Source organism: Arachis stenosperma, chromosome 9 (genome assembly GCF_014773155.1).
Source record: "Arachis stenosperma cultivar V10309 chromosome 9, arast.V10309.gnm1.PFL2, whole genome shotgun sequence".
Taxonomy (NCBI): domain Eukaryota; kingdom Viridiplantae; phylum Streptophyta; class Magnoliopsida; order Fabales; family Fabaceae; genus Arachis; species Arachis stenosperma.
This window is the reverse complement of record NC_080385.1, coordinates 21,619,081-21,691,169: the sequence shown is the minus strand read 5'-3', so window position 1 is coordinate 21,691,169 and position 72,089 is coordinate 21,619,081. Positions and strand designations below refer to the sequence as shown.

Genomic DNA, 72,089 nt, shown 5'->3' with positions numbered 1-72,089 from the left:
GCTGTACTCCTTGGGTATGAACCTCACAGCTTTATAGTTTGCAATATCTGCAAACCATGGAGCTTTCTGAATGGCAAAGAGTTGCTCATCTGGGAAAGTCTCAGAGATCTCAGTAGAAGGGAGGGACGCCCCAGCTACTGGTTCTATTCGGGACAGATGATCTGCTACTTGGTTCTCTGTCCCTTTTCTGTCTATTATTTCTATATCAAACTCTTGCAGAAGCAACACCCATCTTATAAGCCTGGGTTTTGAATCCTGCTTTGTGAGTAAGTATTTAAGAGCTGCATGGTCAGTGTACACAATCACCTTTGATCCCACTAGGTAGGATCTAAACTTGTCAATGGCATAGACCACTGCAAGTAATTCTTTTTCTGTGGTTGTGTAATTCTTCTGTGCATCATTTAGAACACGGCTAGCATAATAAATGACATGCAGAAGTTTGTTATGCCTCTGTCCTAACACTGCACCAATGGCATGATCACTGGCATCACACATCAATTCAAATGGTAATGCCCAATCTGGTGCACCAATGGCATGATCACTGGCATCACACATCAATTCAAATGGTAATGCCCAATCTGGTGCAGAGATGACTGGTGCTGTGACCAGCTTAGCTTTCAGGGTCTCAAATGCCTGCAGACATTGTGTGTCAAACACAAATGGTGTGTCAGCAGCTAACAGGTTACTCAAAGGTTTTGTAATTTTCGAAAAAATCCTTTATAAACTTCTATAAATCCTGCATGCCCCAGAAAGCTTCTGATTGCCTTAACATTGGCAAGTGGTGGTAATTTTTCAATTACCTCTACCTTTGCCTTATCCACCTCTATTCCCCTGCTTGAAATTTTGTGCCCAAGGACAATTCCTTCAGTCACCATAAAGTGACATTTCTCCCAGTTTAAAACCAGGTTAGTCTCTTGGCACCTTTTCAAGACAAGTGATAGGTGGTTAAGACAGGAGCTGAATGAGTCTCCATATACTGAGAAGTCATCCATGAAGACTTCCAAAAATTTCTCTACCATATCTGAAAAGATAGAGAGCATGCACCTTTGAAAGGTTGCAGGTGCATTACACAGACCAAAAGGCATCCTCCTATAGGCAAACACGCCAGAAGGGCAAGTGAATGCTGTTTTCTCTTGGTCCTGAGGATCTACTGCAATTTGGTTGTAGCCTGAATAGCCATCCAAAAAGCAGTAATAATCGTGACCAGCTAATCTTTCTAGCATTTGGTCTATGAATGGTAAAGGAAAATGATCCTTTCTGGTGGCTGTATTGAGTCTTCTGTAATCAATACACATGCGCCACCCTGTGACTGTCCTTGTAGGAACCAGTTCATTTTTTTCATTATGAACCACTGTCATGCCTCCCTTTTTGGGAACAACTTGGACAGGGCTCACCCAGGGGCTATCAGAAATAGGATAAATAATCCCAGCCTCTAGTAATTTAGTGACCTCTTTCTGCACCACCTCCTTCATGGCAGGATTTAGCCTCCTCTGTGGTTGGACCACTGGTTTGGCATTATCCTCCAATAGGATCTTGTGCATGCATCTAGCTGGGCTAATGCCCTTAAGATCACTTATGGACCACCCAAGAGCTGTCTTGTGTGTCCTTAGCACTTGAATCAGTGCTTCCTCTTCCTGTGAATTTAAAGCAAAGCTTATAATCACTGGAAAAGTGTCACCCTCTCCCAGAAATGCATATTTCAGGGATGGTGGTAGTGGTTTGAGTTCAGGCTTAGGAAGCTTATCCTCTTCCTGAGGAATTTTCGAAAATTCCCTTGCCTCCTCTGGTTCTTCTTGATCAGGTTGAGCATCTTTGAAGATGTCTTCAAGCTCTGATTCTAGGCTTTCAGCCATATTGATCTCTTCTACCAGAGAGTCAATAATGTCAGTGCCCATGCAGTCATTTGGTGTGTCTGGATGCTGCATAGCTTTTACAGCATTTAGCTTGAACTCATCCTCATTGACTCTCAAGGTTACTTCCCCTTTTTGTACATCAATGAGAGTTCGTCCAGTTGCTAGGAAGGGTCTTCCTAGGATGAGAGTTGCACTCTTGTGCTCCTCCATTTCCAGCACAACAAAGTCAGTTGGAAAGGAAAATGGCCCAACCTTGACAATCATGTCCTCTATTATGCCTGATGGGTGTTTAATGGAGCCATCAGCAAGTTGGAGGCAGATCCTGGTTGGTTTGACTTCTCCAGTCAACCCAAGCTTTCTAATAGTGGATGCAGGTATTAGATTGATGCTTGCTCCAAGATCACATAGGGCTGTCTTGGTGCAAGCGCCCTCTAATGTGCATGGTATCAGAAAGCTTCCAGGATCTTGAAGTTTTTCTGGTAAGCTTTTCAGAATGACTGCACTGCATTCTTCAGTGAGAAACACTTTTTCAGTTTCTCTCCAATCCTTCTTATGACTTAGGATTTCCTTCATGAATTTAGCATAAGAAGGTATTTGCTCAAGTGCCTCTGCAAACGGAATCTTTATTTCAAGAGTCCTTAAATAGTCTGCAAAGCGGGCAAATTGCTTATCCTGTTCCGCTTTGCGGAGTTTCTGGGGATAAGGCATCTTGGCTTGATATTCTTCAACCTTAGATGCTGCAGGTTTATTCCTTACAGAAGTGGTTGAAGAAGCCTTTTAGAGGATTACTGTCAGCACTCTCAGGTGTCTGATCTTCCCTTGGCGTTTGAACGCCAGGATTGGGTGGAAATTGGGCGTTTAACGCCAACTTTCCCCCTTTTCTGGCGTTTGAACGCCAGAACTGGGCAAGGAATGGGCGTTTTAACGCCAGTTTTTCCTTCCCTTTCTGGCGTTTGAACGCCAATAAAATTCCTCTCTGGGCTCTTACTGTCCTCAGAGGGATTTTGAACAGTGGTTTGGTTGTCCTCTGTCATTTGTTCCTTGTTTGGCTTTTTGCTCTTTTGAGCAGTGTTATTCAGTGTCTTCCCACTCCTCAGTTGAACTGCTTGACATTCCTCTTTTTGTTTAGATATTTGTTGTTTTGCTTGATTCAACTGCAGTTCTATGCTCTTGTTAGCAACTTTAGTATCATGGAGCATTTCTTTAAATTCTGCTAACTGTTCTGTCATCAGGAGCAACTGTTGATTAAGCTCATTCATCTGTTCCTGAGGATTAGAATCAGTGACTAATGCCATGACTTCCTCCTTTGGAACGAACTCATTGCTAGAATATATTGGTTTCTAGCAACAGTGTCTATAAGCTCTTGAGCTTCTTCAATTGTCTTCCTCATGTGTAGGATCCACCAGCTGAGGGTCTAAAGACATCTGAGCTTTTTCTGTAAGCCCATAGTAGAAGATGTCTAACTGTACCCACTCTAAAAACATTTCAGAGGGGCATTTTCTAAGCATACCTCTGTACCTCTCCCAGGCATTATAAAGGGATTCATTATCCTCTTGTTTAAAGCCTTGGATGTCCAGCCTTAGCTGTGTCATCCTCTTTGGAGGGTAGAAATGATTCAGGAATTTGTCTGACAACTGTTTCCATGTCTTTATGCTTGCTGTAGGCTGGTTATTCAACCACCTTTTAGCTTGATCTTTTACAGCAAATGGAAACAGTAAAAACATTTCAGAGGGGCATTTTCTAAGCATACCTCTGTACCTCTCCCAGGCATTATAAAGGGATTCATTATCCTCTTGTTTAAAGCCTTGGATGTCCAGCCTTAGCTGTGTCATCCTCTTTGGAGGGTAGAAATGATTCAGGAATTGTCTGACAACTGTTTCCATGTCTTATGCTTGCTGCTGTAGGCTGGTTATTCAACCACCTTTTAGCTTGATTTTACAGCAAATGGAAACAGTAATAGTCTGTAGACATCCTGATCCACCTCTTTATCATGTACTGTGTCAGCAATTGTAAGAACTGTGCCAGAAAACTCAGTAGGTTCTTCCTGTGGAAGACCGGAATACTGGCAATTTTGCTGCACTATGATAATGAGTTGAGGATTTAGCTCAAAGCTGCTTGCTTTGATGGGAGGTATATAGATGCTACTCCCATATGCAGCTGTAATGGGGTTAGCATATGACCCCAGAGTCCTTTTGGACTGATTAATCCCACTTAAGTCCATAATAGACAAAAGGGAAATGATAATAATTTTAAATAGATAAATTTTGTTTTTTTTTTTGAATTAAACGAAAAAATTAAAATAAAATAAAAGGAAATTAAAGGAAAAATTCGAAAATCAAAAAGGGAATAAGATCAAAGCAAATTGAGAACTGAATCAATTAGTTAATTAAAAAGATTTTGAAAACAGCAATTAAAAAGATATGATTGAGAAATTTTTATGAAAAAGATTTGATTTTTGAAAAGAGGAAAGAGAAAAACACAAAAAGACACCAAACTTAAAATTTTTAGAAAATCAAACACTAATTTTCGAAAATTTTAAAGGAAAAACACAAAGAGGACACCAAACTTAGAATTTTTATGAATCAAAGGGACTAAGAACATGCAATTTCGAAAATCATTAAAAGAAAAACAAAAGCATGCAATGGACACCAAACTTAGAATATGAAACTAGACTCAAATAAAAGACTCTAAACCTACAAAAATAAAACAGTCCTAATCTAAGCAACAAGATAAGCCGTCAGTTGTCCAAACTCGAACAATCCCCGGCAACGGCGCCAAAAACTTGGTGCACGAAATTGCAATCACACTTTTGCAATCCGCACAACTAACCAGCAAGTGCACTGGGTCGTCCAAGTAATACCTTGCGTGAGCAAGGGTCGATCCACGGAGATTGTCGGCTTGAAGCAAGCTATGGTTATCTTGTAAATCTTAGTCAGGATATCAGAAATTATCAAGATTGATTGTAAAAAGCAAAAGAACATGAATTGGTTACTTGTATTGCAGTAATGGAGAATAGGCTGGGGTTTGGAGATGCTCCATCTTCTGAATCTTGCTGTCCTACTGTCTTCTTCATCAAACACGCAAGGCTCCTTCCATGGCAAGCTGTATGTAGGGTTCACCGTTGTCAATGGCTACCTCCCATCCTCTCATTGGAAATGTTCAACGCACCCTGTCACGGCACGGCTATCCATCTGTCGGTTCTCAATCAGGCCGGAATAGAATCAGTGATTCTTTTGCGTCTGTCACTAACGCCCGCCCTCAGGAGTTTGAAGCACGTCACAGTCATTCAGTCATTGAATCCTACTCAGAATACCACAGACAGGTTTAGACCTTCCGGATTCTCTGAATGCCGCCATCAGTTCTAGCTTATACCACGAAGATTCCGATTAAAGAATCCAAGAGATAATACTCAATCTAAGATAGAACAGAGGTGTTTGTCAGGCACATGTTCATAGTTGAGAATGATGATGATTGTCATAGATCATCACATTCATCCGGATTAAGAACAAGTGTATCTTAGAATGGAAGCAAGCTGATTGAATGAGAAACAGTAGTAATTGCATTAATCCATCAGACACAGCAGAGCTCCTCACCCCCAACCATGGGGTTTAGAGACTCATGCTGTGGAAAGTACACAAAGAAACGTGTAAAAGTGTCATAAGGTCATCCGGTACAGATACAATGTCAAAAGATCCTATTAATAGTAGACTAGTCACCTAAGGTTTTACAGAAATGAGTAAATGACAGAAAAATCCACTTCCGGGCCCACTTGGTGTGTGCTGGGAGCAATGAGGCATTTTCGTGTAGAGACCTTTTCTGGAGTTAAACGCCAGCTTTCATGCCAGTTTGGGCGTTTAACTCCAAGTTTTATGCCAGTTCCGGCGTTTAACGCTGGAATTTCTGAGGCCGAATTGCTACGCCGATTTGGGCCATCAAATCTTGGGCAAAGTATGGACTATTATATATTGCTGGAAAGCCCAGGATGTCTACTTTCCAACGCCGTTGAGAGCGCGCCAATTGGGCTTCTGTAGCTCCAGAAAATCTACTTTGAGTGCAGGGAGGTCAGAATCCAACAGCATCTGCAGTCCTTTTTAGTCTCTGGATCAGATTTTTGCTCAGGACCCTCAATTTCAGCCAGAAAATACCTGAAATCACAGAAAAACACACAAACTCATAGTAAAGTCCAGAAAAGTGAATTTTAACTCAAAACTAATAAAAATATACTAAAAACTAACTAAAAGATACTAAAAATATACTATAAACAATGCCAAAAAGCGTTCCTCCCCCTTGTGCCATCCTGGCGTTAAACGCCCAGAATGGTGCACATTCTGGCGTTTAACGCCCAAAGCTCTACCCTTTTGGGCGTTAAACGCCCAGCCAGGCACCCTGGCTGGCGTTTAAACGCCAGTTTGCCTTCCTTACTGGGCGTTTTGAACGCCCAGCTTTTTCTGTATAATTCCTCTGCAGTATGTTCTGAATCTTCAATTCTTTGTATTATTGACTTGAAAAGACACAAATTAAAAATTTTTCTTGGATTTTTAATAATCAAAATGCACTAAAATCAAATAACAATGCATGCAAGACACCAAACTTAACAGTTTGTATACTACTGACACTAACAAAATGAGAATGCATATGAGACACATAAACACTCAAGTCAATAGAATTCAAAGATCAGAGCAATGAAATCATCAAGAACAACTTGAAGATTAAATGAAGAAAAATGCATGAATGCAAAAACATGCAATTGACACCAAACTTAAAATGAGACTCTAGACTCCAACAATAAACATAAAATATTTTTGGGTTTTTTTATGATTTTGTAATTTTTTTTTGATTTTTCAAAAATTAAGTGGAAAAGAAAATAAAGGTATCAAAATTCTTAATGAGAATTCCAGGAATCATGCAATGTTAGTCTAAAGCTTTAGTCTAAAGAAATTAGACATGGCCAGCCAAGCTTCAGCAGGACATTGCATTCAAGAGCTAAATTGATGATAATCAATCAGCTTTGGTGATGATAAGAACATCACCTTGAAACACTAGAATTCATTCTTAAGAACTCTGAAAAATACCTAATCTAAGCAACAAGATGAACCGTCAGTTGTCCATACTCGAAACAATCCCCGGCAACGGCGCCAAAAACTTGGTGCACGAAATTGTGATCACTACAACTTCGCACAACTAACCAGCAAGTGCACTGGGTCGTCCAAGTAATAAACCTTACGCGAGTAAGGGTCGATCCCACGGAGATTGTTGGTATGAAGCAAGCTATGGTCACCTTGTAAATCTTAGCCAGGCAGACTCAAATGGGTATAGATGATGAATAAAACATAAAGATAAAGATAGAGATACTTATGTATATCATTGGTGAAAGCTTCAGATAAGCGAATGAAGATGCTTTGTCCCTTCCGTCTCTCTGCTTTCCTACTGTCTTCATCCAATCCTTCTTACTCCTTTCCATGGCAAGCTGTATGCAAGGGTTTCACCGTTGTCAGTGGCTACCTCCCATCCTCTCAGTGGAAATGTTCAACGCACCCTGTCACGGCACGACTATCCATCTGTCGGTTCTCAATCAGGCCGGAATAGAATCCAGTGATTCTTTTGCGTCTGTCACTAACGCCCCGCCCTCAGGAGTTTGAAGCTCGTCACAGTCATTCAATCATTGAATCCTACTCAGAATACCACAGACAAGGTTTAGACCTTCCGGATTCTCTTGAATGCCGCCATCAGTTCTAGCTTATACCACGAAGATTCCGGTTAAAGAATCCAAGAGATATCCACCCAATCTAAGGTAGAACGGAGGTGGTTGTCAGTCACACGTTCATAGGTGAGAATGATGATGAGTGTCACGGATCATCATTCATCAAGTTGAAGAACAAGTGATATCTTGGACAAGAACAAGCGGAATTGAATAGAAGAACAATAGTAATTGCATTACTCGAGGTACAGCAGAGCTCCACACCTTAATCTATGGTGTGTAGAAACTCCACCGTTGAAAATACATAAACAAGAGTGATCATTGGTTTCGGCCCCAGAGAGGGAACCAGAAAAACCAAGATGAAAATACAATAGTAAAAGGTCCTACTTATAGGGAACTAGTAGCTTAAGAATTACAAAGATGAGTAAATGACATAAAAATCCACTTCCGGGCCCACTTGGTATGTGCTTGGGCTGAGTAATGAAGCATTTTTCGTGTAGAGACTCTTCTTGGAGTTAAACGCCAGCTTTTGTGCCAGTTTGGGCGTTTAACTCCCATTTTGGTGCCAGTTCCGGCGTTTAACGCTGGGAATTCTGAAGGTGACTTTGAACGCCGGTTTGGGCCATCAAATCTTGGGCAAAGTATGGATTATTATATATTGCTGGAAAGCCCAGGATGTCTACTTTCCAACGCCGTTGTGAGCGCGCCAATTGGGCTTCTGTAGCTCCAGAAAATCCACTTCGAGTGCAGGGAGGTCAGAATCCAACAGCATCTGCAGTCCTTTTCAGTCTCTGAATCAGATTTTTGCTCAGGTCCCTCAATTTCAGCCAGAAAATACCTGAAATCACAGAAAAACACACAAACTCATAGTAAAGTCCAGAAAAGTGAATTTTAACTAAAAACTAATAAAAATATACTAAGAACTCAACTAAAACTACTAAAAACATACTAAAAACAATACCAAAAAGCGTACAAATTATCCGCTCATCACTCCCTTTGGTGAAAGCATTTTTCTATTAACCTGGCCTTATACTTGATTATTTGGCCTTTTGGATTCTTTTTCAATGCAAAAAATCCATTTGCATCAAATTAATGACCTTGTAATCATAAAGTATTGATTAATTGTGCTTGGTGGTTATAGAGGTAATGCAATTTCAATTCCAAAAATAGGTATTTGCCTCTCTAGAGGTTGAATGGATTGATTAGGTGTAGATTGAACTGTGTGTGAGGTAGAAGTTAAACTAATAAATGATGGTGTGATGATAGGTGTAGGTGATGTGTAAATACTTGAGGGTTGAGGCTGCTTGTATGTAATAGGAACTGAAACACTCTGAATTTTAAGAAGATACATTAGTAGAAGTAGTATGAGATATATTTTGTGGAGTAGTAAATAAAAGAGAATAAGAACTTTTATATTCATCAAAGGTTACATTCCTTGATAAATATAATTTTTCATTTGGTGAAAGGCATTTGAAGTTTTCGTTTGTGAATCATAACCCAAAAAGAGACACATATGTGATTTAATATCAAATTTGTGTTTATTGTAAAGCCTCAATAATGAAAAGAAAGCACAATCAAAGATTTTCAAAAATTGATAATTAGAAATTTTATTGAAAAATTTTTTATAAGCTGAGAAATTTTGTAAAACTAGAGTTGGTAACCTGTTAATGAGATAGGCAGTAGTAACAAAAGCATCATCCCAGAAGAGCATAGGTAGATTAGCAGTTGCAAGTAGAGAGAGACCAACTTCAGTAACATGTATATGTTTTCTTTCTAGTGTACCTTATTTTTTATGAGAATATGAACATGACAACCTATGTAGGATACCATGATGTGATATGAATTCCTTAAAAGCTTTAGATAAAAATTCAAGCCCATGATCTGTCTGTATAAATTTAAGTTTACAACCAGTTTGTGTCGCAAAAAGATTCTTAATTATTTAAAAACAATTAGTGCCTCTGACTTATTAACAAACAATGATATAAAAGTGTACTTAGAGTATATATGCATCTACAAAATTAATATTGTATTTATATTCTAATCTAGATACCACAGGGACAGGTCCCTAAATATCAATGTACACTAATTCTAATGGTTGATTATACACAGTATGAGAGTCTGGGAAAGAAAGTTGGTGCATCTTAGCCATAGAGCAGAATTCACAGATAGAGAAAGTGTTAACAGATTGATTATTAGAATAAAAAATTTTATATTGATTCAGAATATTCATTACAACTTTGATAGAAGCATGGCCTAACCTTTAGTGTCATGTTTCTAAAGAATTCAACTTATTATGCATAACAGCCAGAGTAGCCTTTTATTTACATCTAAGTCAAAAAAAATGTTTCTAGATACAAAGAGATAAGAAAAAATATAGATCCCATTTTTAATTACTCCTTAAAGAAGATGTTTCTTGAAAATCTGATCATGAACATAACAATGATGAGGCCAAAACTCAAAAATTGCTGAATTATCCAGTGCAAACTTGAAAACACTAAGGAGGTTTTGTGTTATTTGTGTCTTAAGTAACATGTTATTAAGCTTAAATGAAAGATCTAAATGTGAATCATGTAAAATTGAAGAACATGAGTTAGAAATAGCAATACATTGACCATTACCTATGTAGAGTTGATTATAACCTATTTGAGTTGCTGCTTCTTAAAGGAGATTTGTGGAATCTGCTGTGACATAGTGGTTGGCTCTTGAATTAGGATACCAAACTAAATTTAATAGAGTTAATGGTACTGCCATGTAGGCTCTTGGTTGATGAAAAGAAGAAGATAGTGCCTAGGATTGTGGTGTTTATTATAAAGGGGCATTGGCTAAGTGAAACTGTGAATCAAACATATAGTAGTAGCTCCATGTATCATGTCCAGGCCTATTACAAATTTGACATAACAGTCTTATAGAAAGATTGTTAAATCTTCCTCCTCTTGAGAACCTGTTACTTCTTTCTCTTGTATTCATGTTTCTTGAGTCATTGTGATTGAAAGGTGTTGATGATTGAGTTAAATTGGCAATGAAAATTGTTCCGGTGTTCATTGAATCAGTCTGGTGTGAGGTGTTGAATGGTGGATCAGGACCTAAATGTGGGTTCTAAGGTGCAAAGCTGCACCAGTAAGTCGTCGGCTGGTCAGCGGGTGGAGTCACCTGCAATGACACTCCGATGCTTAAGTTAGTCTTCGTACGATGAGGCGGCTAAGGTTTTTGGATAATGATGACGTACTTGAGGAGAGAGGTAGGTCCCTCTCCCTTATCCTCACTCGTCTGAGTAGGCCCCCATTTTCCTAGGGCCCAACCCTTTTCCAGCTGTTAAAATCTTGCTGAGGGAGCTCGTGTCACGTGGAGGATGCCTACCCATACGGGAGGGGTGCGCGTCTGCTTGGTGAGCCGCATGGGTGTTGTTAGGTTGGGCCAGAATATGAATTGAGTGATTTGTGTTCTTATAACGATTTAGCATATCCTCATATGTAATGAGAAAGGATTCTATCTCAACAACATTAATGCTTCCCATTTTGGACATCATAAAACTAAGATATACGTTGAATTCATCAGGAAGACCATTAAGAATAAATTGGATATGATCAATCAATGGTGAGTCGAAAGCAATCAAGGCATCTACTAATTCTTAGATCCTTGGTAGGTAGTCAGTTGCATTTGTGTGTGATTTGACAGATTTAAGTTAAGATTTTAAACTTTAAACTCTAGCTCTTGCTAAGGCAGTTAAGAATGCATCAATTTTTTCTCACATTTCATAAAAAAATATTTTTAATGAATTACCTTATTCTTGAATTCGGTAGATGCTAAGAGGCATGTCATTAGGGATAAATCTTGAAGTTTCCACTCTTTGTATTCCTCAGTATTTATTTGAGGACCTTTGATTGCATCTGTAGCGTCCAAACTCTGAGATTATATAGTAAAATATACCATTTGACCCCATTAAAATAATTGTTTCATCTAATTTGTATGTGATTATTGAAAGAAGACATTTAGAGGTGGTGGATGCATTTGCTAGGATCATTGTTCTTGTTGTTAACAAAAGGCTCTTAATACCATGTTAAGATTTGTAGTCCATGAAGATAAGTGATGATCTTGAGATTTTGAGAAGCAAAGAAAGAACTTAGAACAATTTTGAAGCAACAAGAAATAGAGAGAATGTTGTGATGAGAAAGTGAATATTATTGATTATGAATGTGAGAGTATGGAGCATCACAATATATGTGTGAGAGTATGGAGCATTACAATATCTGTTTATATATATATTTGTACTCTTAACTTCTAGTTAAACTAACACTTAAATAGACTAATAACTTTCTAACTAATTTCTGTTACTACCCTTTAAATTCTTTCTAATTAAAACACTTTGACTTTGCAAGCTAAGCTTTTAAAGCAGTTTTTGTGCTTGTTTTAGGCATGGAGTATCCATAATTTATTGCATCACTGTTGAAGAAATCTATGTTGGTTGATAATGATAAGCAAAAACATGATGTTCCTTGTCTAAGGACATTGAAGTTAATGGAACAAAGGAGGATTTCATGGGTGTTGTTGAATAAGGTTTTGCCTTGAATCTAAAGTTGTTAAGGTTTCAGATTGTAGGTTTGAAATTTGAAAAGTTGAATAAATGGATATTTTTAAAAAGAAATATAATTAAAGTTTCAGTTTTTGTTTCTAGAAATTTCAGTACCTGTGTCCCCATTTTTTGGAGGTATTAAAAGAATTGGAATTTTGTGTCCTAGGACTAAAATTTTAGTGCCAGTTTCTGGCTACCAAATATAATACTAAGTCGTAGTCCTCTGGTCTCTAGAAACAAATGCTATCTAAATGACTTCATGAATTATGAATATAACAGTGTTATGAAACCAACAATATAGTGATAAATTTTAATCACTATTATAGCAAGATGCTAACTTACTTAAAAAAAAATTCCTCCCTCACATCTGATGCAAAAAATGCTGCTAACATCGACAGTAAGGGCCGCCACTAAATCCAACAGTATTCAGCATGTTTCTTGTAGTAGCGAAGGGATGGGTTAGGGGTTTTTTTTATAGAGGAAATCATGCCATTTGGGGGCCAAAAAAACCTTCGATAACTTTATTCACTTAACAAAACCATGACCATAGACCTTTTTAGGTCACCCCCAAAACCGTGATCATAGACCCCTTTAGGTCACCCTTTTTCAAAAAATTATGACCATAGACCCTTTTAGGTCACTCCCAAAATCGTGACCATACATACCTTTAGGTCACTCTCCAAAACCATGACCATGGACCTTTTAAGTCATTCTTCAAAACTTTGACTATAGACTCCTTTAGATCACCCACCAAAGCCATGATCATAGACCTTTTTAGGTCACCCTTTCGTAAAACCGTGACCATAGACCCTTTTAGGTCACTTTGCAAAATCGTGACCATAGCTACTTTTAGGTCACATACCAAAATTGTGACCATAGACCCTTTCAGATTACTCTTCAAAACCATGACCATTGACTCTTTTAGGTCACCCACCAAAATCGTGACTATAGACCCTTTTACGTCACCCTTTTTCAAAAAATTGTATTCATAGACACTTTTATGTCACCTCTAAAACTGTGATCATAGACCCCTTTAGGTCACCCCATAAAATCGTGACCATAGACCCTTTTAGGTCACCTTTTTTTGAAAAATCGTGACCATAGACACTTTTAAGTCACCTTTTTTAAAAAAATCATAATCATAGATCCTTTTAGATCATCCTCCAAGACTGTGACCATAGACCTTTTTAGGTCACCCTCAAAATCGTGATCATAAACCCTTTTAGACCACATTTTTTTAAAAAAACTATGACCATAAGTACTCTATGATTATCTTTTTTAAAAAAACGTGACTAAAATTTTTTTTATTACGGTAAAAAATCGTAATCATAGAACTTCTATAGTTACAATTTTTTACCATAATTAAAAAATATGATAAAAATTGAGACTAAATCACAACTGCCTAAGACTCAGTCATCAATTTTTTGCAGATGATTCTATCCTTTTTTGTCGAGCCTCTGAGGAATATTGTCACAGTCTTATCAGAATACTGAAGACATATGAGGAACTGAGCGGCCAAGTGGTGAACCTGAATAAATCGTCTGTGTTCTTTAGTTGGAATACCCTGGGACCTACTCGAGATCACCTAGTTAATATCCTTCTAGTGCCTCATGTGGGGAATCAGAACAAGTATCTAGGACTCCCAGCGGTGATTCATAAGTCAAAAAGAGCTACTTTTAACTATATCAAAGACAAGGTAAACCAGAAACTCCAGCTATGAAAAAGGTCTCTCGTCTTCTTCTGGCAGGAAAATCCTAATTAAAGCTGTCGCAACGGTGATTCTGATTTACACCTTAAGTTGTTTCAAGCTACCAGACACTCTACTAGAAGAGATTCAAAAAGCTATTATGCATTTTTGGTGGGGACAAAAAGGTAATAAACGGAGGATGCATTGGGTGGGGTGGAAGATAACGTGCAGACCGAAATCACAAGGTGGACTCAATTTTAAAGACATGAGAGCTTTTAACCTTGCAATGCTTACAAAGCAAGGATGAATACTTTTAACAAGACTTCATTCGTTAATCTACAAGGTCCTAAAAAGTAAATACTTTAGATTTTTCACATTTTTTAGTGTTGAGACAGGAACAAACCCCTCTTGGAGATGACGTAGCATCATAGAAAGAAGAAAGGTGTTGGAAAAAGAAATTCTCTGGGGAGTTGGAAATGGCAGATCAATCAGAATTAAGGAAGATTCTTGGGTCATGAACTTTGTGGCTATTACTTCTAATCCTACCCCAATCTCAGATCATGCTCCAAAATGGGTGTCTGAACTAATTCAATTAAATGGCCAGTAAAATCAACAAAAAGTAACAGACATTCAGCCCAGTAGTAGCAACAACTATTTTGCAAACAAATATTCAGGGAGGAGAAGATAAGGTTACCTGGATGATGAACCGAACTGGTGCTTACTCGGTTGCGTCTGGGTACAGCATTGCTTTCCAATTTAATCATCCGCTGCTTGAGTTTTTTCTAGAACAATGCCACTCGAAACCCCTTTGGTCTAGCATCTAGAATTTGAAAAGCTAACCAAAATTAGAAGCTTTCTTTGGAAATTACTACACAATGCCTTACCGGTAAAGCTCAAAATTAGTGCCAGAATTGAAACAGTAAACTCGACCTGTCATAGGTGTGGTTTGGCGGAAGAGTCAGTCTATCATTGTCTGTGGTTCGGCACTGATTTGTTGGAAGCTTGGCACTTAGTGGATTTTGCCATCCCAAACTCAGATGAACATCTTTGGCGATGTTGGAAAGAAATTACAGAAAAAATGGAAGTTTTCAGTGACAAATCAGATTGAATGGAGCTAGCGGCTAACCTTCTATGGTAGTTTTGAAAGGCCAGGAATAGCTTCATCTTCGATGGGTACAGAAAGCCTTCATCCCTTTGTGTTAAAAAAGCCTGTATTATGCAACAAGATCGAATAGAGATGAACTGACTTTACCAATTTTTCATACTTCTTTAATATAATAAACTTTAATTAAATTCAGTTAGTGAAACTTTTTCTTATTTACCCCTTAGTGCATGTAAGTTCTTAATGAACCTTTTTCTAGTAACGAAATCACTATCTTAGATTAAAAAAAAATTGTGATTATAGACTAAAAATATTGTAGTGCACGGACGAGTTAGACCTACATGATACGAGTTCTCCACATCCTACAGTCTATTCTTAATTTCTTATCATATTAATGTAACGAATTACAAAATATAAGTAATGGTGTGAAAGCCCCGCTTACCAAGTTTAGATATTACCCATTTATCCTTATACATTTATTTACCTTGTATATTCTTTATTTTATATTTTTCTCTTAAAAGATTTTAAAAAATCAATTAGAAATGTTGAAAATACGAAAAGTTAAAAACCATGCTTAATGTAAAATTTGAGGTACATATACCTGAACTCTGTAATTTAAATACTTTTGCCATAACTTCCCCCATCGTAATGAATGATCCATTGTAAATTAATTTAAAAATAAAAAAACCTACCAACAAAGACAAGGAAAGTGAATCAGCTAAGGTGATCAAACATCAAAGCAATTAACCTAGTAGACCGATCCAACACACGTGTAGTTAACTATATATGACACCTCTAAAGTTACTTAAGCGGAGATGAATGAGGTTGGTACACTATTCTCCTTAGCTTTGTCTTCCAAGTCATCCATAATAGGTCACTTTTTGACCAAATCGATGTTAGAAAATGCTATGATATGTTGTTCTATGTATAATATATAGTTATATACTCTTCATCTTTGATTTGACAACGCAATATGTTATATGGTCCCATGCTATTATAACCCGTTGTGAATTGTGATCATAGACACAAGCTGACAAGCATACACAAGAATAATAATTCTTTTAAAAAGAGCAATCCGAATCATAATTCCTTTATAAATTGGAAGCAAAATTGATGATGAAAGGAAAAAATATCAAGACCTATTGGCCAACGAACAATTAGAATTCCAACGTCAAAGCGCAAATCTGGTTTTGGATTTTCTCCATCAACGGTTTCGCACCAGGCAGAAACGTTTCTACATAATAATAAAACAAATATCACCAACATTAAAATATATACAAGAATTGACACACATAACTCATCATCTAGTTGTTGAATTCTGAAACACTGCGCTTGTTCATTGGTAGCAAACTCTGAAACGACGGTAATGGTATAAGAAGAGCAAATATTATTATTTTTAGTCAACACATAATTAGCAATAATTTACGTTTATATTTTTAAGAGTTTTATATATAAAAAATATATAATTTACACGGTTAATTTTATCATATTTTTTATAAAATAACATGTAATTTATTCTGTGTGATGTATTACTTTTTAATTAGTTATTAGATTATTTATAGTTAAATTATTTTATAATTAAATTAGTTTTTAAAATAGATAATTATGTAATTTTTTAAAGTATTAAAAATTGAAATATAGTTTTTTCCTCAAATAATTTTCAGAAGATATATCTTAACCCTTTTTAATGGCTGGTGCACGAAATTGTGATCATCAATGGCGCCATCAACATGGTACGCTCATTGCAATCTCAACTCTTCATCACAACTCCGCACAACTAACTAGCAAGTGCACTGGGTCGTCCAAGTAATAAACCTTACGCGAGTAAGGGTCGATCCCACGGAGATTGTTGGTATGAAGCAAGCTATGGTCATCTTGTAAATCTTAGTCAGGCAGACTCAAATGGGTATAGATGATGAATAAACAAAGATAAAGATAGAGATACTTATGTAATTCATTGGTGGGAATTTCAGATAAGCATGAAGATGCTGTGTCCTTCCGTCTCTCTGCTTTCCTACTGTCTTCATCCAATCCTTCTTACCCTTTCCATGGCAAGCTTATGCAAGGGTTTCACCGTTGTCAGTGGCTACCTCCCATCCTCTCAGTGGAAATGTTCAACGCACCCTGTCACGGCACGGCTATCCATCTGTCGGTTCTCGATCAGGCCAGAATAGAATCCAGTGATTCTTTTGCGTCTGCACTAACGCCCGCCCTCAGGAGTTTGAAGCACGTCACAGTCATTCAATCATTGAATCCTACTCAGAATACCACAGACAAGGTTAGACTTCCGGATTCTCTTGAATGCCGCCATCAGTTCTAGCCTATACCACGAAGACTCTGATCTCACGGAATGGCTGGCTCGGTTGTCAGGCGAGCGCTCGGTTGTCAGGCGATCAACATGCATCGTGTATCAGGAATCCAAGAGATATTCACCCAATCTAAGGTAGAACGGAGGTGGTTGCAGGCACACGTTCATAGGTGAGAATGATGATGAGTGTCACGGATCATCACATTCATCAAGTTGAAGAACAAGTGATATCTTAGAACAAGAACAAGCGGAATTGAATAGAAGAACAATAGTAATGCATTAATACTTCGAGGTACAGCAGAGCTCCACACCTTAATCTATGGTGTGTAGAAACTCCACCGTTGAAAATACATAAGAACAAGGTCTAGGCATGGCCGAATGGCCAGCCTCCCAAAGAGGGTTCAATCATAAAAACATGATCAAAAGATGATAACACAATGGTAAAAAAAGATGATAACACAATGGTAAAAGGTCCTACTTATAGAAACTAGTAGCCTAAGGTTTACAAAGATGAGTAATGACATAAAATCCACTTCCGGGCCCACTTGGTGTGTGCTTGGGCTGAGCAATGAAGCATTTTCGTGTAGAGACTCTTCTTGGAGTTAAACGCCAGCTTTGTGCCAGTTTGGGCGTTTAACTCCCCCTTTGGTGCCAGTTCCGGCGTTTAACGCTGGAATTTCTGAAGGTGACTTTGAACGCCGGTTTGGGCCATCAAATCTTGGGCAAAGTATGGACTATCATATATTGCTGGAAAGCCCAGGATGTCTACTTTCCAACGCCGTTGAGAGCGCGCCAATTCAGGGAGGTCAGAATCCAACAGCATCTGCAGTCCTTTTCAGTCTCTGAATCAGATTTTTGCTCAGGTCCCTCAATTTCAGCCAAAAAATACCTGAAATCACAGAAAAACACACAAACTCATAGTAAAGTCCAGAAAAGTGAATTTTAACTAAAAACTAATAAAAATATACTAAAAACTAAACCAAATATACTAAAAACATACTAAAAACAATGCCAAAAAGCGTACAAATTATCCGCTCATCAATGGCTTTTGGCATTTTGCTCTTCCCCCATTCTTTCATTCTCATCGCGCTTCCTAAACAGCACCGCTTCGTTGATTTTAATCAAATTATAAGAGAACTGAATAACTAAAAAAAACTGATAGGAAGTTTCAAGAACGCAGAGAAGAGAAAAAATCAACATATCCAAGTACGACGAAGCAAACTTTGACCAGGGGTGACATCAGCAACGGACGAGGACACGACGACGAGAGACGCATCGGAGCAAGAAGACACAACGACGCAGAGCAAGGGAGCCACAGACGCGACGGCGTATTGTTGGAGACGCACCGGAGCTGGCGAGACGAATCAGAGGAGCCGGCGATTGTGACTTCTGGACTCTGGAGTTCTGCTGTTCGAGACTTCAGGAGAGGCTGACTGGTGAGGAAAAGTTGTTGAATGACGTTGAGAGAGAACGAGGAAGAAGAATTTAGGATTAGAACCACCATTAACATGATTTGGAAAATTAAAAATATCAGTTTCTAATCTTTTAATAAATTATACATTTACCCCTTTTAAAAATTTAATTACAATATAATCTAACTATGTTAAGATAGTAACTCAAATTAAAAGCAAATATCCAATTAAGATGTGACACATCATAGGGGGTAATTTACATGTTATTTTAGGGAGGGTTGGGTAGAATTCACTAATTTACACTTATATTTATTAGAATTTGCACACATGAACTAATATAGTTTGCGTCCATATTTTTAGAATTTGTACATATAAATTAATAAAATTTATTTGTCAAAGACAATTTAATATTTGAACTAGTCAAATAATAACAAAAAATATAAAAAATTATTGGTCCCTAAGAATTTTTCAAATAATGGAAGGAGTTTTTTAGATTTAGTACTCGACCATTCTAGGTAGCGAAGATCACATTGCAAAAAGTAATTGTTGGTCGAAGAATTTCAACCGACTAAATTAACAGGGACATTGATTGAAGGGATAGGAGCCAACACAAAAGGTTTCGATTTGCCTAGACTTGTCGAAAAACGAGGTCAACAAATTGAGTATCGAGATCGATGGTGAGTTGTACAAAGGGCAGTTACTTGATTATGTATTTGGTGAAAATAGTTATTTTTGAACTCCTTAAGGGGTGACACTTAGCTTGGCAATATAGGATTGATCAACTTGTTCTATAAATTAAGAAGGTTCAATAGTGTCAAGGGGTTGGAATTCGTCTTCAGAAAACACTCACGGATACTCACATCCCAGCGAACTTCTGAGTCTGTCTCGAGTTTTTTTCTGTAGAATTTCTTCCATGTCTTTTTATTTCTTTTGAATTCCTTGTAAGTTTCTTTTCTGCAATTTACTGTTCTCTTGTAAGTTCTTCTTCTTTTTGCTTTAAAGCTATGCACAATCATTTTAAATTCAAAGTCCTTCAATTATGTTGGAGGCATTTTATTGCTTTCTTTAAATTTAAAGTCATTTACTTTGTCTTTTGTAATTTCAAATTCAAGGGATTCAATTCTAGTTTACATTCCACGTTTTTTTTCTCTTTCACTTGTTCAAAAATGAAGTTTTTGGTGCGATTTTTGAAACTGGTATCTATAGAAAAGGAGTAGGTTTCGCTCCCAAATCATAGACAGCGAACCAACCAAGATTCGCTAAGTTGTATTCAGAAAATGCTTATAAAGTCAAACACGTGGATACTGGTATCAAAGTAAAGTCGATTAATGGAAAATATCTAAAACAGTATCGATGTCTAAAATATAACATTTGAAATAAAAGTCAAGATGTCGAAAGCAGAAGGACAACAAAATATATATATAAAAAGGGATTTTGACATGACTTTCTTCATAGATAGGGCTCTAAAAGTTCTTCCAGGTCGAATCTGAGACGTACTCTTTCTTCATCAATTGAGCTGAATGAGAATTTCTTCATGTTCTTTGAGTTGTAACTTCTTATATTTCCTTTTGAGTTCAACCTGAGTGCTTTCCATTTCGCACAGTTCTCAATTAAGATCTTTTTTCTCTTATCAGCTTTGAGGAGAGGATCTCGCAGTAGAGCTTTATCTGCACGAACTTGAGCAAGTTCTTTTTCAAGTTCTTCTCTTCGACGAACCAGTTGATCGAGAGTATTAGCTACATGAGCAACATTCGTTTCATACTTTTGATAAATTTTTTGTGATAATGCATATGAAACTTTGAATTGCGCATATTCTGTCTGAATCTCAGTCATACCTTTTTTGTAGTCGGTAAGTTTTCCGTGAGAGATGAATAAGTTGTTAATAATTTTTTTAAATTTCTTTACTTGTTCAAAATATCTAATAGGTACTTGATATTTGAGCGTTGAACTCAAAATGTCAGAAAGCAAGTTGTTTAGATCATCTTGATTTAGTCATTCATCGACAGTCTACTTCAATAGATGAAGAAGCCTCTTTAAAATTTTGAGAACTTGAGAAGTTAATTATTTTGGGAATTGAAATTCTGATAACTTGTTAATGGATGAAGATTGAGGAGTCATTCCCATTTTATGAGATAAATTAGAAATAGTAGAAATGAGTTCTTTTAGATCGACTTCTTGTGGGCTGAGAGCTTGATCTGATGCAGAGTGTTTATATTCTTGATGTGTCTCGACATCAGGATTGGCTTCTTTTGTAGGGTTAGCCTCATCAACAGGGTTGGATATTTCATTAGCTTAAGGATCTGTTTGGGAGATAGGATTAATATCTGCTTTGGGTTTTTCTGTTGGACTATTTTCGATAGAAGGAGAAGAAAGAGTGGTGAGATCAATGACAATCCTTTCAAGAGAAGCTTCATTTTCGATGGATTGAGCTTTCAGAGATTTTTCTTGTTCTTGTTGGCTTTCAAGATCTACTTCTCTTCTAGGTTGATTGCTCTCTTTTTCATCATGCAAATAATGTGACAAGACATGCCCACTTGATGAAAAGGATGGTAAAGGTTTTTTGTCCTCCTTATTAGGAGATTTGTTTTGGTCGATGTTGTGTTTGGAACTAAAGTTATTTCTTTGGTGGATTTTTTGACCTGCAATGGTTAAATCATAGATGCCGAAAGTGGTGTTATCATTTGATAATATGGTTTAGTGAAATATATCGTTAAAGGTTATCAAAATACCTCATTTTCTTGAGACGGTGAGCTCGAAGAGTGCATAGAATCTATGACAATTTTGCTAAAATTCGAAGTATTCGAAGAGGCAGTGGAATTGCTTGTGTTATCAGAAGTGTTCTCTATAAGCAAGTTAGCAGGTTTATCGAAAGTTTCTTGAACTGAAAAGTCCCTCGATAAAAAGATATAATTAAAAATAAATATATGAAACTTATGTTAGAGCAGATAAAATAGAAGTTCTTTAAATTTACCTTGTTGGTTTGTTTGACTTTTGGTGAAATTTTTCGTGTTTTCTTCTTTTTCTGAGATTGTGGTGGTTCATTTTTTCTTTTTGAGGTCTTAGAGGTTGGCACTACGAGAGTGTCTGAAGGAGATTTGATAAGCCATTGAAAAATATTTTCTAATTATCGATAATAACGGGAATAATAGCTCTGCCACCACTCAATGAATGACTTAGTAACGTAGCTGCTGAGAACAAAAAAAATGGGAAGTAATTTTTTCGGTGTCTCTCATTGTGTTCAAGGCACTTGTCGATTTCTTGCTTATTCTTGAAATTAATCTGACAGAGAGGGGGAGTTTTGCTTGGAAAAGGTGCAGGAATGGCTTGGAAAAAATTCATTTGTCTTGTAACATAATGGAGAGCATGGAAAGTAATTCGAAATTGATCTTTCTTGTATTGAGGTATACATGTTGGTATCACTTGGACTGAGAGGAAATTGGACCACATTTCGTCATTTTGATGTTTAGCATCATCGTCATTGTTTTTTCGAACCATTGGGCGTCGAAACCAAGTCAGCCCACATTTTTTATCAACAAATGGAGCAAAGTATAGGTCTTCATTCTAAAAATGTTTGCTTGAGTAAAATTTTGAGAAGACTTCCGAGAAAAGTTCAGTAGTGGAATGTGAATGGATGAGGTTTGGTTGGAAGGTAACCAGTCGAAGACCTTCAGTGTTTGGTTTTTCGAAATAGGATATTACTACTTTGTGTTTCATGTGTTTCTCGAAAGCTGCATTCAGCCAAAGGTGCAATAACTAAAGTGGACTTCCTGCCTAACTGAGGATCTAGTGTGAAGGCTGTCGACCATCTGACCCAATTCATCATATAAATTTTCTAGAAGTAATAATGTCAAATTCAGCTTTTGTTTTTCATGGATGAGGGCAGTAAGGGGAGATATAGTTTTTGCATTGAGACACTTCTTGAACAGAAGACTATGGCATTCAGCTAGTGGTAAAGAAAGGCCACATGCTCATCGTCAGTAACTAGTGTACCTTGTTCCCCATGTTTTCTGGACAATGTTAAATTTATGTTCAAGCTTTATATCGAAAGTAATTGTAGGACCGTTCGATGGAAGACCTGTAATAGCTACTGCATCAAAAAGTATAGGGCCAACCATTCCACATGGTAAATGGAATGGGAAAGCTTGATATTGTGAAAGTTTGAGAAGATCATATATTTCTCAAAATTTTTATTCATCCGTTTTAAAGGGTTCTAACCTTTTAAACCAAGTAAGAAAACTCGCACCTTTAAACGCAATCTTGGGATTATTGTGAAATGGACGAGCATGATCAATAAAAGGGGCAACAAAAAAATTTTGTTTGATCAACAAATCTTGATTTTCACTACATACTAGGGAAATAATGAAAAACTTTATTTGCTTGTCTTGGAGAGTTTAAAGGGCAGAGAAAACAATGGAGTTCATTTTCAATAGAAAAGGAAAATAGAGTCTTTCTATCATTGGTTGTATCTTTTGAATCCTCGATAATAATATTCGCTCTAGAGGAAAGGATTTCCAGACTCGAGTGCTTGAAAGATTTTGCGGGTTCTTTTTTTTTGTGTTCTACAGGCTATTTTTCTTTAGCTTTTATCGGAGTTGGTACTATGAAAGTTGAAGTATCTATTTCTATACAATTTGAATGGAGGTAAATTTGATTATTAGTTTTTTAAAATCAATAAAAGTGAGAAAGGTAGTCGTATGACAGTGCATAAACATTAGAAATTAGGATTTTTTTATTTAATTTCTGTGAATAGGAAATTTAATAGAGGAAGATATCTTTAAATAACAAGATGAGAAGAAAAAGAGGAACGTATCAAGAAAATTCAGAGGAGAAGTGAGATTTGAAATTTGAAATTCTTCACAATAATAAAAATAAAGGTAGAGGTGAAAAGAAAAATTCTTTGAAGATAAACAATCTTAGAGAAAATTTTGAATTTTAAAAGAGGAGGTGTTTTTTATTAAATTTATAATTTTAGAAAATTAAAACATAATGAATTAATGATGTGCGTGATGCTTGTAATTATTGGATTCGTGCTGAATAAGACAGTTATTAAGCATGTGAACGGGCTTTTTTTTCTTTTTTATTTTAGTGTTAGAAAAAAAATATTTAGGATTAATTATTTTATCTTTTTAGAATTTTCGATGATAATGATAATCTTAAAGAGCAATTTGTTAGTTGAAGTATTTTGACCAATTGAATCAATAGCGACGTTGATTCAAGGAATAGGAACCGATATAGAAGGTTTCGATTTGCTTAAGTTTGTCGAAAAATGAGGTCAACAAATTGAGTATCGAGATCGACGATGAATTGTACAAAGGGCAGCTATTTAATTATGCATTTGATGGAAACCGTTATTTTTGAACTCCTTAAAGGTGACACTTAACTTGGTAATATAGAATTTGTCTTCAGAAAATACTCACTCAGAAAATACTCACGTACATTCACATCCTAATAAATTTCTGAGTGTCTCGAATTTTTTTTTTCTATAAAATTTCTTCCATATCTTTTTATTTTTTTAAAATTCCTTGTAATTTTTTTTTTCATTTACTTTTCTCTTACAAATTCTTCTTCTTTCTTCTTTAAAATTCTGCACTGTGGTTTTAAATTCAAAGCCCTTTAACTGGATATATTTTATTACTTTCTTTAAATTTAGAGTCATTTACTTTGTCTTTTGTAATTTCAAATTCAAGTAATTCAATTTTAATTTATATTTTAAATTTTTTCTTTTTTTCATTTATTCAAAAATAAAGTCTTGGTACATTTTTTAAAATTAGTATCTATAAAAAGAGAATAAAATTTGCTCCCAAATTATACATATCGAACCAAAATTTACTAAAAATTTGCACAATAGTAATATGAATGAACACTGAAGCATTGTGCTATGAAGCAAGCTAACACATATTGTACAATACTATACAAGAAACACCATAATCAACCCATCTCTCAAATTCTCTCTTTGAAAACACGTTAAAATTTTACTTATTGGCATCTTTCTTTTAATGGTATAATATTAGATTATTTCTAATGAACCTAAGTTTTTCTAGAAAACCTCACCTAAAAGTATTATTAATTGCACAAACAATTATTAATATTTTAAATATACAACCACGAATTAATAACCTATTATATATTGCACCAATAATTATTAGAGAATTCTTATGTGTATATGTACAAAAAATTCAGAAAAGAGCTAATTAATTAAAGTCATGAGCAATATAATTAAAAATATATAAAAGTATATAAAAAAAGCATTCAATAGAATATTATATTATAAGATATGGATACAACTGTTTTGATATGTAAATAAATGGTGACATAGAATATTATTAAACACAGAGGAAAGTAGGTAAGGAAGGGAAAAGCAAAAAACTTGATACTCCTTTCAATTCATGGATCGATCGGAGTCCCTCTTTATTAAAATTATTATTAGGTTACCAAAAGTTTGCTTCTCATGATCTAAGTTTTGCATTTGGAATCTCAGTATCGTTTGCTGTTTTGACAAGTAAACAAGGATTCCGAGACAAACCCTCCAAAAAGATAGAAAAGGAATACCTATTGAATTGGTTTCAAGAACCCCTTTTGAATACTCTAATAATGTTATCTCCAAAAGTAGAAATAAATGTTGGTGAAACAAAAATTGGTTTCTATGCCCCATTTGTCACATTAGAAACAAATTTGACAATAAAATAAGGTGATCAAGAATTAAGAAATAATGATAATTATCTAGAAAATTATGTTGGTATCAATATTTCTAACCTAATTAAGAGCCAAGCAAAGTTTATTATTAATGTTCTGAAAACCGAATTAAACATACTGGTTTGATTAGATTAATTTGGTTTAAGGTAAAAATTAGTCATCAGTGAATCACTTAAAGTAATTAAAAAAACTGATCAAACAACTCAATGGATCAGATTTATTTTTTTATATAAATATATTATTTTATTATATATATTTAATTTAATTCCAATTAAATTTTAATTGAACATTTCAACTTTTAAATTTTTAACTCTATCAGTTCAATCACCAATTTATTTTTTAGAACCTTGTTTATTACCGGCTATATAATTAACGTAGGTTATGATATGATAGCTTCAAAGGTCGGTGAATTTATTTCTTTACTTGATTTGATCATTTTCAATCCTTTCGGTCATAAACATGCCCTAAAATTGCTCTAAAAAAATTTTAAAATAATTATTGAGTAATAGTAATAAATATGATCAAAATAATTCTCTTTAGTCTTATAATTTAATTAATTATTTTGAATTTAAATCTTGAAAGAAAAGAAAATGTTTTGTTTTCAGAGGAAATTAGAGAAACCAAAATTTGAGTGAGATATAAAAAAAAATCAATATATATAAATATGAAGAAAAAAACAAGAGTATAAAATATTAAAAGGTTCTTAATAATGTAATTAACTTGGGGTTAATGATCAAAAGAATATATCAGTTTTTAAGATCATATAAAGAAGACCACTTATTTTATGTCTAAAATCTTCGGGTGTAGTTTTATGATTCTTTATGTTAGTGTTTCAGTTTTTTATAATATTGAACAACAAAGAATGTTTATACTATTTTTGTGTATATTTTATATAATTTTTTAGGGTATAGAAAATAAACATTTTATCTTTTTTTATATTATTTCTTATCAATCACTTTTAATATCAAAAATAAAAAATATGCAAAAGTGATATCCACAAAAATAGTGGGGTATATAATATTTTTTAATATTTGATAGAAATTAGCTCATAAGAGATGTCTTGTTAAATAAAGAGTATTTTATGTGTATAAATTAAATTGAAATTAAACCAAAATTATCATGTTACTCTATCTAATAAGTCTAAACTCGTTTTTGCTTTAATTTGTCATCTTTTAATTTTTGAAATCATTATAAAATATAAAATATTTAAATTTATATACAATGCGATATTCAAATTTCCATCACTTATTTAAACGGATGAGTGAACTAATCATTCGACCAAATTCAAGTTAGTTATAACGATTTTGTAGTTTGAATTGTTATAGATTACACTACTCAGTATTAGTATCCCTATCTACTAAAAATCATGTTTTCCACGGTGATTTAGCATAAAAGGCTCAAATAACTAACATCGTGAACCCTGCAATAATGATTTAATACGTGGCTCACTTTCTTAACTAAAACCCATAACTTTGAAGCAATATAGCACGAACCTGCGGTTAACTAAAATCGGTAATACTGAAAAAAAATGATTTAATATTAATTAATTATTATTTTTTTATTGTCAAATATTTTTGTACTAAAATCATATATTTTGTTCGTACAATCTCTACCAATAATACCAACTAAATCACAAAATATATACAAAATTGCAATATTATCAAATATAAATTATAGTTTAATTAAATTTGGTAATATTAAAGAGACAAAAAAACAATTAAAAATTATTTTATTTAATATTTATTTATTATTATAATAATTAATATATTAAATAAAATAAATTTTAACTATTTTTTATTAATTTATTTTAGTTACAAAATATTTTTAAATTAAACTAATCTTATCTGTTGCAGTGATAGCTAAATATTACCACATTTGACTATCACCATCATTCTATTTTAGCATCAACTTAGTATAATCTAATCCAATGTGAATGAAATCAAATAAATCTCATCCATTTTTTTTATTTTAGCCATTTATGTTGGATGATATTGTGATTTTGTGTACATTTTGTTATTTAGGTAAGTATTGGTAGAGATTGTGTGGAATAGAATATGCAATATTATTAGTGCTAAAATTAAAAAAGAAATGTGGATTATAAATTGTGCCTTTGTATAATAAATTTTTTTGGCTTGTTATGTAATAAGGTCTTTTTAATGAAAATATTTGATTAAACTATATAAATAGGACAAATATGTCTAGATAAATTTGATGGGGTTAAATAGCATCATATTTAGGGTTTTAGCTTATGGGCCTTTCATATTAAATCGTGATGGAGCTATGAGCTATGAGCTATGGATTTTAGTAGGAAGGTTAATATCAAATAGTTTATTTGTTAATATTTCATGCTATCGAAATTGTTTCCTTTTTTTTTTTTTTTTTGATGAGTTCATCCTATCAAATTGTTGCATGTAGGTTAGAGGATACATACAATTGTAAATATTTGTACCTTATAATAATTTACATAAATTGAAAGAGAATAAATTTATGATAAGAATTAATTTTTCATCCGATGATTTAATTTTTGCTTCCAATAAAATTTAAAACTTTTAATGTAATTAGTTTATAATGAATGTAAAAAAATTTAAATTTGTATTTCCTTAACGGCACTTGTTAATCAAACATTCAAACCTTGTTTTATAGAGCAAGAAAAGATCTCACCAACAAATGTGATCATTAATAGCATGTTTCCAAGTTCTTTTTTAATATCTTTCATTTATTCAATGAAGGATGCAAGTGAATTAAAATTTGATGCAGAAGTAGGACCTTCTCTCCTAAAATGGTAGGTAATCTACAATAAATGATAAAGCCATTAATTCCAATGCATCAGTCATCACTCACCTAGCTACGTGAAATCTGTGCTTCTGCTATTTATTTTATATTATTTCCACCAAAAGCAGCATAACATCATAAATCACCGAACAAGGCATGTCTTTTTTCTTTTACAGGGTTTTTGGAAACTCTTAGAAATTTGATTTCCATATAAATTTAATTTAATTTTAGTGTTTAAAATAAAAATAATTAAATTAATTTAGATAAAATTTATTTTATTTTTTAAAATTAATTTTAATTCAAATAGGTTTTATTTAAAATTTTATTCTATTAAGATTTTACTTAAAATTTAAAACTTTTAAAATATTTTTATAATTTATTTTTTTTTTACTTTTTACACTTACTCTATTTTAATGTCTTTTATTTTTTAACACACACTCTCTTTTTTTCACTACCTTCATAACACTAGCAAAAAATAGAATAACTTTATTCTATTTTTTTTTTTTGTGACTAACTTTATTCTATTTTAATAACATAAATTAATTATTATAATTTGCTGTTAATAACTAATTTTTTTAGTTAGTATATCAATAAGTTGGTTCTCAAGAGTTCATATTTGTTTTTTGTTGTTGGCTTGTCGTTAGAATTAATCATTTAATTTTTTTAATTAATAACAATGTTTTTTAAATTTAATATTTTTAAATTAATCTAATTTTTTTAAAGTGAATTTTAGTTAAAAATTATATTTTTATAATCATTTTATATAATTTAATAAATAAATATATTTATTATTTAAAATATAATGTTAAAAATAAAGTTATGTATTATAAAATTTTAATTTATTTGATAAATATTTTAAATATTAAAATTTAATTCAATTCTATAATTTTATTAATTTATTTCAAACACTAAAATTCAATTTAATTCTGACTAAAATTTAATTTTTAATAGAATTCAATTCAATTCAATATCATTAAAAATTTTCAAACAGGTCATTAATAAATAAATAAATAAATAAATAAATAAATAAATAAATAAATAAGAGAGGATAATTTGCAAAGGCCAAAGATTGTTTTCTTTTTTCCTGCTACATATAATATAGGACCAAATATTTTTAATAACAACGATTCAATCCGATAATAATGGCTAAAGACTATGATTCATCTGCACAAGAAACGTTACCAATAATATATACACTATATGAAATATTCCTAAACAGATCACAATATGAATATTTTAAGAAAGTGAACTTTTTCTTTAAGAGATCTATATCTTTAAATAACCCTCGAAATTTTTTTATAAATCGTATATTTTACTTTATTAAGATTACTGAAAAAAAATTTCCATTATAAAGATATAATAAAATAAATAAATTCAATTGTTTTAAAGCTTTTGTTTACAATTACTTTAATTTGTATTCTAATGAAACTTGTTGAAAATAAAAAATCACAAATATTTTAAAGTTCCTAAGAATGTTAACTGCATAAACATTTATTTATCTGACAAAAGAATTTCTACTTTAGTTTATCAACAAGTATCCTTATTAATTTGATAGTAAAGAGTAAAGACCCATCACTAATTACAAATTAAAGATGATTTTTTGAAAACCGAAATGTTAAATGATTTTGTTTTGCTGTTGTACTCAATAAATAAGTTATTTGAAACATAACTGATTTGACTAAGGAATGTATAAATAACGCTAAATCATATATATTTAACCAAACTAATTTGCATATAAACATATATATATATATATATATATATATATAATCAGAAATTTGGTAACTAAAATAAATGAGTAAAAAATAATCAGAATTTATTTTATTTAATATTAATTTATTTTATAATAACTATTAAATAAATTATTAATATAAAATATATTTTAAAATATAAAATATATATTAAAAATAAATTAAATAACATATATTTATATACAATAATTAATTTGATGATTAATTTTGATTTGCAAATTTGCATATCAAGCATGTCTGATGTATGCATCTTCCATGAACACAATTGATGAATATTTTAATCTCAAAAAGTCAATTGAATGATGCATCGTATTCATCTTTATATTATGACCCCAAAATATTACCATTATTCAATTCCAAGCTATATAAGCCCATATTATCTACAATTCTACATGGATTTATAGTTACATCAATGGATTTTGTCCAGAAATTCCAAATCAAACAAAATTAGATTATTAGACAGAAACAAGAATAATGGAAGCTAGTAATAAACAAATATTCAAAAAAGATTAATTTTTGTTTTAAAAAAATAAAAAATATCAAAATTTAGAAATTGTTCCCCTAGTTAAACAACTAAACTATATATTCATCATTTTAATTTTTGAAATTTACTGTCATACCCCTGAGAGCCAGCGAAACATTTCGGTGATCTCTTCACCAATTCTGTTACCTTCAATGTCATATTCTGCAGCTACGACTGGAACGACGTCGCTTCGGCGACTACTCCCACCAGTACCGCTGAAGATCCTTCCAGAACTTCGAAACGACGCCGTTCGTGTCGATATAGAAGCTGAGACTCTATCCATGTACTCCTTCAGCCAGCTCCTTACGCCGCCAACCTCGCCGGCGAGATTCGCTTCATGCTGACTCGCCGGAGCCTCCGCCGACGCCGGAATGTCCTTCTGATCGGACGTGCTTCTTCGATGAGCGTGGCTGAATGGAACTTCCGAATCTTCGTCCACGAAATACTCGAACGATCCAATGGAGTATGACCTAGACCTTGCGCCTCCGGCGCGGGATTCGCCAGAAACTGCGGCGGAGCCATCGGGCGCGGTGCCGCGGCGGCTCACGTTCCCTATCTCGAGGCGGAAACTGTCACTGCCGGCGGTGGAGGAAGACGAGCGGACGACCTTGCCGAGGTCCGATTCGGTGGCGACAATGGCGGATCGGCAGAGCGGGCAGGAGAGGTTGGACTGAAGCCAGGTGTCAATGCATTCGGCGTGGAAGGCGTGGCAGCAGATAGGTAGGAGGCGGAGGAGATCGTCGTTACGGAACTTCGAGAGGCAAACGGCGCAGTCGGCGGCGGAGGAGCGGCGAGTGACGGAGGAGAAGGTGAAAAGCGGTAGGGAGTCGATTATGTAAGAGTAGGAAGTGGAAGAGGTTTGAGGGACTTCCGGCGAGATTCGGCGGCTGGAGGTGAAGATTGGCGTGGCGGAGGAAGATGGCGTGGCTGAGAAGCGAGAGAGACGGCGTAGGCAGCGGCGGTTGATGTGGCGGAGGAGGAAACAGAGTGCGAGGGAGACTATAACGGTGACGGCAAGAACCGTTACGATGATAAGGATGCTTGGGCTGAGGTTCTGTAACGGAGATGAACGGCGTGGTGGCGTTGTGCTTGAGCTAGAAACTGTTGTTGTAACGGTGTCTGATCCGACGACGTCTAGTGATAAGGGAGGAGGAGAAGCCATTGTAAGTATTATTATGACGAGAGAGAGAGAAAGAAGGATAATGAGAATATATAAAAGGGAAAAGAATAAATAAATGGCGTCTCAAGGTATGCATGGAGGAAGGAGGGAGGGGTTGGGGTGAGGGCACGTGAGGGGCACGTGGGACTTTGAATTGAATGTTGATGGCATGAAATGAATGGTGCTGGCGGGGAAGGGAAGCTGAATTTATTTGGATGAAAGAGGAGATAGTAAATGCGGTCAGGGTTTAGAGGAGGCCACTGATGCTACAGTCACTCCTTAAACTCTACATGCCCATGCCCACCTTCTTCTGAATTCGTTATTTACTTATTTTTGGGTGTTAGTTGAGTTCGGAGGTCCCAATTTCTCACAAGACAAATTATACTATATTTCTAGTATTTTCTCAATATTTCTTTTATGTATAAAAGATATTTTTTTAAAAAAATAGTTATTAAATAAATTATTTGTATAAAATATATATTAAAAATGAATTAAACACTATATGTATTTGTGCATAAATAAATAGTGACTGATTTGATATTGATTTTTAATTTATATATAATATTTTTAATTTTTATCAACTATTTTTAATATTTGAAATAAAAACATTATAACAAATATAAAAATGATACATATAACAATTTCTTTTTAACTCAATTGTTCCACTACTGTATAATTTATTCTCCCAATTTAATAACTTAAAATTAATTTATTATATAATTATTAAAATTGTAAAAAAATTAATAAACCTAAATACTAATATTAACTAACCTAATTAAATACTAAAATTTTAGTGAGCGTAACTAGTGTCCGTGATTATTAAAGTCTGCTCTTGGAAAACAGGAACTTATATATGTGTAGCATTGTCTTTGTGGCTTCTTCCCAGTTTGGAACGGTATTGAGCTGAGCTTTTTTGTATTAGTTATATGAAGGTGAAAGATACAACAAGAACGACAACTACATGTTTGAGATATTCTTAAACGTTGTCATAACATAAGATTCATAATAACCAGGGAACACAACAGTAGCATATGTTGTGGAAAATGACTTTAAAGAGTTGGCACGGTGGAGGGAGCTATAGATAAGGAGATATTTATATCATAAGAAATTAAGTGGGTTTAATTTATCTCAAAATATAAAATTGTCTCACGTTTATAAAAATTGTCAAACTTTTAATTTTAGACAATATAAAACTTAATACACTCTCTCACACTCAAAACTGGATAAAGACTTAAACATGAAATTTAAAGCCGAGTTGAATTTTTGTGTGGTGTGAGCACTACAGGACAAGCGGTGTTTGGCGGCGGTTACCAGCAATCGCTGACATAACCGCCGCAAATCAGCGGTTTTACGGCGAGAGCCTTAGTTGCGGTTTATAACCGCCGCAGTTTCAATGATCGTATTTAAGGAAATTAATTTGCGGCGGTTTTGAAACCGCCGCTATTTTGAGGTTTCGTTTTTTACATATTTTATTCGCGGCGGGTTAAAACCGCCGCTATTTTGCCTTTTTTTTGAGTAATTTTATAAACCTGACCCTTTTTTTTAAACTAATTTTAATTTAAAGGCTTTTTTTTCTAAACTAATTTTAATTTAAAGGCTCTTAACGTAGCTTAATTTTTGTTATTTTTATATTTTATATATTTTTTCCATCTTTTTTAATTAATTAAAGAATATTAAACTTTTTTATTTATAAAATGTTGCACTATGGACAAAAAAAACTCATTAATATTTAACTGCAAAGCAATCTAACATGTCTATTTTAATAATGCCAATAACGTATTTCAGTAGTTATTCAAAAAGGTAAAGTACTTGGCTAATACTTAATGCCCCATATTTAACATAAACAAAACATGTACTGAAAATCTAAGTATCACATAAATTCTAATATCTATGTTCCTCCATGTCTGTCCAAAGAATTCATCCGTGCAGCGATGTCTGGAGGCAGCTCCCCACATTGCTGTTTGACCAGATAACTCAGCACACTCTCTATTTCCTGCCTCTTATTCTTCTCTGCTGCTAATTCATCCTCCATTGCTTTCCTCTTCAATTTTTCGGTCGTCACCTCCGCTTGTAGTTCACACAGCATCCTTTGGGTCTCTTCTACTTGAGCTCTATCCACCAGCGGCTACAAACTCGGACGGAAGAGTTGACTTGGTGTCGGCCCGTGTCCCATCCCACGCACTCTACCCGGGTGCTCTTTGCCCAGAGCTTGGGCAAGGGAATCATTCTCTGACAATATTCTTGTAGATTCATCCAATTGCTCAATCTCAGAAATTTTTTCCTGCAGGCATAAACATAATTACACAATCACACCAGGCTAATAGCATACTCAAGACATTATCATTGCTAAACCCAACATGTTGCAACATATATGACTAAGTGTACTTACACCAATCCTCCAAGCTTCTTCATGTATATAGCTGCCATCAGATCTTTTGTGATTTAGGATCCATACTTCTCCCCTACCAACAGTCCGCCCTTGTAGTTGTGACTGTGAAAATAAAATTTATCCCATGAATTTCACTTCTACAAATTTTTTCAATACTTCTAACATTGTTTACTCTATGAATAAATCAACACTAAAAGCCACTTATTCTCTATTACAAGTTTATATTACCTCTTCTTCCCTAGCCCTTGCCAAGCTTTTAGATCCGCCAGTGTGCATGTAAAGTTGCTTCTTTCGATTCAGCGCGTTTTGCTTGCACTTCGCCTATTAAAAATCAACAGTAAGCTTGGCATGCAATGAAGTACTAAAACTTGCTAAGTATAGTATACATATATCCTACGTTGCAAGAGACTCAAAAAAATGGGGCATTAAGTATACTAGTGTGAAATTTGAATAAACTGTACGTAATCTAAATTTAAGTATTGCTTTAACAAAAAGAATAGTTATACGGATGCAGTCCCTATTTACATATAAGAAGTTAACAATATTATTTTATTTCTAATATGCAAATGCCACCCATAACTCATACCACAACTAACGGAAAAAACATTTAGCAGCCCCTGTGAGATAGTCCAATAACAATCATATAGCATAAATTATAATAATAGGGGTACTCAAATTAAATTAATTGTCTTATATGGTAACCTACACAAAATAAGGTTCTAATAAGGAAGAATGGTGTCTCAGCATCATGCATATATATATTATGATCTTAGTTAAACAGCCTGTGCTGGGAATTGATATATTAAAGTGAATTAATCATGTATATTAATCAACATGGTTCAAATTCAGCCCAATCAGAATAACAACTATTTATTTATACCAAATCATATCAACCAAACAAAAGGATTACATTTTTTGAACTCAAGGAAATTCATTGTTTAAAAAAGTATAGCTTGAATTCAATGAAGTACTAAAACTTGCTAAGTATAGTATACATATATCCTACGAAGCAAGAGACTCAAAATAATGGGGCATTAAGTATACTAGTGTGGAATTTGAATAAACTGTACGTAATCTAAATTTAAGTATTGCTTTAACAAAAAGAATAGTTATACGGATGCAGTCCCTATTTACATATAAGAAGTTAACAATATTATTTTATTTCTAATATGCAAATGCCACCCATAACTCATACCACAACTAACGGAAAAAACATTTAGAAGCCCCTGTGAGATAGTCCAATAACAATCATATAGCATAAATTATAATAATAGGGGTACTCAAATTAAATTAATTGTATTATATGGTAACCTACACAAAATAAGGTTCTAATAAGGAAGAATGGTGTCTCAGCATCATGCATATATATATTATGATCTTAGTCAAACAGCCTGTGCTGGGAATTGATATATTAAAGTGAATTAATCATGTATATTAATCAATATGGTTCAAATTCAGCCCAATCGGAATAACAACCATTTATTTATACCAAATCATATCAACCAAACAAAAAGATTACATTTTTTGAACTCAAGGAAATTCATTTTTTAAAAAAGTATCTGTATTAAATGAATGAGGTACCTTTGTTGCAGGATCATTACGATACTCAATGAACCACTTCCAATGCTCTCTAGGAATTCCCTCCGGGCGCTGCTCAAGATTTTGCTCAAGTGTCCTTGTTGGTTTGTAATGCGAGTCAAACAGCCTCCCCCTTGTGTCATTCCAAGACTTCCCCATTTGTTTCAAAAATGATTTCTTGATTAAACCACTTCTATCCTGGAAGTGGAACATCTCATGCGACGACAATGTCCAGCTGTAAGTAATTGCAAGTTGAAGGATTTGATATGATTAAACAATGCCAAAAGTCATTACCTTTATACAATCGTCATAAACCCTGTCTTTGCCCCGCACCTTTGCCCAACTCTTTTCACATATAGGAAATTTGCTGTAATCAGAACCCAACGCTCCTAGAATGCCACTCAACAGGCCAGCTCCATCTTCGACTGCCTGCAGTTCCTCGTTGAACCTCAAGATGATCTTGCTACCATTAAGAGACCGCTTCATAGCCTCTCTCACACTCATTTTAGCTTGCTTGATTATTCCTTTAGAATCTAACAATAAAGAAGAAAAAATGTAATTTATGTGCTCAATGTGCACCACATGTAAGGAGCATAACAAAATCATAAGCTGATCAATTAAAAAGATTTAAAGTTCAACACTTGTTACCAATGAGATCAACATCCCAAAACTCAGTAGTCTTTCGTCGTTTGCGCTTTGCAGCATCAGAAGTAGCAAACATCCTGTCAATGTGTTCCTCAAACGAGTCTACCTCGTTCGCCTCCGGGTCAATATCTTCATTGCACGGTTCCGTCACTCGTGAATCGTTAGCGGCTTGTGGCTCAGGTCTTGGTTCACTCCTGGGCGGACGAAAGGGTTGCAGAATATCCGCTGCTGAGACACCAGAATTACTGGGGGGCGGAGGGATGAGCCAGTCATCGTCATTGGATGGTGAAGACACATGAGGTGCAGCTGGAGGCTACTGACACGGTGGCTCCACTCTTGTGCCTTTCTTGAAGCGAGCTTTCCTTGGCATCTTACAATCCTAGTAAAAACACATGTATCATGCCAAAAAAAAAAAAATTAATTCCTCATGAAATAATATAATAATTAACCAACAAATAGCATTACTCACATTTTAATTATGTAACAACATATTAAAAACCAATCTATATATGTACATATAGTGATTATATAAATAGAATCTATTTTTCCTATGACTGAACTACTAATTCAAACATGAATGAGCTAAATGCTAATGTATATAATAATCACCAGCATAATGCGGTCAACCATTTCGTGTAGCATCTTTTCCAACTACATGTAAATTAGAAGAATCTAATGAACTTTCATAGGGAAAGCTTTTAATGGACCAGGACACTAATAAAGCCATAGGATTTTCTGTACAGAAATGATACCTTATATACAGAATTATTAATTACAGTACTATGATTAAAATTACCTGTTTTAATAATCCTATTTATCACAGGTGTATTAAATTCCAAATAGTTTTAATTAACGTACTATGATTAACATTAACATCCATCATTAATAATCATAACTAGAAAAAATTAAAAAACCATGGTTAAAATTAACATCCATCATTAATAATCCTAACAGAATTAATTAAGAAAATATGACTAAAGTTAATATTCCCTAATTTGCATGAACAATATCTACTCCATTAGATTAACCATTCCCGTTATCAATGTTCATATTCATAGCAGTTGTGCAAATCGCAATTTTTTTTAATCAAGAGAATATTTTTTTACTTAATATAATTAACTTAGAAATTAGAAGGAACTATCAGTGGCCATATTCTTTAACCCTCTTGAACAATTACATTGAAGATTAGAACATGCAACCCCCCAAACGACTTATATTTCATCTGTGAATGTTCATACCCACATAGAATTCAAATTAAAGTTAAGTTAATTGAAAAAAAAATAATTATGAGTATGAAAGAGCTGAAACTTGTTACCTGAACGAGCACTACGACCGAGTGGAAGAGAATGTGACTGACAAAGGCGAGGGAGGCAAGGACGCACCAACGACGCAAATGCTGCTCAGAAACAACCAAGGAGGGAGAGTGAAAACAAGGGTTCAGCTATGGGAGGATTGTGCGCGCAACAGGGGCTCATGTCAGGAAGTTTTGATTTTTATTTTTTTACCTTAACTGCTTCGAGGCTTAATGGTGGTGTGGGCCTTGAGTTAGTATAAACCCACTAGGCCACTTCTAATTCAGCCTATATTCATAATTATATAAACTCACTAATGGAAACCCCAAATAAAACACCACTAAATCACGTTTTCATAATTGTAAAAAGATAATATATCAATGTTTAATTTTGTTCACTAATCCCAATATATAAAACAATAAGACTATAATGATATATATTCTACCAAAATATTTCAAATTAAAGACCAAAACAGATGCTACATACGAATATAATTTGCCTTATTATGTTACTCGAATGACCATCTGGAAAGACCACATTCTTTAAGTTCCTAAGAAAAACGTCCTTCTGTGAATTCGACATGGAGAATATTGCAGTGAGATACTTTCCATCTTCTCGTGGCCAAAGTTCACGCCTAATTCCCATCAGTTGAAGGTCTTTTCGAGCTTTGAGGTTGTCCTTGGACTTACCACTGTCGTTCAGTATCGTGTAGATAATGTTGTCGCACACATTCTTCTCTATGTGCATCACATCCAGATTGTGACGCAACAAATTATACTCCCAATATGGAAGATCAAAGAATATACTCCTTTTTTTCCAAGGAGACTCATCTTGTAATGCAGCCTGTTATCCGCGCGCTCTTTTACCGGCTTCCGTTTGCACCTTACCAAGCTTGACATGCACATTATCCAACTGTCTCAAAATATCTCCACCCGACAATGTTACAGGCGGACCTCTGACCTCTACCTTCCCATCAAATCGGACCCGGTCCTGCCGAAATCTGTGGCTTTGATTCAGAAAGCGCCGATGACCCATGAAACACCATTTCTGACTAAACGTGAGTCGCTTAGACTCGGCATCCAGGTTGCACATAGGACATGCTCTCCCATCGTACGTATTCCACCCAGATAAGTTGCCCAACCCTGGAAAATCGCTGATTGTCCACATCAACGCAGCATGCAGCTTGAATGTTTTTATCTCGCTAGCGTCGTACGTATCAACACCACCCCACAGCTGCTTCAACTCATCTATCAACGGCTGTAAGTAGACATCTATGTCATTACCAGGCATCTTGGGACCGGGGATAATCATAGACAGCAAGAAAGAGCTGGGTCTCATACAACTCCATAGGGGCAGGTTGTAGGGGATGAGAATCATGGACCAAATCGAGTACCTTGAGCTGAGATTTCCGAAGGGATTAAACCCATCGCTAGCTAAGGCTAAGCGAACACCGCGTGGATCGCCACTGAAGTGAGTATATCTTCTATCAAATGCCTTCCATGCCTCTCCGTCTCGTGGATGCCTCAAAAAACCATCCGAGTTAGGACCTTTCTTGTGCCACAACATGTCAACAGATGTCTTACTGGACATGAACATCCGCTGCAGTCGTGGAACAAGGGGAAAGTAACGAAGAACTTTCGCCGCCTGCGGCTTTCCATTCTTCTTAACAACCACATTGATCCGGACAATGGAATTCCTCCTAGTCTTTTGCTTCCATCTCGAGGTCCCACATATCTTGCACCTAGACAGTTCTTGATCGCTGCCCTGATATAGCATGCAGTCATTCGGACATGCATCTATCTTCTTGTACACAATACCGAGCTTTCGTATGATCCTCTTGGCATCATGCAGTGAAGCCGGAATCTTTGCATGCTCAAAGGCCTCACACAGTAACTCTAGTATCATTCCGAATGCCTTGTCGCTCACGCCGCACATGCACTTTATATGGTATAGCCTGACCAAGAAAGCCAACTTCGAGAATTTCGCACAACCCGGATACAATTCCTGCTCTCCATCCTCAAGCAGCTCATCAAAATGACGGGCCGCCTGACTAGGTTCGCTGTACAAATAAGGCAACTCTTCGACATCCCCCTCAAAATCTTTGTTGCCCAAGTCATCTTCATCGACAACAGAACCTGAAAAGTTGAATGCCTCACGAACCATGTCGCGCAGTGGATCTCGGTAGACACTACCAGGGTCAATTTCTTGTGTCTCAGTAGAACTGTCTCCTACGCGTCTCTCCCCGTGATGTAACCAAAAAGTATACTTAGCAGGAAACGGTTTTAACAGCAAGTGATCGTAAGCATCCTCTCTAGTTTGGAATAGGCGGAACCCACACGAAGGACATGGACAATGTATCATCCCATCGGATGATGCATTCGCAAATGCGAAATCCAAAAATTTGTTCAACCCGGCCTTGTATTCGACACTACCTCGTGGCCTTGAGATCCAACTCTTATCTATATCTACTTTTATGATGTTCATATAAACAAATGCATAAAACTTTAATAAGGAAACACAAATAGAAAATAAAAAAAATTCGGACAAACTGTCCAACGGGATATATTAAAGGGAAAATTATTATAAAGAACCGTTAGGAAGATTTAATTATTAAAAAGGACCTTTAGTACCAAAATTATTAAGAAGGAGTAAATCATTTTATAATGTTTAAGTCCTAGAATCAAATCTTTTATAAATATTTTTTAATTTTGTGATCTTTACCCAACAAAAAATAAGACAAAAGATTATAAAAGTAACAAATAATTAAATAAATAAATAATAAAATTACTAAAAATTTTAAAAATATAATAATAATTAATATAAAAATTAAAAAAATAAATAAACAGTTATAAATTAATATTTTAATAATCAAATTTCCCTAACAATCTGTTAGACTAAATTTTTTAAAAGTAATTAACTAATTAATCCCAAGTGAATATTCATACATATCTATATAGCGTTGAGAATCAAACAACATATGTTAAAGATTATAACAAATAAGTAAAAGTATAGTTAAGAATATATTTAGTTCATTATAATAAGATTTGGTTCTTCTTCACCAATAGTATAAAAAGATTTGATCATTTTTAATAATTTTAGTATTAAAAATCCTTTTTAATAATTAAAACTTCATAACGGGAGAGTAATATTCCATATTAATGCAGTAAGTAATCCAAAAGAGAGAACGGGAGAATAACCCGGAAATAAAACATAGATAAAGGTACTTATTTCCGGGCTAATTGATAGAATATAAATGGTATTAGGAAGGTTGCTTACTCATGGTCTAATTCTGCACTTTTAAAAAATTACTGGAAGGAAGAATTTCTGGTTCCGAAGCCAAAAAATGGAATGGAAAAGAAGAGATTCCTTAAAAAAAAAACGGGAGGATATGAAGTTAGAGTGTAAAGATATAAAACACAAAAGTATAAATAACAGATCACAGTGCCCAAAAAAACAACAAATCCTTTGAATCTTTTCATGTGGAGAGTGAAATAAATTGAAAAATATTTTGGTGAGCATCTTTTCTTTTTTCAAAACTTGTTTTCCATCTTCCAAGTTGCCTTTTCATTTTGCGGTATCATTATTTATTAGATTTTCAGTGATACATCCTGATTTATGTTTCATTTATGATGATTTTTATAGATACATTAACGGTACATGTCAGTGAGATAAATCAAGGTTCCTGATATGAGAAGTGTAACGAATTCATCATACAAATCATTAATCAAAGTAAACAATATAAGAAAATGGCTAATGCATGTGGGAAGTGAGATCCCCAAAGAAATGGTAGCCACTGTATGTTACATAAAGAAAGCCATCTTCATCCTTCTCTTCATATATGGTTTAAATAATTGCTCCTGTAAGAGTAAGTACATTGTCAACTAAAATGAAAATGGCCTTTTCAGCGCTTAAATATTGATATTATTACCAAAAGAGTATAACTAATACTCCACCTTAAATTTGTCATTTAGCAGCTGAATAAAGAAAATCAATGACCATGATCACTGGCTAAGAACTAACTTGTAAATACACATATCAGATGCAGTTCAAGAATAATTAATTCAGGTCCTATCACAATATAAAGAAACATATCAAGTGAAGAAAAATATAGTAAGAAGTCTAGTCGACAGCTTTATTATATCATGGTGCATATATTAATATCAACCAAAGTTGATGTAAAATATTTCATTGAAAGTAGCATACCGCTGCACTATTCTCAACTACACCATTGGAAAAACGATTTCACTTGGTCATAAAAGTGAACACAATTTGATTAGTATAACTCAAAACAGCTCCAACAGTCATATTAGATACATCTTGCTGCGTTATTTTTATCCAACCCCTCAAAAGTTCCTCACTTTCAACTTATTGTAAGGCTACATAAACAGCTCTACTAGTCATTTTATATTACCAAATCAAAGATTAATACTAAAGCAAACCAAATAGTACAAATCAAAGTAATCATGAACCAATTTGAAATATAAAAAGTGCTAGAATCCCAACACAATCTTAGGGAACAAACTCGGTCAATGAAGTAACAAAAAAGAGAAACTTAATAAAGTCTTGAACAGAGCACTTTTTTTTTGTGCAAAGGTCTTAAACAAAACAATAAGAAACAAAAAATGTGATTAACAAAGCACAGAAACTAAGCTTAGTAACTACGAATTCTAAAAAAATGTAACTATATAAGTAAACACGCAGAGTTCATATATAATATCTCCATCAATTTTCATACTTGGAAAATTGCCCAAAATCCTATCTTATGTAAATCAAGTTCTCTATGAATAATTAGTATATAAACCAGCCAAGGTATCTAACTGCGAAAACTAATTAAGTACCAATTTCAACTTTCACATAAATAATAATACAAAGGAAACCACTAATTATTTTTTTAAAAAAATTTAAAGTAATAAAAATAAGTAGATTAAAATTATTTCTCTAATTGAAGTTTATTAAGTCAAATCTCACTTCCTACTATAACTATTACTTAAAAACTCTAAGTGCATACTGTACTCGTTGATTAATCGTTATGTATATACGGTTACATACTATTTTAATTTATTTAATATATAAAATAAAAGAATGGTCAATCATCCATTTCATAGGATACATATATGAAATAATATGTGATTAACAATTGCTTCTCTTCTAGTGACATGTAAACATAAAGAGACTGTCATATATATTCTGATTTATCTGCTTCCTCTCTATCTGTCTTTGATCTGTTTCCTTTTATAATAATGTATATTAGAAACTAGGCCTTGCAGTTTGTATTATGACATAACAGCAGATAAAATGAAACAGCATAAATCATGCAGGGTGAAACCAGCAGCTATGTCTGAGTATATGAATCAACAAGTGACATAACATATATTTCTATAGACCACAACTAGAATAAAATTATCTCGTTCATTCTTCCGTCCAGGCAAATGCAGAGAAATATATAATAAATGAATAAATGTATTAATTATTCTGTTGCAATCTGTTGAACATAACAGGTACCAATCAGTCAAACTGAAAATAGAATAAAGACTCATGTATCTATATGTTTGTTATAACTTAGTAACTCCTCTTGATCTCAACAGTTAATTCATAAGTCAGAGTTTTTGAAAATTAGAATGTCACCAAATATACTATATTATCAATTATCCAACATTATCCAAAACTCACATAATATTGCTTATTTCAAATTAATATTACTAATAATAGGCAAAAGATGCAGTGGTGAGAAGTTGTCAATGTAGGTAAGTATTGGTTATAACACATAAGCAATATTAAGGTTACATCAGGATCAAATCCTTCTTACTATAACCCTCTCCTAACTAGGAGAATGATCAATTCCACTACTCACATATGCAAAAGATGAATGGATGCAATATTAATAAATAAAATTTATCATAGTGGATTTCAAATTTCCAAGCTTAGAGACAGACCATAGATGCAGGATAGAATGCAAAGAGCACAATGGAGATCATTATGAAAACTGTAGCGTTTGTACGTATAATCAGTTCTGTACACGCACCTAAAGGGAATGATGACAACCACTTTACATCTATAAATCAAGATTATCCCAGAACATTGTAACTAGATTAGTTTATTTAATTTCACAGTTTAACAGGAGCATACACAGGGAGGGGGTTTAGTGATGGTTCAAATGCTAATGGGATTTTCTTTTCTCTCATCCAAAAGATTGCTTAATTCAATCCAACTCACATGATTACCCTTCAAGTACAAGTAACTACAGCCGGTTTAAGAAGGCAATATAAATTTGATGATCGATCGTAAGAGAAAGGGGAGGAATAAAGTAACAATGAACAATCGAATGAGCATCAAAGAATCCGTAAAATTAAATCAAACCAATGGTATCAACATGCTTTTATGTTCACTCAAACCACTCAACCTTGTTTCTCAGCTCCACACTCATCACACAAAGCGAAAAGTACTCTATCTGTCTACATAATAAGAAATTGACTCAAGGGTGCGAGACAGACGATTTTAACGTGAACCAATCAAGTCTCCATACTGAATATAAAAAATAACAGAGGAATTCATCATTGATGATGATGGACAAAAGTATTATACTATAATATTTGTTATCTTTTGGAAGATAAACTTGCAATCTGCTAATTAATCGTACTGAATCAAATCCCTAACTCGAAATCGCTTCAATTAGTCACAATTTATAGAAGATATACCCAAATACATGTTCAGAACTCTGAACCAATAATGAAAACCACAGGAAAAGCTCAATGTGGAAGAACAAACCGGTGAAAGTGGGAGGCAGCGATAGCTAGGATTTGCGCACTGGAAAGGATGGTGTCGGGGTTTCACGCACTGCCAATGAGATGCTCAACTTCGTCGCTGGTGATGGAACCACGGTTGGCCGCTGCGCGATTCGACGGCGAAGACGGAAGCGCCGGGTGGAGCAGATGGTACGCGGCTCTGCTCCCGCTCGTGTTTGGCGCGCTACCAAAATGAAGTGACGGGTTTCTGCAAATTTGGGGGGAGGGGGGTTTCAATTAATGGCAGTAAAGTAAATGGGGGAATTGAATTAAGGAATTGAAACTCACCTGGCAAAAGTTTCTGGGTGTACTCACGGGTAGGTTGCGCTAGAGGGAGGTTGGGTGCTCTTCGCGCCTCTGCTCGTGCTTTCGTTCGCGTCAAGAGGTTAAGTGAAATCAGGAGGGTTAGTTGAAGATATATACACCAAATTCGAGGCGGTTTGGACTGCACGGCCGATATCCAAGAAGGTTTAGCGGTACCTGCCAGACCGCCAATGATCTTTGCCGGGATCTTCTCAACTAGCGTCGTTTTTGGCATAGGCCGTTGTTTCTCCGCCGCTAGGTTCCGCATCTGTTGTAGTGGAGAGTAGCCCAATAATAATTTTTAATTATCTTTTATATCATATAAGAAATTAAGTGAATCTAATTTATTTCCGCTATAAGCTAATTTAACACTATAAAAAACACAAAAAATTACAGCGAAAAATTATTGGTCACTTTCCTAAACTGCTGCGAATTAATGGGATAGCGGCTATTCTACTAACGTTTTTTAGCTTTATTACAAATTGATCAAGATAGCGGTAGTTTGGGTCCTAACTGCTACAATAACATTTTGTTGGTCTGAATAAAAAGCTCCCGCCTTTAATAATCGAGAGCTAATTTTCTCATTTTCGCAAAAACTCAAAGGCGCAAATGACACGCTCTATAAATCCTTGCCGTCGTGTAGCTACCTTCCATTAGTTCTAGCTGCTACGTCTTTTATGTCACTGATATGCTCCCTCCGCCATGTAGCTCTGGCGCGCGAAAGGAAAGTGGAAGGGCGTGAAACCATTATTCTTCCCTCTGTCGTGCACGTCCGTGTCGTTGTGGAGTCACGTGGCTGCCCATCCGTCCTAGTATCATTGTTACTCCCTTTCCCTTGTTCTGTTGTGGGCTACTCGATTTCTCCTTCTCTGGCCCTTGCCCTGTTATTTCAATTTCATTCCTTTGTCTTCTTATTTTTGTCCCGATTTAATTTATTTGCTTGTTGATCTATTAATTTTGCTCCAATTTCATCCCTGTTGTTCGAATTGATTTATTCTATATTTTGCTTGTTCGAATTTTGTGCGAGAGCACCCTCTGCTCCCTCTTCCGATCTGGGTGTACTCTGTTATTTTTAGGTTTGTTCCCTTAATTATTTTGTTAATTTGTATCAATTTAGATTTATATGTTTAGTGCCTTTTGCTTCTTTCATTTTTCTTGTTCTTGTTCTTGTATTTGGTGTGAATTTATAATTTTGCCAAAAGAAAAGAGTGAACAAAAAATTTATTCTAAAATATGTCTGTTACAGAGATTACTATTGCAACTATTAGTCATTGTCTCTCATTAGTACTCTTTATAGTTGCAAAAAAAAGAAAAAAATAGCATGGTTATTGATTAGTATTAATATTAGTTAGTTTTAGTTAATTGATTGAACTTGCTAGTTGTGATTCAAAAAGTTACTGATTTGTATAGTTTTATAATAATAGATATCTGTTTTTACTATCCAATCACATCCTCATTGAAATTGGCTAAGTAGTTAATTTTGTTATTTTGCAGAGGCTTCTAGTATACTCTGCTTCAGCATGTATAAATAGCTATTTGTCTTTCTTTGTTACGTTGCACTTATCTTTCAATTCAATACTTATCAACTTGTGAGAATTATTGCTTAGCATGATTCAATAGTACAACTTCCAGTTTCTATTACTCTATTATTGTTCTTGTTCAATTCTTGATTTCTCTTCTCTGCTGTAGTCAGCTTATTAAACCTACTATTCTCAAAATGTGACCCCAATAATAATAACCATGTCCACACAGTTCAATATCTCTTTGTACTAATAATAATTTAAGTGGATCTTACTTCACACAATGAATTGAACCATTGGATGAATAATATAAACACATTAAGTTGTTTTTGTTTTCTTTTGATCCACATTTAGCTCAATAAAAATATTTTTTGAATATGTAATATTATAATTTTAAATATATAATTAAAAAAATAGTGTCAATAATACATGTTAAACAAATTTGGGTTAGTGTATCACACAAACAATTAGTAGTATACATTTATTTTTTTGTTTAATTAAGTAGGACTTGAATAACACTATGGTGGATTAATTAGTTAGTAATTATCACTATATTTGAGTAATAAAATATTATTCAGTAATTAAGTATTACTGAAAAATAGATAAGATTTTATACCTAGAATTAAGAATTTAGTATTACCATTATATATTTAATTTTTTTATGTTTCTCAAAATTAAACTATCCTATGTAATTTAAAGTTTGTAATATAATGAAAATTCTTTTATCTTTAATAATGTAGTAAGTATACTATAATACTACTGTAGATATTTGATTCTGTTCTTCTATTAAAAAATTAATATGTCTGCTGCAGGAGATAAAATCTAAACTTTTTGCTGGCGTGGATTATTCATCCACATCTGATTTGGTGAAATATCGAGTGAAACAATTTGTGTATTCTTGTATCTGTGCATTATATCAGAATAGGTTAGTTCTATGATCTCCTACCATTATTTTCTAGGCCTTTGACTTTTTTTAAGTTAGCTCATGGTTGTTTTTCTTTATATAATTTTGATGTCATTGATACGCATTTATTTCAAGTTTAAAATTATTATTATTATTAATATTTAAATATAAGTAGTAGGTTATTATTATTCTTAACATTGGACAAATAAAGAAATAGATTTTGAATAACAAAAATAATGAAATCAACAAAGTCATAAGAATTAGAATATTGATTAACACCAAAGTCCAAATAGTGTTTGAATCTGGAAACACAATTATAGTTCACACATGAATCCTATGATATTATCACAAGGATTGGTTTCCATTAGGGGTGTAATCAGTTTGATTTGGTTTGGTTTTGGACCAAAAATCAATCGAACTGACCTGTTTGGTTCTACGTTGATGCCAACCGTTCAGTTTGCTGCTGTCTGGACAACCGAATTGAATCGAACCGAACCAAATCAACAGCAGTTTGGTTCGGTCGGTTTTTTCGATTTTTTAAAACTTAATAATCAAAATTTAAATTACCATAAAATCAAGTTTAAAACCTTCAATAAACTAGAATAACAAGAGTATATCACTTCCAAATTCAATACAAATTCAACTTGTCCCAACAATTAAACATAAAATAAAGACAATTAAAAATGTCTAGCAAACAACAAAAACAAACACACTTTAAAACATACTAAAAACCGAAACATCCACTTTAAAAATGTCTAGTTCTCCTTTGGCTTCATTCGCACATCTCAGAGAATGTTTTTGCTTATGTCATTGCTTGTGAAACCTCTCCCAGCACTTAGATTGCTCTAGCGGAGTTGTTTAATGCTCAATCAAGTGCTAGGGCTAAAATCAGAAAACAAAACCAAGGAATGAGTCGATCAAAAAGTTGAATAATAAAAGGAAGCAGAAAAATAGAGAATCGTTGTTCGAGGATTTTTGCATTGAGACCGAATTATACTGAACCAAATCCACACTTGTTATACATAAACCTTCTGGGTGTGAAAATTTTAAAGAGAAAGGTGAGGAAATCAAAACTCTAGTATGGGAATCTGTCTCGAAACTAATTCCAACGAAAAAATAAAAATAATAAATAAAGCTCGAAGCATACTCCATTAACTATCACCAACTTAAAAGAGAGATCCAAAAATGAGGAGTTAGTATATATGTACTAGTTTGTTTCTTCTATGATTGAGCCTTCTATGGAATTGAAACTGAATAGAAACTCAAGGTTTGGTTTTGTATTTTTGTGTGAAATTAAAAGGAAGAAGAAATATTATGAGATTGAAAGGGATGAAATGGAAAATGAAAAAATGGGAATTGAGAAAGAGCAAGAGTGAGGAGAAGAATTGAAAAAAACAAAAGAGAAAAAAATCATCTTTCATAATTTTATAAGGGGTAAAAATGAATCTCTTATTTTTAATTTCAATTTTGAATAGAAAATTTAAATTTTAAATAACTGAAAGTTAGCAGTATAAAACAAATAGAAAAATACAACTTAATGAAAAGGATGACCCCATTGAACAAAAACACATCTGCTGACAAAATTTGGTGTTTTCTACGAGAGATTCAACCACATATTAATATGATTGAAGAAATAGCAATGTACTGATATGTAAGTGATGAGTAAAAAAATAAATCACAAAATAATATCAATGTGTTGATAAAAGAAATTTTCATCCAATAAAAAGTGTTGACATAAAGATTCTTCAAGTAGATTATGAATAATGGAAACCACATTTACAAATGATATGATAAATTGCAAAAAAAATAGTTAAAACAATTAAGAGATTATTATTTGAAAAGAAATACATTACTAACCTGTGTCGAAACCCATGTTCTCATTATTCATGGAGGCACTAAAATGGTTTCTTGATATCAACATAAAGAAAAAATAAATAAAAAAAGTGTAAAAAAGTAGCAATAGGGTAAAAATTCACTTGGATACTGTATAGTATGATATCTTTGAGGGGAGATGAGCGATTCTACGTTGCAGACATAGCAGAGTATGCTTCACAGAGAAGATCGCATAAAGCTGCTGAAGATTTCGGAACCCGCGACTGAATCGTCAAAAAATAATGAAATAAGGCATGAAGAAGAAGGTGAGATGTGGCTCCGTATTATGAATCATATTTGAAAAAATTTGAAATGAAGATAAAAACATGCAAACCTGGATTGGCCGTCGGTTAGATCTCACTGCTATGTTCTTGTCGCTGCTGTTGTGCTATCTGCTTTCTTAGTCTCGTTACAGTGCATTCGGCGGAGATGAATGGACGACTTCGAGCGATGATAAGCGACTTTCTTGATGGCGGACGACAGTCTCTGGCTCCCTCAGGCTCTCCTTCTCTCAAGCATGGAGGTCGGAGGTGGAAGAATGGGAGATGGAAGTGAGTTGTGGTGTGCTGCGCGACTGCGCGTAAAAGGAGAAGAAGAAAGTTAGGGATTTGGCTGATTGGCTCTTTTATTCCTTAGTTAAAGGGCAACTTAGTAAAAACAAGCACTACTGAACAATCACTCTTCGGTTCGGTTCGATTTTAACAAAGTCAACTGAAAATCAAACCGAACCGATCGGTTTAGTTAAAAAAACTGGTTTTTTCGGTTTTTTATTCGGTTGTTGTAAATTTCGGTTTGGTTTAGTGGTAATTTTTGGTCCAGTTCAATAACTTACACCCTTAGTTTCCATTCTAATTTATGAATGAAGTAGAGCATTGTTTTGTTGTTTAATGAATTCAAAGTGGTTATAATAGTCATGATAGACAAGTATAATATTGTTTTGAAATTATCTACGAGTTTAATATTATTTATTTAGTATTTTTTTACATTAATATCTCAAGTTTAATAAATACGTTATAAAAAATAGGTTATAGTAAAAGAAATGGTATAAACTATTGTAGTTAGTCAGCCTTTTTTAAAGTTCGTGTATGAAATTGCAGCAATTCAAAACCGTCACAATATTTTTAAAAAACTCACATAAAATTGCGTCAATTATGTAACCGTCACCAATTCTTTTTTAAATGCATTTACTAAAATAGCGGCAGTTATAGACCGCCGCAAAATCAACAACCCTGATTAGCGACAATTATACCAGCGGTTTTTAAAAATCGCCACAAAATTAAATGTCCGCGCCTTAAACCACAACGTTTACCAAATCGGTGGTGTACTGCTATTTCCCAAAAAAATCATCGTTATTCGATATGTTTCTTGTAATGAAGAAGTAAAAGTTGTCTCATACTTAACTTATAAAACCTATCAAACTTTCAATTTTAAACCATTAAAAATCTGATATACATTATTAAAAAATTTTGATAAATGACTTCACCTAAATATATATTATTTTTTTATAAATATATTTTCAATTTTAAGAATAACTTATACAACACGTGTGATTTCATAGTATTGAAATAAAATAACGGTAATTAATTTAATTATCAAATTATATGAGAGTATAATTTTTTATGAACATTTTTTAAAGAGAAAGTACATGGAGTCAATAGAATATTTATACAATATGTACAATGGAGGTTTAGGAATATCTGATTCAATATTAGAGATATAACCATTAGTATTACCTTTTTCATTAGCTTAAACTTTTGGGATGAGTGGTATTTAAAAATAAAAATAAAAAATTATATCACCGTCAAATATACAATTAACATAGCCAATTATATGTTAAAAGTGTTGAATGCATGGTACATATTTAGCAAATTTCTTACTATCATCAGAAATTTTGACAGACAAAGAGTCAAATTCTCAATCACATTTAGTGACTAATTGTTATGAGTAAGAATTAATATGTCTGATTTTAACAAACTGTAACTATCCTGTACTTAGAAATTTGTAACACCAACCATCATAATTTTCAGTGGTAGTTAATTATTAGCCCGAACTTGATGTGCATTCTCTTATAAAGTATTTGACTAGATTTTAGTTTGTCTATCATAAAATGTGACATATAAAAATAATATATTATTAATTTATTATAAAAGTTTCACATCTCTTAAAAATAAAATCTTTAAAAAATTTATAAATATAACACATCCTTCGTCTCATAAATTAATTTTTGAATTGAGTTAAGAATTCTCGGTCTCAATTCTAATATTTAGCATTCGCAAAATAAATTTGACTCATCAAAACTTTAGCCATATTTAAATGTATAAAACAGCAAAGCTCATGGAAGGTTAAAAGAAAACGAAAGTGATAGTGTATTATCATCTTTTAGGATACCCTTAATTAACCAGCAAGCGAGGAATTTTCATTGCGGAATATAATGTAAAGTCAAATAGGACGATCGATTGGGAAAAGTAGAAGTTAACATCCTCATAACTTAGCTTGGAGTGGAATACCTGCAACATGATCCCAACCGTCGGTGACGGACCAAAACATTTTAGAAGTAAAAGCAAAAATATATATACAAAAATAAAATTTGTTAAATATTATTAATTATATAGAGATATAAAACTTAAAAAAGTTAATAAACACTTTTATTTTTAAAATTAAAATTTAAAATATTTTAATTAAATTATAAAAAATTTATTATCCTAACTAATTTTTTTATATATATTTAATAATAAAAAACTAAATTAATTAGCACATTAACGACTAATAATATACTAGTATTTATAATTTAAATTAGAATTATTAATAAATACTAAAAAAATTTAAATTTGTATATAAAGAATATGTTTATATAAAATAATAGAAACATAATTTATAATTATTTTCTTTTTTTTTAAAATAATTAAATTTGTTATATATTTTTTAATTAATTTAATTTTGATATAATATTAGATGAAAAATTTTATACATCTATTTAATTATGTGTTGTAATTTAAATATTTTTATTATTATTTCTAAAAATAAAAAATATATTCTAAATTAGGAAATTAATCAATTCATTTTAAAATTTTATATGCAACATAAGTACATATAATAGAACAAAAGATATAAAATAAGTAATAAGAATGAATAAATTGAGAATAAAATAAAATATATAAAGTCATGAAAAAAATAAAACATTAGATTAATATCTAAATTATAATTGTTTGAATTAAAATTTGTAATTACAAATTTTAAAAAGTGAAATAATGAAATTGAAAGATATATAGAATTATAGAGAACTATATAAAAAATATAAAGAATTTAAAAATTTACTTTTTGATAAAGAGAAGATGATCACTAGATAAAAAATAGAAAAAGAATGTTAAAAATATAAAAATAAGAAAAGAGTTTAAAGAAATAAAAGAATGATAACTCAAAAACTAAATTTGATTAGGTTAAATAATAATTAAAATAATAAAAAATAAAAAAACAAATTTAATATTTTAACCAATTAAATTTAATTTATTTATAATAAGATCATTTAAAATTTAAAATAAAAACATATTATATATAACTAACTTTAAAAAAAAAAGAAAATAGAGTGAAGACAAGTGCCCTCATGCTACAAGTTGGGTCCGTGTCTGCCAATCAACCGTTATATTAATAGGCGAAAATTTATATGTAGTCAACTTTATTTAAAGTTGATAATTGAGAATTGTTAGATAAAAATTTAAAAGTAATGCTATATGTATACTAAAATTAGCCATTAAAATCAACCACCAGTATAAAATATATATTAGAATATAAATATACATTAAAAATAAATTAAATTACACATATATTTATACACAAATACATTGGTGACTGATTTTAATGGCTAATTTTGATGTACAAATAGTATTTTTGAAAATATAATCAAATAGCTCAAATTATTTAACTGCTCTCAACTATCAACTTTACGTAAAGTTGAGAGATTACCTGAAATTTTTATCATATTATTATATTATGTATTTCCTACAACAGATTACAGATAGAGAACATACCTTCCCAACTTGGCAGATGAGGTATCCTGCTTGTGCTAGCGCTACATATAATTAAATTAATTAACACTAACGAAATATATGCTAAGAAACTTAGTATTATATGGTATGATGATTAGAGAGAATGATATGGAGATTTTGGAACGTGCAAACCCAAGAAACAAGGCAAGTAGGCAACCAATACATTCCATAATAATAGTTATATAATGAAACCATAATGTCTCATGATCTCGAGCTGCTTAAATTTTTAATAAGAGGATGCTTGTCATTTTTATGATTTTTCCAATAATACATTATTCACGTTCTCTGCTTTGCTTTGCATCATTATCTACATGAGCGCGTGCTTCGCTCTTTTCATTTAAACCAGCAAACTGTCGCTTTGCCAACAACACAACATCATCGCATGACCATGTCCATAAACTCAGATGTCATCATTTATTTATTGGATAAAGTATTATTTAAATCTTAACATTTTGGTTAAGTGGTAATTTTTATCTCTAATATTTAAAATATTTTATTTTTGTCTTAAAATATTTTATTTTATTTTATTTTTGTTTTTTGCCTAAAATTAAAATTTTTCTTCTAAATTAAATATATATATTTCTTTTATTGCTGTTATATATCTTACATTTTTTATTATTTTTACTTTTAAATTACTATAACTATTATAATTTTAGTTTCTATTGCTATGCAGAAAAAAATCACCATAAAAAAAGATTATTTTTAGAAGAAAAATTTAATTTTAATCAGAAAAATAAAATAAAATAAAATAAAATATTTGAGAATAAAAATAAGATATTTTAAATGAGAGGAACAAAATTAAAGATTACCACAAATGTTACTGGGTAAAATAGCACTTTATCCTTTTTCATTGGACATTTTTCTTGTGTCACAACTTTCAATTTGGACCTAAAGTTATAACTGGTCTAAGAACGCTTCTCCTAACAACACGTTGGCTTACTAGAGATATAAATTGAATCATATATTTTTGTACGATGTTGCCTAAATTTTATAGAAATTTATTCGAATTCTTTCCATATATACGGTTCTTCTTTAATTATCATTGTTCTAAAAATCGAACGGATAGACCGGTTCAACTAAAAATTGGTCACTAAGTTGATCCGATTAGATTTATAAATTGTCTAGTAAAAAATAGGTCACAAAACCAATTAAACTAGTGGTTAATCAATAAACTAACAGAATCGGTCAGTTTTTTGAAGAGTTTTCGATTAAAAAAAATCCCTCTAAAATAGCATCGTTTTGTCTTTAAAGAGAAAAAAAAAAAAGAAAAAAAAGAAGGAAAACTCTAAAATCCTAAATCCCCTTCATGACTAACTACACTCACAGTCTCACACACAATCCTCTCCTCTCTTCTCTGAAATTGAACCAAATTTTGAAATTGGGACAAGAACCCTAGCCCCCAATTGCACACCAACCACAGTCCGCAGCCGCGGCAGCTTGCAACCACCGCAGCCCGCAGCCACCGCAGCTTGCAACCACCGCAGCGACGGTTTTGACAACCGTGTTTGCTCTCTCTTTGTGTTCGCCGAGCTCGCTGTCTCTGTGTTCGCCGGACGCCGATGTCGCCTCCTCTGTCGTCGTCGTCACTCGCCTTCTTCCTCGCTGCCAGTAAGTACTGTGACTTGAATTTTGATAATACTTGAATATTGATACTCTATTTGCACTTCTCAGCCATCTCTTCGCTGTCTGTTTGCTAGATTAGGGTCTAGTAATTGATTTTGATAATACTTGTTATTTGTTAATAATTGATTTGCTGATTAGATGGATTTGTACTTCTGTTCATGATTTTTTTGTTAGTATTTGATTTTTGTTGTATTTATTTGTTGAGGTTATTGACTTAACATGGTCCATTATTTTTTTTGTTGTATTTATTTGCTGAGGTTATTGAGTTAATTCTGTTCATGGTTCATGATTTTTTGTTTTATTGACTTAATTCTGTTCATGGGTATTTTTGGTTCATGATTTTTTTTGGTTCGTGATTTTTTTGTTGTATTTGTTTGTTTAGGTTATTGACTTAATTCTGTTCATGATTTTTTGTTGTATATTACAAGTGAAACAATCACAAAGTTGTGCTTTTGATTAGTTGAAAATTTATTTGTTAATATTTTTTTTTGAAAGTAGAACATTATGTGTTTGTCACTATGTGTGTGTTGGTTGTTTTTAGTTACGAACTTTTATATTTGAAGTTATTTGTGAACTTCTAATATTAAATTATCGATAATTTTTTATGTGAAATTGTGAAATTTTGAATTGTATTAAGTTAGAAATTATTGAATTTATATATTTAAAATTATATATAAATTTTTTAAAAATTTTATTTAAATAAATCGGTTAAATTTCAGTTGAACTCCGGTCGAATCAGTGAACCATTAAACCAATAATTTTATCGGCTTATTAACCGATTCGATTCTCGTAACTAGGGGGTGTGCATGGCTCGGCCCGGCCTGAAGACTCGGTCCGGTCCCGAACACTTTAGGGGCTAATTTGGTGTGATTTAACTGGGTCTAGGGCCTGGCAAGGGTCTCAAAAATAGACCCGATCATTATTTCGGGTCGGGTCCAGGCCATAGCTCGGGTCACCCGAACTCGGTCCGGTGACCCGGTCATCATATACAATTAATATTTTGTGTTATTAGTGATGAATGATGGCTATTCTTATGTGGAATTATTTAACTATTGTAAACTTTAATATTTTGTGTTATTAGTCATTATAAGACTATAAATTAATGTTTTATGTTTAAAATACATAAGACTTTATACTAATGCATAATACTGTGTTATTTGTATTGATTTAAATATGTGGTGACTTGGGTATTATTAGACAACATTAGTATTGATTATGGTTATACTTTAATTTTAGAGAAGAGTTGGTTCTTGTTATATTTTTCTAAGTGAATTTTACCATGTCAAATAATGGTTGGAGTCTTGAAAATTTAGATATTTTCACATGCTAACTTACAAGAAGGTATTAAGGTAATGTAATGTTAATGGTCCGATTTTCATCCGGATTTTACCGGATATAATCGTGGACCGAAAATGTATATATTTCATCGGGTCTAGGACCAAGTTCGGTTTGACAAATAGACCCGGTATATATTTCAGATCAGATCTAAATCACATCAAACCCAGTTTCACCCGATCTATGCATACTCCTACTCGCAACCTTGTTAATTACTATAAATAAAAAGGCTCAACTAACATACATCCAAAATATGTAATATATTCCTAATTTTTTATCTTTTAGACTTCACTAATGATAAAATAGAAGCGGATTTTTTTCCTTGTGTTTTATTTTTTAGGAATGAACCATGGAATCAAACCAAAATAAAAGAAGGGTTCATTCCTCAATTTTTTATTTTATTTTATTTTTTTTTAAAATGGAAGATGTATATACCAAGAAATAAAGTGAGAACATACAAGATTAAAAATAGCATATTTAACTCAAAATTTTAAGACATTAAATTTATGAATTTTTTATTTTCTATACCCTTCAATTTTTTTTCATTTTCTTCAATGTGAGACATTACAACAAATTCATCGGATACCGTCAAATTCATCGGCAAATTTATCAAAAAAATCTGTCAATAATGTATTTACCATTGGAACTATCGTCAGAATAAATTCAATAGTATAAACCTCGTCGATAATTAATTAGTGGCGGATTTTTTTGTTCGTCGCTAAATACCGACGATTTTAGTGGCAGATATTAACTTTTAATTGGCAAAATTCTACAACTTTTACCATCGGATTTATCCCACGGTAAATTTGACGATAATCTTAAATTTTATTTTTTTAAAAAAAATTGTTTAAAAATTCAAGTTATAATTTTAAATATTTGAATTCAAAAATTTTTAAATTAACAAAATTTAAAATTTTACAATTTTTCATAATAATTTATCTATAATTTTTCATTAAAAGTTCACAAATAAATCCACACATCAAAGTTTAAGAATAATAAAATAATAATAATTACTTGTGGATGAAAAAAATAACACTATAAACATATACTCGAAATCCAGAAAAGATGAACTTACATAAGGTTTGATATGAAAAACAAGATACCTCATAGTGGCTAAGTAAATTGCATAGTTAAAACTCTCTAGATAATAAAATATTAAAAAAATTAATTATACAAATGGTATATCTATTTAAGATTTTAAGTAATCCACTAACTTGCATATATACGACTCTTAAATGGTATATCTATTTAAACTTATAAATTTCAGCAACTCACAACTTAGTTGGATGTTTTGCATTATAAACTTACTGTCTACAGGAGCATTTTCTAGAATAGCAGGCTGTACACCTTCAATTGCAAATTATAAACATAATCAACACACAAATTATAATTAAACAAACAAATCAAAGTTCATATATTCAAATGAGTAAATTGTAACAAACTTAGTAAAATTAAGGGATAAGTATTTTTTTCATCCTTAAAGTCTGGGGCCAAAACCAAAATTGTCTCCGATCTTTTTTCTTATTGAAAGCATCCTCAACATTCAAAAATACTTTAAAATTATCCTTCTCTCCGGTAACAAATTTTTCTGACAAATTTGCCCCTTAGTTTGTTACCAGTAAATAATAGTTTTATTGATTTTAAAAAAATAAGTTAAATATGATTGTATAAATCATCAGAACAAAAAAGGCTTAAATCAAAATGTCACCACCAACAAAAAATTAGAAAGTCTACCAGGGTTCAGAGCTTGTAATGCTGCCATGGCTTCCAAGAGCTCATGGTCATCTCGAAGTCGCTCGTCTGTGCAGAAGAGGGAGCTTCTTTATGGGCATGGTGAGAGACCTATGCTGTAAATTTTGGGCACGAAAAAGAACCCCTGGTTGACAATTTTGGGGCTGCGTTTACTACGAGGTGCGTTTTGTAATACCCCATATTTTTTAAAATTAAATAATAAATTATTTATGATTTATTATATTTATTCAGAATTATATTTTCAGAGATTTTTATATTAAACTAGGCATTTTTTTATTTATGATTTACAACTTTAGAAATTGAAAAATAATGAGTTTTATATGCTTTAATTTTAATATTTAGATTTTGAACTTTATTTATGATTTAAAAAAAATTAATTTGATTATCTCTAATTTTTGAATTAGAGTATTTCTTTGAAAATAATTTATAAATTTATGATTAAATAGTATTTTTTTAAAGATAAATTTTTTGAATTAAAATTGGTTTTCAATTATCCCTAATTTTATAAAAAATACCTAAACTACCCAAATCCTAACCCTAAAACTCAACACACAACTCTAACCCTAATTTTTCCTTCCCAGTCACCACCCCTTTCCTCACACACACACACACACTTTCAATGGTAAGAAGAAAAGGAAGAAAGAAAGAAAAGGAAAGAGAGAAGAGGGACTGAGGAAGATGAGGAGGAAGGCGGGCGAGACCGCCGGCTCCGTTGGTTCCCACCGTCGCCGCCGAACCGTCAAATGAGGGAGCAGGAGGATGCCGCCGTTTCTGCTCAGGGCCATCACCGCCGTCGCCATTGCTGTCGCGCGCGAGGAGGCTAAAGCTGTTGCACATGGAGGCCGTCGTCGAATCACCCACTACCGTCGCTGTTCTGACACCGTGGAGCTGTTGCGTTATCATCTGTGGGTGAATGCCGAGCTTTGAATAGAGAGAGAAAGCACGCATAGATGAGAAAGAGGGGTCCGAGGTTGAGCAGGTTTTTGCCACCGCCTCCACTGCCTTCACCGCCGCTGATGTCGTCCTCCGCCGCTGCCATCGTTGCCGGTAAGTTGCACGCCGTCATTGGAGTTGCCGTTCTGTCACGGTCACTGCCAGAGGCCGCCATCGCCACTGTTTGGGTCGCGGTGGTCAAAGCCGCCGCTGATGAGATTCGCCGGAGTCAGCCATCGGAGCTACGACTGCGCTACTCTTAGTTCCTTGTTGTGCTATAAGTTGCTTTTACTTCGAAAACCCTTTTAGTCATTGTTCTATTATATCATGCCAAGGTTTTTGTGACGTTAATGTCTTAGGGTTGAGTTTTTGTGGTTGCATACAGCGATTAGAGTTGCTGAGGTTGTTGCGGAAGCGGTATGGAGCTGTGGTTGTGGCTGTTGCTGTTGCGAGCTAGGAGAAAAAGGATCTTAACACGTTTTGTGGCTTATGGTTTCGACAATCGAGGTAGGAGTATTTTTTTAAACTACTTTCAAGAATTATTATAAGTTGATAATAATATAAAAAATATATTTTATGATTATGTGAGTCTTATGGATTGAAATGAACTGTTTTGGATGGATGTGATTATTTATTTGATTTATTAAATTATTGAGAAGGCTGGTTATTCTGATTTATTATTTTATTTGAGTTGGTCGTTGTTGGACTGTTTTCTTGAATCTGGTTTCTGGATTATGATAGAATGATTTGAGAATATTGGAATTAATTTTGTTTGATTTATCAAAAATAATTTTGAGAATTGGAAATAATTTGAAAAGAGTTTGAGAAATGATTTGGTTGGGATCCTTGAAGAGTGGCAAAAGTACGAGTTTTAGAGGAGATTCTACGAAATATATTTTAAGAAATTGAAGTTTTTTTTGTTTATTGATGGATGAATTATATTTTGGGTATTCGATTGAATGGAAATGAGTTTATTAAGCTTATATGAATTAAAGAATGATGTTTTGAGGATTTTTAATAAAAAATAAAGTGATGTAAATGTATAGTTAAGAATGGAGGGGTTTTTGAGTCTGTGATAAAAAGTTTTGAGAGGTTTTAGAGAAGATGAAGTATTTGAATTTGATTTAGTGAAACGAAATGATTTTCGAGCATATTTTGAGAATGTTTTGAACTTAAGGATGAAATTGAAATCGATTTAAGGATTATCCTTGTGATATTGTGAACAGAATGAATTAAGATCATAATGAGGTTGATTGAAATGCGATATATATAATATATATAATTATATAATATATATATATATATATATTATATATATATATATATATATATATACGTTGCAGTTGATTCCGATTGATTAAGTATGATTGTGATTGTGAATGGAATGAGATTATGTTTGATGTTATGATGATGGTGGTTTTGTTCCGCTCATGATTTTGGCAAGTTGAGGATGAAGAATTCCCTCTCTTGTCGTGGTATGGATGTGGGAAAGGTGGAAAGACACTCTCCTTCGTATTGTTTTACCCCACAGCTTTCTCTAGTTGTAAGGAGAAAAGGTACACTCCTTTGATGTGGAAAAACACTCTCCTTCGTAATTCCTCCAGAAGAGGGTAAAAAGGCACACTCCTTCGATGTGAAAAGGTGCTCTCCTTTGTTTGTATTTCTCCTGGGAATGCGCAACCTAGAGACAATATCCGGGTTAGTTACCGAATGTGTTGGGTTGTGGCAGTTTAACCGACACGTGAGCTCACGGCCAGTAGGACAGGCATGCATCATACTGTTTTTTGGTTTGCCTATCTGATGATTTCTGTCTAACTGTTATTTGTTCTACTTGCTGTAATTGCTCTCTGATTGTGTTTGTCTTGCATCGTTTGTGCCTGTAATTAATTGTGTTTTGGGAATGAGTTTTGATGGTGATTTGTTTTGAATTGGGTCGGAGGCTGAGTTGTTTTGAATTGGGTTGGAGGCAGAATTGATTTGATTTGGGCCGGAGGCCGTGATTTGTTGATCAGTGGTAAGTTTTGGTTAAAATGGTTTTCTAGTGAGTGGTGAAATGTATGGAATGTTATTTTGTGTAACAGTCCAAACCACCCGCTAGCACGATATTGTCCGCTTTGGCACACAAGGCCTCACGGTTTTGCCTTTGACGATAGGGATGCTAGCCGAAAGCCCCCCACACTCACTCATCAAAACGCGTTATACTAGGGAGAGATATCCACACCCTTATAAGGCATGCTTCGTTTCTCTCTCCAACCGATGTGGAACCTTACAATCCATCCCCTAATGGAGCCCAACGCCCTCGCTGGCACATCGATCCGGGCTCCGGCTCTGATACCATTTGGAACAACCCAGACCACCCGCTAGCACGATATTGTCCGCTTCGGCACACAAGGCCTCACGGTTTTGCCTTTGACGATAGGGATGCTAGCCGAAAGCCACCCACACTCACTCGTCAAAATGCGTCATACAAGGGAGAGGTATCCACACCCTTATAAGGCATGCTTCGTTCCCCTCCCCAACTGATGTGGGACTTTACATTTTGCGTGAAATTTTTATAAGAAAAATATGAGTTTTAGATTTGGATATGAACTAATGATCACCGCCATAGTTATCAGAACCGAACCGGTAATCAACTCGGTCATACAATCAGGTCATCGGATTAACACAATCATTTAAGCAACAAAGCAACCACCACCATTCCACCAAACTTTACTGACTCTGTGATTCAACAAAGTGAACAAATAGCAACTCTAAAAAAATCCAACAACAAACAATAGCTCTAAAAAATACAGCAACTAGCAATAAACAACAACACTAAAAAACCAAATGCAACATCAGCAGCCACCGGATTCAAGTTCAACAATAATTCTAACTAAAGTAATAACCACCAGATTCAATAACAACTCTAAAAAATCAAATACAATAGTAATAACCACCAGATTCAATAACAATACTAACTAAAATATGCTCAGCTTCAACAACTCTAAAATTCAATTACAACAGTCAATAGTAATCACCAAGTTCAGTATTCAACAATTCTAGTGAAAGACCAGGGTAAAAAACTTGAAGGGAGCTCACCTGGATAACTGGTTCCCAGACCGCGACCAAAAAGATGACCACCACCACCTGACTGACTCGAGGGAGCAGATGTAGAGATGCTGCTTGATTTCTGTCTTATGTGAGCGTTCTGCCGCCGATGAAGTGAACGCAAGGCTGGAGCATGGGACTGCGATGACGAGGAGGTGAGAGACTGAGAGAGCGACGATGTGAGGCTGTGACCGTGAGAGACCGAGAGTGACGAGGTGAGCGAAGAGGCGACGATGTAACGAGGTGAGGGACTAAGGGGAGAGACGATGGATTGAAGGCGAGGGTGATGGACTACCGAGTGCTGGTGACAAAGGAGCAGAGAGACAAGTGCTGGGGGATTCCACTGGAATCAAACTGATTTATCAGATTAGGGGCAATTGGGAGGGGGAATAACACTAGGCCATTAGGGTTTCGTTGAAAGGGGAGGTGATACGTGCTTCAAATATTTGTGATATGAAGAGTTAAAGAGTTATTTAGAAGATATTTTAGTTTACATTTTTAGAATATTTTATTTAATGTATTTTGATTTTGTTTATTTAATTACTAGATTGGGCCTTATGTTTATGGGCTTTAGGGTTTTTCTTTGTTTTAACCTAATAAGAGGTTATAAATACCTCCTTAGCTATTGTAGTCGTAGCATAGAAATTTTAGAGGTTTCAAAACCCCTTTTTGATAGTGTACACAATTGAGGTTGAGGAGTCCCTCTTTTGTTGCATCGGGGAATTGGGTAGAAGGTTGAGGAGTCCATTCGATTCAATTCCCAAACTATGGCGTTGACAAGTTAGGCTGAGGAGTCCCTTTCTTGTTGCGTCAAGAAATTGAATAGAAAGTAGAGTGATTCTCTTTGTATTCAATTTCAACCTATCCTTTTTTTAATTTCAATTTTAATGTATCTTTTTATTTAGTTTGAATACTTATCTTTTATTTCGTATCATCTTGTCTTTATGTTTATCTATTATTTCCATATCAGAAGGGGGGGACTAAAATCCAAACGACGTCGTTTTCATTTTTAAGAAAAAAAAGAAAACAACCCGGACCGGGTTGAATTAACCGGCCGGGTCATTGGTTTTGACGAAAACCCGTCGGATCGAACCGGGTTCCAAACGGGTCTTATGCATAGCTGGTTCGATGAGTGGCTTGGCCTGGCCAGGTGACCGGGTTTCCGGCCAGGCCGAGCCGGGTTTGATAACTATGATCACTATGATTGAAAATAGTTTTATTTAAAATATCTTCTTATGACAATTCTTATAAAACCACTCTACTGAGAACCAGTGAGGACGATGTTCTCACTCCCTACAGACTTCTCTTTTCAGGACGGGCGAGGAAGCTGATGAAGTTTTTGCTAAATCCTTAGTTGTACTATTTCTGTTTGTATATATATATATATATATATATAAATAGTTTTTCTCTCGCCTTTGTCATTATAATTTTGTAAAAGGGATAGGAGTTATATGATTTGTATGTATATAATATGTATAAGTTACTTGTGTAAGAAGTTTTGTAGATATGCATATGCATGTTGGTAAAAATTTAAAAGTATTTTTGGTTTTTCCAAGAAAACAACGATACGGTTTTGAGTTAAAGGCTCATATCTTATATTAAATATATGGAAGTTGTCGTAATATTCTCGCTATTAGAGTGGCGCAGCCGAAAGCGTGCCATTCTGATAGTGAGGGTGTTACACGTTTTTGGATTTTTGTTCTTGATTGATGATTTTGTTTTGTTGTTGGGTGTTGAAGAGAAAATTTGTAGGACTAAAAGCAAAAATGAAGAATTTTAACTGGAAGTTGAAGGTTGTTGCAGTGTTGGGCATGGTTGGTTGGGTCGGGTTTCTTTTTATCTAGTGCCAGATTTCATTGAATCAGAAGCAGGGGCTACCATGTATAATGCCACTGAAAATGGCTTGATGAAATTAGTTGAGAAAATCAGGATCTTTGAGTTAGTATGTATTTAGGCTGTTAATGAAATTGTGTGGCTGAGCTTGAGAAGATTTGTGTTAATGAAATTGGATTTTGTAGCTTGACAAGATTTCTGTTAATGAAATATGACTTTGTAGCTTAACAAGAATTGTGTTAGTGAAATTGTGTTGCAAGGTGTGATCTATGACAAGAATTGTATATGTTGACCTGCTTTAGTAATATATAATTTTCATTCATTTTGCACTTAACAGTGACTTTGGTTCATTCATAACTCACACAAATACAATATCAATTAACACAATTGAGAACCATAGACAAATAACTTAAAACACAACCTAATCACTTCATAAACATATGCAATAGTTGTCTTAGTTGACACTTATAGATAACACAAAATATTTTGCCTAAAGGGCAATAACATCAAACTGATGCGTGAGCATCTTATCTATCTTTTCCTAGTGAATTTGCATCTAATTTGTTGAGTTTAATTAAGAATTAATTATATTTTAGCCACTATGGATGCTATTTTGAGTTTTGTGCAATTTTATTTATTTTAGGTAGCATTCGGAGGGATTTGATGAAGTTTCTGCAGAGAAAGAGAAGAAACCAAAGAGATGACCAGCGAAGACCGATGCGGACGCATGGCTCACGCGACCGCGCGAAATGGAGAAATTGCAATGACGCGATCGCGTGCCTAACGCAAACGCGTGGACTAGAATTTGCACAAATGACGCGATCGCGTGGACGACGCGGACGTGTCACATGCGCGATCTGCAATAATACAGAAAACGCTGGGGGCGATTTCTGGACTCTTTTGACCCAGTTTCCAGCCCAGAAAATACAAATTAGAAGCTGCAGAATGGACAAATCAAGTGGTCCCCACCCATCAACTGAAGATATGTTAATTAATTCAAATTTAAATTCAAATCTTATCTTTTAGGAAAATATATTATTTTTAATTTTAGATAATTAGATTTTAAATTTATTAGGATTAGTTATAAAAAGGGGAGACTTCTCTTTTATTGGAGACACATTACATTAGAAGGATTCCACTAGGGAATTCTATACAAATTTACATCTAGCATTCCATGAGCAACTAATCCTCCATTGTTAAGGTTAGGAGCTCTGTCTATTTGTAATGGATTAATTCGTTTGATTTTTCTAATTTATTCCATGTTTTGATTTATGTTTCAATAATTGTTTTCGCTCTTCATTTTATGAATATGGGTGGAACGGAAGTATGACCCACGTTCTATTTGAGTTCCTGTAAAACTTGGAAAAGCTCTTTACTTGAACAAAAGCTTGAAAATATATTATCCTAAATTTTAATTATTTGGATTTAATGGGATACGTGACATATAATCTCCTTATTTTTGGATAATTAGAATTTTTGTGGCATATAAACTGAAAATTGATTTTTATCCTCTAATTGGAATTAACTGACCAAGGAATTGGCAGTTAATGAATTTTAGAGGAGACTAGGAAGGTCTAAGGAATTAGGGTCTAGTCACATATAATTTGCCATGAAATTATATCTTGCATGATTAAAATAGTTAGTAAGAAAAGTTAATCCGGAAAAATAGATAACTCTGAAGCCTTAACTATTTATCCATATTTTATTCCCAATTTATTTAATTTTCTATACTTTTGATATTTTGAATTTGAACTTAACCTTTTGAACATCTCAAAACCAATTTCTGCCTGCCTAACTAATCCTATCAAATACTATTGTTGCTTAATCCATCAATCCTCGTGGGATCGACCCTTACTCACGTAAGGTATTACTTGGTACGACCCGGTGCACTTGCCGGTTAGTAAGTGTGGGTTATAAAATTCCGCATCACAAACATAATAACCAAGTCACCATTATAAGCATAAAGTTAACACTAAAGCAATTTTATTGCTGTGTAAACAACAAAAAAATCAAGAGTGCCTAATCAACTTAGCCAAAATAAACTCTCAACATACTTAGAGTATAAAGTTTTCACATAACAAAAAATCCAGAAACTCAACATTTTAGAGTTTTCTCCAAGCTCTTGGAGGTAGTTTTGCCATTAACCTCAACTTTTTTGGTGAAACATAGGTGCAATGTTGTGGCTGGGAGAGAAATTCTTCAGAATTGGTTGGCTTGATGTTGATATATCCTTCTCCTTGGGCACTGGTGGTAGTTGGGTTGAACTTTTGATGGGCTTCATCTTGGACCTTCGGTTGAGAAAAGTTGCCATTGATGTGTTGGGCTGAGATGCTGGTGTGGTTTGGACCAATCAGTCCCTCAAAATCACTGCCATCATCATATTTCTCTTCACTATTTGTGAAATAAACTCCATCTGCAGTGTTAACCTCAAGATCAGATAGAACAAACTCTTCATCATCACTGTCATCATCACTGTTCAATTCATTCCATGCATTTTCAACAGCTACATTTGGATGCACGTTATCTCTTTCACTAGCTTATTGCACATTATCAGATTGCACCTGTTCACCTTGTTGACCCTCATAAACCACCAACTAATCCCAAGGATTTTCCTCTGTTCTTTTCCCAACATCAACATACCCAACTTCAAGAAAATCTTCACCCTCATCAACCTCATGCACTACATACATTTCAACATGACTCCTCAGCTCAGCTATTCAACACATCTCAAGTACATCTCTATCAGTAGCAAATAACTTTAAATCTTCCTCCAACCATTCAGATGTTGGATCTTTATACCACAAAGCTGATATGTTAGAATTTGTGTACCCAAACTTCCTTAACTCTGTGTATGCCTCAAATAAAGACCAACAATCACTCTCAACATCTTCAGTTAGTGTCTTTTGTCCCCCTATATACTGCAATGTCCCTTTATCATACCCAAATCGACCACCATGATAGACAATTAGATTGAAGCTTTCCATCACCTAAAATCAAAGGCCTATTAGTGTACAAAACAGAAAAAAAGTTTAAACAAAACCCTAGATATTTTACCAACTAATAGAATCTATTACAACATTATTAAATACAAGCTCCACAAAATCGAAATCAAGTTGCAACTGTCGCAAACAACAACAACTTAAACAACTTCACTACAAAAGCAATGCATTCAATAATGTAATCGTGAATGCATACCTCAATTGCGATGACAGCAGCGGAATGTTCTCCTTCCAGACGCTTGCTAACGTAGTCCAAATGTAGGAACTAAACCCCCCTAAGTGACGATGAATCTCTGTTAGGGCATCATTGAAGATGAAACATCAATTTTTGAAAGGCTAATGTAAATGAGATAGTGAATGAGTTTTGCGGGAATGTAATAAAGTTAAGCGTTAAAGACTCGAGGGGCAAATTAGTCAGAAAAAATTTGTTGATAGAGAGAAGGATGCTTTTGAAGCATTTTTGAACGTTGAGGATGGTTTTAATAAGAAAAAAAGGTTGGGGACGATTTTGATTTTGACCCCAGATCTTAGGGACGAAAAAAGTACTTAACCCCTAAAATTAACAACAATCAACTCAATAAACTTAATTCAGAAAATAATTTACTCAAACAACAATAAACTCAGAAAATTAACAACAGTCAACAATAAGTCAATAATTAACTTAAAAAATTAATAAGCTAAAATCAACTCAGAGAATGAACAACAATCAATACTAATTAACTCAAAAAATAATTAATCCAAACAACAATAAACACAAAAAAATTAACAATCATCCAAAATACCATCAACTCAAAACAAACCCTAACAAATTACACCTTACCTAACCTAACATTGTTTAATTTCTAATTACACTAAATTAATATAACAAATCCTAATCACACACTTTATTAAAAAATTTAGTCAATAATTTAATAAAATACCTAACAAAATGCTAAACAAAAAAATATGAAAAAAAATATAAAAACTATAAGAAAATTACCTATGATGGTGGTTGCAGAATGGTAAAAGCGTGGTGGTTATAGGAGACAGCAGTGAAACCTACAATGGTGGAGTTAGAGTTTAGTAACATAACAAACAACCAAAAGAAAAAATGGACAACAACCTTATCTTTGCACGGTAGACCTCAGCCGTAGTGATAGCGATAAGGCGACGACCTTCGATTGACGATAAGGGACACCAACAGCGGCAGCACAGCAGAGGCTTTCCACGAAGACTCCAGCAGTAGTGACAATAACGTGCTGATCCGCGACGACAATGTGGCTTACCGGTGGCGACGGCAACTCCAGGTGGTGGCGGAGCACCCTTCTTCAATGGACCAAAGGGAGAGAGAGAGAGAGAGATAGAGAGAGAGAGAGAGAGAGAGAGAGAGAGCTTGCAAAAGTGAGGGAGAAGGATTTCCCGTTTGAATTTTATCCCAAATTTACTGTCGGATTTACTGGAAGAAAAATCCGACGGTAAGATGTTTGTCATTGCCTAAACGACGCATTTTACTAAATCCTGTTACCGCCACAATTTTTCGTCGGTAAATTCGGTGCTAATAAAATTAATTTTCGAGCCTCTATTTACCGTCGGATTTAGCGGTAGAATTTTAAATCCGACAGTAACTTTTTCGATGGAAGAATTTCAATCATAACCGTCAAAAAATTCGCCGCTAAATCCATCAGTATCATTCGTCGCTAAATCTGACGGTATTCAGCGCATTTTTTTGTAGTGAGACTAATTTCTTTTATCTCTCACAATGCTACTCAACATGTACAACTATTGCACTTTTACAGTGTGTATTGTGGAGGTATTTTCTAATAAAAGTTATGGCTAAGGAAAGACATAAAAAGATGTACTAAATTGATCAAGTTAGTTCAAAGGATCGAAAGGCTAGTTATTAATCGAATTTCTTGTTAGTTCTCTGTAAAACACTCATTTGGCAAAAGACTTTCAAAAACATTGTAAGCTATACCAAGTATTGGATATGTCATTATTTAAATGTTTGAGACTAAGCACCAATCTATCTGTTTTTCTTATCAAGCTATCTCTGATCTGACTATCTATTACTCCACGTGAACTCTTTACTTCTATATTCCAAATCCATCAATCTTTCCGAGTTGATAAAAACATTAAAGTTGTCTATATATGATGCATACTTCATTCTCCCTCCTTCCTTCTTGTGGTATACCAATGTTGCATTAAAGTCTCCTAACACCAGGTAATGGTTTTCCATTAAGGCTAAGAGGTTTAATATTGTCTCATATTATGGGTTTCATTATCTTTCTTCACTGTGTAGATGACTTGCAATCATATCCCACTTCCTCTTCTAAATTTGATCCTCCCATTTAAAGTGAATGAAGAACTCACTATAATGTTCCACCATTTTTGGCACGTTAGCCGAATATCAATCCACTTGCAAGTCTTTATGGATTTACAAATTTTATGGCATACCCTAGTTTGTCACCTTGTGTTGTTACGAATAAAAAATTGTTTTTTATTTCATAGAGAAACATTACCTCAGGAAAATTAAATTTATTCATCTATTGTACGTTGTAAACTGTTAGAGATTTTGCAAAGTTCGTCAATTTTATATCAACATCTTCATGGATCTCAGGGTGCCAATTCTAGGCTAGCACCTTCTCCTTTGTCTACGAGCTCTTGTCATTAATACATTGTTTTTTTAGTAGAGGGTCCTGTTTTCTCTCCATAGTCCACTTTTTTTTCTATTATACCTACCGTCATTTTTTTTCATTTCTCTTAGCCAGTTGTTTCATCTTCGTTTTTTTTTGTGACTGTGCTTTTCAGAATTAAGGTTTTGACTGAAATTAAAACTAGCATTGCTAATTTACCTCCACTCCCTCCAATCATTTCTCCATCCTTTCACCAACACTAACTATTTCTTTTTTCTTTTTTTTTTCTTTTTACTATTTTGATCTTATAGTTTATCTCTTCCATGGAGGTCAATGTGTGGTGCTTCTCCCTCTTTCTTCAACTTCCTCTGTCGATTTTTGTTTCTCTTGATCATTCTTTTCACTAGAGTCCTAAACATATGTTTGGGTTAATATTATTCTTCTCTTCCTCTATCCACCAACTAATTTGTTTTGCCTTCAACCAGCTTTCCTATATCTCCCTTTAATCTTCCAAATATAAGTTACGGATCCTCTTCTCGTGTCCAATATGTCTTCAGTATTTACAAATGCATCCAATTCTTTTTTTTTTTGGACTTGGCTCTGGGCCAGACAGCCATCCCAGCCCAAAGCAACAGAAGCTATTAATTCTCCACCCCAACCCATCCCCAAGCCCGACCCGGTATCAACCCGCTCCGATTCGCTTGAGATTGATCTTCTTCCTCCCTGGCGCCGAGATCTCCACTGCTGTGCTCTTTATCCTCAGCTATGCTGCATGTTCCTGATTCCAAGCTCCTCCTTTCCCCATGCCATTGCCCTCTATTATTATGAGGATTTAGCTTCCAATTATGGTCGTTGGTGCGCCTCCCCGCTGCTGCCCCCTCCGGACCTGCCTTTCGGATCTTCTCGCCGTACAGCCTCCCGTGCGCCACTTCGTACTCGTTGGGCTTCCATCGGATCTGCCCTGAATCCCCTGGCACTACGTTATTCTGTCGATAGCTACCCCAACCCTGGCCTAACGCACTCGACTTCACTGCCCGATCCGTTGAGCCTTCTCCTCGGTCTCTTTCCACTCTGTCAATGGCTTCGTCGTGGTTATTGATGACTCGTTGGTAATCTACTATGAGTTGATTATGCTCCTTATTATCATCTAGTGGCTTATCTCGGGCCTCTGTTTCTGCCCTTTCAGGTAGTCTCTTCTCCATTTGTATTTCTTGATTGCTTGTTGAGTCGGGAACCATATTGACTTGAATATGTATACCTTGATGCTGTATACCTTGATTGTGCTGAATTACTGCGAAACTAGCTTCTGTTCTAATTAAATTCCTAACTTGAGGAGGCGGATTCATTGTCCATTGTCTCCCCAGGTCATTCCCCGCTGCCATCGCTGCTAGTTGATAAGCTAGCTTATTACCTTCCCTTGGAGTCCAAGTAGCTCCTACATCTGGAGCATCTTCCAGCAATTGGAGAATGTCACAGAAGATTGCATCCGCCTTCGCTATAGGCATTTTTGACTTGATTGCCTGAACCAAAGGTAAGCAGTCTGTTTCAATTATGTATTTGGGAATTTGCAGATTCTTTATGAGTATGAGTGCCTCCCTGTATGCCTGAGCTTCAGCTGTTAATGCTGATGTCGCATTGATTGTTGTTGTAGTCCCAGTAATGACTTTTCCCTGCCAGTCCCTGACTACCACTGCTAGAACTGCGATACCTGTTTCCTTTTGGAAAGCTGCGTCTGTGCTCACTTTGACCTAATTCCTAGGCGGAGGTCTCCAGGTAATTCTCTTTTTCTCATCTCTCCTTGCTGTCCCTGATTTGTTGTCTGTACTGGATTTTTGTGTTGCTTTCTGAAATTCTGCTGTTAGAAACGTTGCTTGGAACATTACCTTTAGTGGATTGATTTTTGATTGTTGGAATACATGCTGATTTCTCGCTTTCCAAATACACCAACACACACATCCTAGATTGCATAAGATTCTTGTTTGTTCATTTCCTGTTTCACTTCTTATCCTTCTTATTTTATCCATTATCTACTCTCCAAAAGATCTTACATTAGAGTCCATAGGCACCAATTGAATGCTGGATCCAAACCACACTGCTCTTGTCCACGGACACAATAAAAGCGCATGTTCAATTGTTTCTTCCTCTCTCTGGCATATGCTGCATGAGGGTGTCTTAGTAATTTTTCGCTGAAATAGGTTCGTGTTTACTGGCAAAATTCTATGCACTACTTTCCATAAAAATATTCTAATCTTTTGAGGCACCAGTAGTTTCCAAATAGCCTCCCAAACCTCCCTCCAATCCTGACTAGTCGAAGCCTTGCAGATTCTTCTCTCTTCTCTTGAGTCTTTCTCTTCCTTCGCTGCATGGTAACCGATTCTGACAGAGTACTGCCCATCAGTTTTGTACGGCCAAACAAAGAAGTCCTTGTGATTGATCATGCTTATGGGAGTTTTAATTATCAGATTGGCAACATCTCCAGGAAATAAGTCCCTGATTTTGTTCTTGTCCCAACCCACCCCTTCTCTTATCAACTCACTCACTCTTCTACTACCACGTACTTCGCCTCTCCCTAATTTTCCTGTCCCAGCCACCCAATTATCTTCCTAAATGTCTACCTCCGCTCTATCCCCTATACTCCATCTTCCTTTCTTTCTAAGAAAGTTCCTCCCTTCCAGCAGGCTTTTCCATATCCACGATGCGTTTCTTCCTACTCCCGCCTCCCAAAGGCTGCAATTCGGGTAATAAATGGCCTTTAAAATGCGAACCCATATAGCATCCTCCTCCTTTAATAAACTCCATGCTTGTTTGGCTAAGTGTGCTATGTTTTGGCATTCTAAATCCTTGAACCCCAAGCCTCCATTTATTTTGCTCCTTGTCATTTTTGTCTAACTTTTCCAGTGAATGCTTGTTTCCTTTCCATTGTTTCTCCACCAGAATCTTGCTATTGCTACCTCAATTCTCTTGTAAAAGGATTTAGGGAATTTAATGATATTCATGGCGTAGACAGGAATTGCCTGTATTACTGCTTTTATCAAAACCTCCTTTCCGGCTTGATTTAA

The 72,089-nt window shown here is 34.1% G+C and overlaps 1 protein-coding gene across 1 annotated transcript; it reads right to left on the bottom strand.

Annotated features, from left to right (window-relative positions):
* Positions 1 to 30,332: 30,332 nt before the first annotated feature.
* On the bottom strand, positions 30,333 to 31,538 carry LOC130947358 (E3 ubiquitin-protein ligase ATL4-like). The gene has a single exon (XM_057876037.1). It carries the CDS (start codon positions 31,529 to 31,531, stop codon positions 30,461 to 30,463), a length of 1,071 nt encoding a protein of 356 aa, XP_057732020.1. The 5' UTR covers positions 31,532 to 31,538; the 3' UTR covers positions 30,333 to 30,460.
* Between the last annotated feature and the right edge of the window lie 40,551 nt (positions 31,539 to 72,089).

What these genes read in the sequence shown, in the direction of transcription:
- LOC130947358 (XM_057876037.1), bottom strand. Translation starts at nt 31,531, where the DNA reads ATGGCTTCTCCTCCTCCCTTATCACTAGACGTCGTCGGATCAGACACC.